Raw genomic sequence first — 72,089 nt, 5'->3', positions numbered from 1 at the left:
AGGACAAAACCTAGCTGCTCTGCTACCAAATTCACTACAAATTAGGAAACTTCACCCTGAGAGGAAAGCAGCTACTTGCATCATACAAAAGCATGCTTTTCTTCAGCAAAACAAAGCACACAATAGAAGCACACAAGATTATAGCAAAGATCCAATTACCATGGAACAACAGAAATAGTAATAGCACATAAACCCGCCATGTTCAAAGCCTTAAAATTGTCCTCAACTAGATTCAAGGACCATAACATTTAAAGTGTTGAACAAGATTCAGCAAAGGAGAAAACCATAAATATGAGAAGCATATGATTTCCTACCTGAGGAAAATAATGTTTTCAAAGAGAGTATGAAGCCAAAGAACACAGAAAACATTACTAATTTCAGAGCTATACCTTAGGCGCAAGCATGTAATAGGCACTATTATCAGCACCTCTAAAAGACAAAATGGGACCATTTTCATTCCCTTCAGCTGTGTGATTGAAGACGACATCCATGATCACCTAATTTTAAAGAACTATTTTAGAAAACTTCAAACAAAATATCACATAAAAAAATTCTGAATAATATTACTATTGCATATCACCTCAATTCCACGTTTATGTGCTTCTCTAATAAGAAACTTGACTTCACTTATTGCATCACGGCCACAATTACGTATGCCAGCAGATGAATATCTTATCATTGGTGAAAAGTAATTGACAGTCGAGTATCCCCAAAAATTTACCCTGAAGAAAAATAAAAATTGATTTTTACAAAATATATGGTTGAAGAAACCAAAATCCTTTCCTCGGGATTCTAGGAAGTCAAAAGTTAAAAATTTCAGACTTCAAAAAAAAAAGGTTGAAAATTTCAGCCCCATTGCGAAGGTTTTTCACAGGAGGGTGTATGTAATCTTATAGTAAAAAGCACCCATGAGTCGATTATACTCTAGAATTAGCGTCTTATAGATTTTGATTTAAAAGATTTGTTTCGGGTTACAATCTAGATTGTTATCTTGCATACACCTAAAGAAAACAATGTGTTGGGTTGTCCATCCCATGATGAGTCTCCTTAACTCATTAGAACTAATCATCTATGAGGATAAGCCTATTCCCACATGGAGTAGATTTCCTAATGGATTAGATCCCAAATGGAGTAGAGTCTAAAGGATTAGATTTCCTAATTGATGAAGCCACTACCACAGCTGTATAAAAAGAGTCACTCTACCCATTTACCTTTATCAGTAAGCAAGAGAACAATGTTCAGAACACCACCTAAGGAGTTAGAGTGAGAGAATATTGAAAGGCAAGGTGTGTGAAAGAGAGAAGAAATGAGATGAGAGTGTTCTTTTGTTTTCCTGTTCTTTCTTTTTGTTCGTCAAGCCTTCAACCTAGAGGCTTGATGATATATTTTGTTGTACCCATTATTTATATAGTTGGGATTTTTTCTTTGGTGCCACGTACGCATATAGCTGAACCATGTTCATTCTTAATATTTTTTATATTCTGGCTTACTTTCTTGCATTTCTGGAGTTTGTTTGTTGTTCCCATTCTTAAATAATTTCAAAATACAATGTGCATAGAAGATAGAAGTATTGTACTTATAGTCACCCAAGACAGAATTGTAGCTGAAGTACTCCAACTCGTTGAACTCATGACATGGCATTAACTCTAAACAGTTGATCCCGAGCTCCTGCAAAACAAAGAAAACCTAGTAAGAACACACTAACATGTATGATCACATTATCTTATGATTGCCATGCTAAACACTTATGTAGTAGATAAACAATTAAAACAACATTTAAGTGATTAAAGAAAGATTATTCCTCTTATCTTTTATATAGATGAAATGATGATTCTTCTTTATTTGGGAATGCACTACAAAGTCATTAAATAGATACTATCATGTAATTTTGTTCTAGTAAACATTCTTATACAAATAAAAACATTTTGTTTCCCAACTAAAACATAAAAGTGAACCTTTTTGTTTGGTTGATGGCTCATGGTAAAGTGAATACTAGTCACATGCTCCAAATAAGACCACCTTATATTAGTAATTAACAATGGCATATTTTTCATGAGGGACAGAAAAGTTCTGAACTTCTGATCATTTTCGCATTGCCCAATCTCAACTCTAATCAAAGTTAGGTTAATAAGTGCCACCAAAAAGGCATTGGCTTCAACATGACCAAAGTTCCTAACTGCAGTCGTCATATGTCCAATGGGCTTCCAATGCACCGTGCATGCTCACAACACTAGATTGTTTACAAATTACAATATAAAGGTCATACCCAGTGCACAAGGCTCCCGCTTTACGCAGGGTCTGGGAGAGGTGAATGTCGGCTAGCCTTACCCCCATTTATGAAGAGGCTGCTCCCAAGTCTCGAACCCGAGACCTACCACTCATGGGCGAAGGCACTTGCCATCGCACCAAGTGCGACCTCTTGTTTACAAATTACAATATAATAGAAATAAAAATACATACCACCCTACATAGTGAAATAAACTTCCCTAGGAAGCATTTTTCAGAATTTTCCTAAAATTTCTCTGAACTGACCTTTAAATGATCTAGATTGTCCACCAAACCAAGGTATGTACCAGGAAACTCAGTCGCACTTGATTCATGCCTTGTGAACCCACGCACATGCATTTCATATATGATAAGGTCTTTTTGTGGATACTTCAGTGGTAAATCTCCTTCCCAGTCAAACTGAAATCAAAGGGAAGAACCAGTGTTGGAAAATATTCCGGATCATAGAAAACAAATTCAAAATGATTTATCGCAAATTTAGTGTTGTTTACAATTAATTCTGTTGAACTGACTTTCCTAAAAAGATTTCCAGGAGAGTGGAAAATAGAAGTTACAGGTTTATTTTGACATTGTTATTTAAATATTGCGATGAAAAGATTAGAGAAACTAAAAATAAGAGGCCAGCTATAGGTTCCTCTAGGGAAAAACAAAAAAAAAATTTAATAATCATGGGAATGATACCGAATTTGTAACTTTACCTGAAAACTACAAGCTTTGAAAAGGGAAAGTTAGGTTTTTCTCTTTTTTTACATCTAAGAATGCAAAAATAATCTAAATTATAATCTCCTCATCCCACCCCCAACCTAGAAAAACTGGAAAATGCAACTTGATCAGAATATTTTCAGGCATCTGAGGCCTATGACAGGGCAGGCATAGGGGCTCCCCCATATATTTAAATTACCCTATATTTGAGAAGAGACCAAGAATTCATTTAAATTGAGATGAATTCATCAGTGCATTTAACTTCTAATGAATCTGCTTGTTTAGAACAAAAGTTTTAAAGTCATGGAATTCATTTAGTACACAATCCATTAGCCATTCCCCAATTAGACACCCAATTGAATTCTATGAAACTTAAATATAAACTTTTCATGAGGTTTTCCAAATTAAATGATCAACATCTACTGCCGGATCCAACTCAAAACAACTGAATTCACATTTTAACTAAACTTAAACTATAAAAATTACATGATGATATGTAAAAATTCACACATGCAACCTTAACTGACACATAAGAATAAGGGAAAGTACAGAGATCAAAGAGATACTTTATTTCTCTCTGTCTCATCATATTCAAATTATTTTTCCACTGAAATCAAAAGTATTAAGTCCTTCTAACAGAACAAAGGAAAAAAAAAAACAATTCCAAGTCAAAAGGTGGAAAATCTGAAGCAAAGATATAACATCTGAAAGCAGGTGTGATGAATTGTTACCAAATTTAAATTACGACAGTATTTGTGGTTAAAGGACCTGATCATTAAAAGAAGGTACCGTTCCAGCCATTTGAGGCCAGCAGTTACCATCAGGACCTAGCTTGCGGAATTCTCCTCTGCGGATAACTGCCTAGACAAATTTAAAATTAAAATAATATATGAGTCCCCATACATTAAATTTAAAACCAAAAACAAGTTATTAAAACCAATGCATGAATTATGACTCATCTATAGAAGCAAACCATGTTCGTTATTTTATGATACGGATAAGAAACCGCACAATTCAATGAAATAATAAATAAACGATGCATTGCCGCTCAATGAGGTTAATAACCTTTGCGTAAGGATCCAATACAATTCTAGAAGAGTCATAGTAGTGTCCCTCTTCGGGCGAAAACTTCCCATCAAATTTGTAACCATAAAGGGTATCTTTGAAATCTCCCTTGAGAAGTACATGCCACACATTTCCAGACTTGTTGGTCGAAGCATCAAGCGGAATCTGCTCAGTAACTATATCCTACATCAAATGTATATCAATGATTAGTTAATCAATTATTTACGTAGCACAAGTTAAGAAACTCCACAAGTTTCAATCTTTTTATAAACAATAGATATTGGGGAGGGGCTATTCAAACTCGGGACATCGAATGCAAGGGAAAATGCTCTTAACCAACTGAGTATCAATTTAAGTTCAGTTAAGTAGAACTAATACAAAAATGCACTGCCACTAAAAGAAGCAATCTTTCAGGCTTTCGGCACCGACAAAGCAAATCCTCACAAAAAAATATAACAGCAGCACTAGAAATCGGCAACAAACTGTTCACTTTATGATTTACCTCCTCTAAATCGGAGAGAGTGATCAAACAGAGAGTGACGGAAACCGCACTGCCGGAATAGACGGCGAAGTTAACCCCGCCATCACGCGCCGTGGCACCGAACGGACTCGGATACCCATCGGACACTTGAAAACGACGCAGTTTCGGCCTGTCGACCACCACCGCAGTCTCCGCCAGCTCAGTCCCTGCCCCGCCATTACTCGCCTTCACCGCCACCGCCGGAGCATCACCGCCAAACCCTCGCATCCGCCAATTCAAACTCTTCTGATTGGGATTCCGGTGCCCGGCATTAGGAAAGGCAAAGCGCTGGGGGTTTTGGCGGGGAAGACGGAGATTGGGAGCGGTGGGCCAGGTGCTGCACTTGGTTAGCTGCTGTTGCGCCATTGGCTCATCAGTGAGAGACTCCTCCTGTTTGTTTGGTCTGGATTGGAATGGATTTTAGCGAGGAGATACTTTTATCTCTATCATTTCCCAAGGTCTGGGATTTGTTTGAGTTTTTGGAGCCACGTTTTGTTTGGGTGGATATTTAATAGGAGAAATTAGGATATCATTTTTATTTTTACTGCTTTATTGATTAAAATTTTATGTTTTTTTCAAGTTTTTATCAAAGTTCTTAGGTTTTAATATGGGAGTCTTATATATAGAGGAAAAAATATATACCATATTTCAAATAACTCCACAATTTTTAAAACATTTCAAGGAGCGACAAAAAATCCAATAACAGAAACCCAAGCCCAACCCAAAAAGAAAAAGACCTACTAAATTACGGTTCGTGCCCCTCGACTATAGCTGTTAATAAATGGACAAGTTAACCACTACACGACATAAAAACATAAAAACGAACCGGTTTCCATTATTCAATACCGCGAACTGACAGTTTCATCTTCCCCAAACCTATCATTTCAAACACTAGCACTCAAAAGATACTTTCACAAAAAAAAATCCTAAAATCTTCATAGATTCCGACACTTTCAAGCCGGATTTTCAGTAAGTGATACACTCATTTAGCCGGATTTCCAGAATATAAGTGTTTCAAAGGTTTTTCTACTACTCAAAATTGTTCTTTTTGCATGATTATATTTCAAACTCTGTAAAAAATGAATGCATTATCAACGTTTTGAATGCATTATCAAGTGTTTTTGCACTTGTTTTTGCAAGAGACACTTTCGGAAAACTGTCAAAAATGCATACATTATCAAGTGCTTTTTGCACTTGATTTTACAAAAAATTTAGTGCTCCAATTTGAGAAAAAACAATTTCAGTGTTTTAGATGTTTTAGTTTCGCTTTTTTAGTTTATATGTATACTGATTCTTCACCAACATCTGAAATAAAAAAATGAATATGCTTCTAAATTTTGTAAATAAAAACATTAACTGTCTAGCTTGATGTTGTACTTTGTACTGATGATACACTTTGTACTAATCTTGCACTTGTACTGACGCTGCACTTTGTAAATTAATTTTGGTTCTACTTTCTGTTTGTAAATTGGTTCTGCACATAAATATGTTGTAGAAAAAGAAAAAAAGAATCTGCATCAAGCTTGTGTTAAAAAGAATTATGCATCTACATTGTGCGTTAACAACCAATTCTGCATATACCTTGTTTGCTAATTGATGTTGCATCTACTTATTTGCTAATTGATACTGCATATAGCTTGTGCTCTAAGTGATGCTACATCTAGCTTGTATGCTAAGCATCTGTCATTTGCATCTAGTTTGTCATTTATATAACTTCATATTATTTTATTATTTATTATACTCATGATCGTTTCATTTTTTTATGAAGATGTCGCCAAAGTAAAACATTTTGTAACAAAAAATAAATCACCTCAAAAACATCATGCCGTAAAGCGTCGGGTGACAGATGATAATTATGTTCAAATAAGACTGAATCTCATGGCCTTTGCAGAACTATTACAAAGGCTCAAGCCAAAACTTGATAAAAAATGAGAAGTCTTGGCATTCATATATAAGTCACTTTTTGGCAAACTTATGAATGCTTACATAAAAGGTGAATTACAAATGAAGAAATCAGACTGGATATCATACATATAGCGAACTGGTATGACATTGAAAAAAGGACGTTCAAATTCAAAATTGGGTATTGCAAAGTAAATGCTGATGATGTCCAACGTATATTTGGGATCCCAAATCAAGGCAAAGAAACCCTTCAGTCAACAAGAGACTCAAGAATATCAAAGTCGAAAGAAAATAGATTTGTTAATAAATACTTATCAGAAATGACAAGAATCGGTATAAGAGAAATTGCACAAGCAATTCAAGTTGCATTTGATACTAGGACAACATAAGGGAATCAAGATGCAACCTGCCGTATAATTTTATATTTGCTCAACACAAATCTGCTTGGAAACTCAGCAGGGAAGCTCCCTTGGAGTTTGGCCAAGAATTGTAACTTTATCAATAACATAAATCAATACAACTGGACAAAGGAAACAACAAGATACTTGATGGAATCAATTGATAGAACATAGAAGATGAAAAGAAACAAACAATCAACCGTCAGTGGCTATGTTGTGCTTTTACTGGTAAGCAAACAAAAACTAATAAAAAAAATCAGTTTTTGTCTTATTTTATAAAAATATACAAAATCTCTTAACTTTTATTTTGTTTACATTATTGACTTTGTAATCACACCTCAATCAAACCATTAGAAAGAAAGGAAAAATGTTTGCCAACACCAGTGAAATGGGATTTGGTAGTTCTGCATGAAAAAAAAATCTATAAAGAAGCAAATGAAAATTTGGTGGTAAAGCTAATACTACATATGCTTTTATGTAAAACATGATTCTACATGTATTTTGTGTGAAAAAAATATTATGCATATGTTTGTTGTGTGTTTTTTCAAAGTATTAAAAAACATAACTCTTAAACATTTCACAGATGAACAATGTAAAACCAATTGAGGAGTCATTTGAACAACGCTCAGAAATGATGGAATGGCAAAATGTGATGTTGATGATAAGATGGATGACGTTCAACAGTAAGAAGAGGATGATGATGAAAGTACAATTTCAAATGTGCCGAACAAAGGCGATGATCAAAGAGATGATTAAGATATACAAATGACACTAGCTGCATAGGAGATAAAAACACAAAGTCAAGATAAGCTCAAAAATCAAGACAATAACCAAGCAGACAAAATGGTAAATCCAAAAACAAGTTAATTCTGCTTAAATTTTGTATTTATATTTTATATAAGATCATAAGTTTGCCATAAAACAATATTAAAATGTCATCAACTGAATGATTCTGGTATAACTGGTGTTGCATGCTAATTCTAATATAATTGGTGTTGTATACTAATTATGGTATGACTGGTGTTGCATACAAGGGCGGATCTATATAGGGACCGGGGTGGTCTCGGGACCTTTCACACATCAAAGAAACGCTTGTGAAGAACCTTAGAGGACCACCATAAACCCTAAGCGGAGCTCTATGAAGGACTCAATATGATAAATTATAGTGAATTAATAGAATAACATAGTAGTTATAAGAGCCACCATTCATTGAATTTTATTCGCAAGAAAGCTTGAGTTGCATAACCGACAAAATGAAGAAGAAGGGTTGTGAAGAAACGTTGTTATTTTGCATTCTTTCTATCCCTTTTCTAATTTGGACCCACCATCTTCTATTTAAATATTTTTTTTCTATCCCAATTTTGCCGTTCGCCCTTTTTTATATCCCTTGCAGAAATATTATATGCTAAATATGTTTTTTAACCTTTTAAATTACTAGTATGACTTCACCTCTTAATTATTAATATCTCAAAAGAAAGAACTCCTTTCAAGTTAAGAGTATCTTAATAAAAAAGTTTTTAAAAAAATCCTTTAATTTACTTGTTCTCAAGAAAGACTTTTCAAGTTATTAGATGTTAAGAAAACTTGACACTGAAAAATTTACAAGACTTTTAATCTTCAAAGAACAAAACAAGGCCATTCATATATACAGAAAGTGCTCGACAAAATGTTTCATTTAAAAAATAGAGAAAAATCTTTTGTGCGTTGCGCACTATTTCCGCCTACAAAATCCTTGAATATTTTATACTAGGACCACCCAAGGTTGAAATTCTAGATCCGCCACTGGTTGCATACTAATTTTTTTATCACTGATGTTGAATACTAATTCTTGTATAATTAATAATGCATGCTAAAAACTTATATAAGTAATGATGCACACTAAAAATATATAAAAGCAATGATACATACTAATTCTTGTATAACTAAAATAGTGAATAATAAAATTTGATTCATATTCTTGATTCTCCTATAACTGATGCTGCATGATTATTCTGCTATAAACTGAAGCTTTGTGATTATAATCCATAACTGATGCTATATAATTATTATGCCATAAAACTGAAGTTTTGTCATTATAATCCATAACTGATGTTGCATACTATATCTTTGTATAAGTAATAATCCATACTAATTCTTGATTTTGAATACTATCATGAGGAAGAGGGTGGAGAACAAAATGAAAATGAAGATCACTTTGACACATTGGTTGATAGTCAGAGTATCTTTGGTACCAAAATTCCAAATGAGCAAGTCCAATATGACCAAATTAAACGAGCAAATGAGAGTTGCGCAAAAAATCTTTATATCTCTTCTAAATCACGAACGCTACACATTGCTTGTGTTCAATACAAAGGAGATGCGTTTCAATATTTACAACTCTAATAGAAAAAACATTGAAGAAGGTGAAACAAATATCCACAATGACAATGCATATAAAGTGGTAAGTCTAAATTCAGTATCGCTTATATTTTCAGTGATTTCTTAATACATTTTTCAAACCTACGCTTAATCTGTATATAGGTCAAAATAGTTGAAGAATGGTACAACAACAGTGACAGGTTATTCCATTTGTCCTTAACCAAACGAGAAGTCAACTATCTGTTTAGTAATTTAAAAGTACTTTTCAAACAAGCCCTTAGTTTTTTTCAAAGAAAGTTATGACTTCAAATTTCAAAAATAACTATTGATAACAATAATTAAGAAAATGAGATTGTTTACTAGGCCAACTTGTATCATGTGATTTGTAGTTGCAGTGTAACTTTTCATCTAAACTACTAAAGTGCTATTTAATAACTATTTCGGTTTTTTATTTTTTATTTTTTAAATTGAAGATTAAAAGGTGAAAACTACCCCAAAATTTGGCTTTCAATTTCATGTTTTTTGTTTTCAGTTTTCAAAATGGCTACCAAACAGTCTGAAGAGAACATCTTTTTGTCAACCGTTCTTCATACTTCCTCTAGTTCGAACTTGGCTTAAATAGAAAAGTAAATTGTTCTTTATACTTTCTTTGATCTCTCTAATATTATTATTATTCTAAACAACTTAGTTACGTCATAACAAGTAATTTCATTATGTGTAGTGAAGTGGGCAGGATAATATAAAATCGTTGGAATATGGTTTGAAATTTTGCTTTTTCGAAAATTGTCCGTAGCACGTTTCTGCAGCCACTACTAGTTCACGTGGAGTTTCTAGTAATCAAATCGTATCATCGTCCCCTGTCTGTCTGTCTCCATCTGCAATTCTTTCACAATTAAAAACGAACAAATTCATCTTTCTAATCACCATTTTGCCCCTCTCCTCTTTAATCCTAATTATTTCAAAAGTACATTTTTATATTAGGTAGTCCTACAACACTAGTGTATGTTTCATGTATTAAATTTATGTAAAAGTATTCATGCATTATATATCAAGTCAAAAAACTATCTTTAGAATTTAATATCGACTTCTAATTTTCTGGTAAAACTCTGATTTACTTAAATTTCTAATACAATGACGGTTGTTTCACTCTTCTGTTTTACTTTTGTATATACCCTTGTTTTATGATTATGTTCCAAAGAAATTTATTTTAACTATATTCTAGTTAAATTTCTAACACAATGACGAATTTTGCACTCTTATGTTTTGCTTTTGTATCTGCCCTTGTTTTAGGGTCATGTTCGATAGAAGTTATGTTTAACTAAATTTTGCATTTCATGCACAATTTAATTCTGTTGAGGGTTTTTTCTTACAAGAGAATATTATGGTGAATCACCAAATTTTGCGCCAGGTCCTCATGACCAATTTGATTAAACCTTACCCCTATTCAATTAGAGATTCTTGTGATAAGAGACCTCAATAATTATTTATCTTTATATCCAACTGGAGATTCTTCTTATGAGAAATAATTATTATTTTTACAAGAGAGATAGTTCTATTTACTTATTTTTCGAGTTTAATTCTTTTTCATTAATAGTACCTCACAACTTTTCCCAGTAAATTTTACCAATATATTCGACAAATAATGCAATAATGTATCTAACTTCTTTGTATTTTTGGTCCTACCTCAGGAGAAGAATGTTCCATGCAGATTGTTTTTTTCTTGGTCGAAATGTTTGGTGTAGGTATATATCAACAATCAAGCATGAAGTAGCACAACCAAACACATCCATCGACAATCAACTATAATTAATGGACGACATGTCACAGGACTTCCAGACTTTTGACCCGGAAAAATGACTTCATTAAATACAATATGCACAGAACTTAACAGAAAAAATATTCAAGTGCAGTGTGGAAAAATAATGTTGATATTCAATATTAAAAAACTAATCAATCATTTATATCGAGTGCCACAAGTGTGTTAGTTGTTAAATTTAGCTTTCACAATTCTTTAAATATTTTACTTTCATGAGTTGTTCATTTCTTATGCCATCCAATACCACGCAACCTTAAAAAAATGGAGATCAAAGTTTTGAAAACACATGAGAGTCCATTGTCATGCTGCTTGATTTTCTATTTCTTTTAAAATTCTTTTCAAAAACACAAGTCTTTCATTAAAATGAAATATAATTATAAACACAAGGAACTATTATTACCACACTAAAAAAAATTTCCACTCTTTTAATTTTTTTTTTTAACTAAAACAAGTGCATAATAATTTTTTTAGAGTAACAGTAACCATTGCTTAAACATAACTCCTGTCATTATCAATGTGCCAAAGGGAATTCTTAACCTACTTGTACGTCAACAACTTCCAAAATCATGACTGTACCTTTATCGGCACCTCCAAAAATCATAGCAACTGGACGCAGCTAAAGGCGATGAGATTATATACTTTAGCTAAATGCAATGGGATTATTGATTATTATATATATGCTTGCTTGGATTTAGACTATATAATATTTTTCAGAATCTTTCCACAACAAGTTGCTATGAACTTTACATGGGTTATGGTTGGAATTTTGAGACCTACCCCGCCTACTTCCTTAGAAAACTCGATCTGCATCCAATTTTAATGAATATAATTTAGGAAGAGAAGTTAAACATCCAAATTTAATGAATTTAATTTAGGAAGAGAAGTTAACTCCAAACATGATAAACTACACCCTTTAATTTACTAACTTGAGACTGGATTGAAAGCAATTGAATTGAGATAGGGGTGTGAGGTATAGGGAGCGTCAAGTTGGCTAGAATTGTCTACACTCATAGTCGAATACCAAATCATTGTAACTTTTACGTTTAGATTAGAATATTGCTCGGACTAAAAAGTAAACATTCCAATAAAAGCATACAAGATATGTTAAAAATTCCATTAATTGCCAAGAAATTTCAAATCCTAAACATAACTCCTAAGATTTCATCATCATCATCATCAACTAACAACATCACTGAAACAACTTGATGCCTCATCAACTAACAACATCATTGAAATAACTTGATGCCTAAAAAATGGAAGAAATCCTAAAACAACAGAGGAGTTCAACAACTACATCTCATTGAAATCCCATTAAACCAGGGTTTTCAAGGATGTCATTGAAACGAAAATCCCTAACAAAAAAAATTAACAAAAAGAAACAATCAAAACACATTGCATTGGCATCCCTAGCAATCTCCATTTACAATTCTCCTAATCACTAAAAACCTTTTTCCCATAAAAACCAAAGGCATTAGAGATATTTAGATTTAGTTCTAATGAGATCTAGGAAAAAACTTTACAATCTTTGCAGGAGAAAAGTGAAGGCATGGCAACCCGAATTCTTCGCACCAGCATTCGTCGCCGAGTCCTTGCACGAATCAACAAAACCCACTTCAAATACCATATTCAATAACTCATCCAATCCCAACCGTCCAAACATGCTCTCATCTTTCTCCATAAACCACAAGATCTCCTTGAAAACACAACCTCGCAAGGCAAGACCAAGCCTTCATTGCTCTGGAATCCGAACTCCTCCTCGACCTTCTTTAGCAATCCGACGAAGACTGGGAGGTTCACGAATCGGGCAGGGATCACAAACCAGATTCTCTCCGGCCCAATGTAGACCGCCAAGAAATCGGAGGGAATGCGTTGGTTCAAGCCGAGAGGAGGGATGACGTTGGAGTTGTCGTAGGAGAGGGCATAGCGGGGGAGGTTCATGAACTTCCAGCGCATCACGAGATGCTTGAGGCACACTATTTGGCGGATCTTCTCGACCTTCTTCATGGCGGTTGCCATTGTTGCAGAGCATAGGAGAGAGGAAAAAGGGGGACAAAGGAAGGCTTGGATGGATTTGGGAGAGAGAGGAAATGGAAATTAATTCAATTGGGTTTTAAGTGAAAATGGAGTCTATGAATTGGAATGGTTGTGTTTTTTTCTCTTTGGAAATTGACTGATTTGCCCTTTTCAATTATCTTTATCGATTTGATTAATAGCTAAATATTTAATAGCTTTGGATTTTAAATTCCAACAGCTAAATATTTAATTTTCTTTTAATTGCTTTTACTTTTGATTGTTTTTTATGAAACGTGTTGTTCTGGAGCATGCGAGGAAATTTCTAAGCCCAATGGGCTGTGATTTGGTTAGTTGTTTATGAAACAAATTTCATTTTTTATAATGGCTAGTTATTTCATATGACAAAGTCTAAATGGACAAGGATGCTTACTTACAATGAGCCATGATTTTTTATTTTATTTTATACAAATAAGACGCCACTCATGCAAACAGAACATGAGCAATTGTAGTATTTACAACTAAATACTGCAAATAGAAATTGCTCACTCAAACTAGCTACAAAACTCAAAATTACCAGCAATTAACCTATCAATAGAGAAGAAAAGGCAAATCTTACACTTCATCCACCACCCAGGGCTAGGTAGAACAAAAGTTCAACATTGGCAAATCAAGATATGAATCCAGAGCTGGAACCAAAGTATTGGTTTTCACACGCCTTCAATTGAAGAGTGATGATTCGCTTGTCGTGTGGGTAGCAGACACATGTGATATTGTGTAGCTTAACTCAAATCCCAAGTTTAAATTCTATGTAAATAGTTTTTGTTTCTGACTTGAGTAAGAGTTTAAAAAATAATAATAAATAAAAAATCTCAACCATGAGTTGCCATCATTTTTGCTCCCATCACCGTTGCCAACCCACTTTAATTATTGCCGCCATCACTATAGCTGCTAACACCCACCATTCGTAGCGCAACCTTCATTGCCACCATCACCAACCATCACCACCATCCCTGCCACCACCACCTATTAACACTATCAAAACTGTTGCCCCGCCACCTCCAACCACCATCAACATTGTCGCCCTGCCACCTCCAACCACCATCAACACTGTCACTGCCACACTATCGACATCGCCACCTACCATCATTATTGTTTCCACCACCTCCACCAACCATCATCATTGTTGTCGCCACCATCACCATATATTATCATCACCAACATTGCTGCCGCCACCACCACCCACCAATGTTATCACCATCTCCATTACCAGCACCACGGCTTCCGCTAGTACATTTTCTATCTATTATCTCTCTCTCTCTCTCTCACACACACACACACACACACACACACACACACACATATATATATATATATATATATATATATATATATATATATATATATATCAATGACTCTAGATGCACGTTAAATTCCGTTTTAAATTTCCTTATTTCTTTTAGGTTAGCCTAACAAGAAAATTGACAAATCATAAAAAATAATTTTCCATCATTTTATAATTTTTAAAAAACCTTGAATTTCCTCGTCCAAACATAGACCTATCAATTGGATTCCACCTACACCAAAACTTGAAGATCAATTTCAACGGGTTTATTATTAATAATGAAGCTGTTGGTGATTTTGTTATTCATGATAGAATCGTAACTCATTATTGTCGATGCACTAAAGTTTGGTGGCGCTACTCTTCTTTTCGAGAAGCTCTACACCCTCAAAAGGTAGTATACTTTAAAGTTGAACATAAAAAGTGGTGCTATCTTGACAAAGTGCTTTACACCTTGGAGGTTCAAGACAATCATTCAAGGCATTATAATGATACCTTATAGATCTCCACCGACTTTATTATTTGACCTTGAGGGTACCCTTTCAACTTTTCTTTTTAAAAGTATTGCTAACTTAAGCACTTTTAAATAGAGTACAAAATTGTTTTTTTTAAATAAGCACACTCTAAAATCAACTCTAAAACTGTTTTCTGACAAGGTTACAAGCACTTTTAAATCAGAATAATGCTAGAGAGATCAGGTTTTTTAAATCATATTTGTAAAAAAAAAAAAAAATATGGTTGTTGATGATTGAGTTATTAGTTAAATGTTGATTAGCGGATATATTAATATTTGATGACACATTTTTTATTTACATTTAGTTTAAAAATTTGATGTCAGCATTACCCAACCGGTAAACAGATGATATGACGTTTAAACCGCGGATAGGCCTACACACTACGGACTGTCCAACAATGATTTTCCTTGAATTTCACATCAACTCTTGTCTCTGCCCCACCCTGAGATCCAAAAATCACTTATGCTAAATCTGCACCATAAACCGATCCTGCGTTTGCATTTTAAGGGTCGATTGGATTGGATTGCTCAGTTCTGGGAGATCATTTGTGAAGATGGCTGGATCGTCTTGGCCTTGTGAAACTCAGGTACTCTTTGATCCTCTATGATTTCATTAGGGTTCATGCATTTTTTATCCACATTCTAGTTTTTTGGGAGGAAGCAGCCAGCATTGTTGTCATTTTTTACGGAAAAAACACAATGGCAACTGTAAAAACTTAAAGCCGACCGCTTTGCGGAGTGGTGGATTGGTGTTCCTCTTCAACCCTGTTTCGGGTTCAAACCCCCCCCGCTCTTCCCCTTAGTATGGCTTATAGTAGTAATATTGCTTAGCTGACTGCTTTACTTAACTCATAAAATTGGAGCATTTGTTTTATTGAATTGAAGTCACTTGTTTAATTGTGTCCAATCTGATACATAACCGACTGGTTCGCTGAAATATTCTAGCTTTTCGAAGCAAGAATTGGGTTGGCATTGGTCATTTAAAAGCATGGACCAATTTTTTTGAATGCTTATTAGACTTTGCCTTGGAATTGTTCTTCACTGTGGGTGGAATTCTTTGGATTACATCTTTGGCCTCTGTATTATCATTTTGCAATGTTTCCGTGATCGTTAATGTTATTTTGTATGGTAATGATATTAATGTAGATGTTCTTTTGTATGCTACAGTTAAATGGACTTAGACAGATAGTTTCAGAAATGGCTGGGACAGGTACGAAAGAAGTTCGGGTCGTTGTTTCTCCTTATCGGATTTGTCCATTGGGAGCTCATATTGATCATCAGGTTAGTGTTAGGTAGCTCTTTTCTCATTATGTGCTTGTCGACCTTTGATGCTCTCGTTTTCAGTAGGATTTCAAAATTGACTTTTTTTCATATAAAAGAATAATTTTTGTCCATAGGCTTTGTTATTCATTACCTTGTGATTACCAAGTCTCTGTTCATAGAATCATATGTAACAATTGCGCTTGTTATAGTTGATTGCTTAATTTATCAAGCTGTCTATGAGATACCATACTTTATTGTGTTCATTAAATTTACTTTTGGGTAACACGAAAAAAGTATATCCATTTATTTTAAATGGTTGCAGGGCGGGACTGTATCAGCTATGGCAATTAACAAGGGGATACTTCTAGGTTTTGTTCCTTCTGGTGACACTCAGGTAAATACAGAATATACTATTTTTAACCTTACGAGACTAGAAATCCAGTTGTGGTGTTAGTTGTTTTTACTTTACATTGTGTTTACTATAGAACATGAATCCAAGTAACAAGTAATAGTGCGAGTTCAACTAATCATTTTCTTTCAAAGCAAAGAGCCCCTTTCAATGGTTTTTCTTTTCACTGCTATAGAAAAACCAAGAATAAAGAAACTTCTAAGAAAACATGTAATTTCTAGGAATGTAACTTAATTAAGATGCAGTCACATCAGAAAACATAATCTTAAAATTTTAGGAAATATGGTCAAATAGAACCTTTTACAAATTTTCAATAAAAAGATAGAACTTTATCATAAAGGGACACTAACAGACTATAAAGGAGCACTAAGGGGTCATAAAACGTGTTTTATTTCCTGTTTACTGCTCCTTGAGTGAAAAAGTTCCATTTGCGATTGCAGATTTGTAAAAGGTTCTATTTGTGCATACATTCCTAAAGCTTTTAGAATCCTTTGGGACTATGAATGATTCATAGAGTACCTCATCATCAGATGCATGAATTTGTTTGCTCAGACCCAAAGCTGAATCATTGTTTGTCATGAAGAATGAAATCTCAAAATTCTGCGAATGCTTTGGATATATGAGGCTTTGATAAAAAACTTATACTACAGAAACTTATAAACTAAACCGTGAAAGTTAAACATTTAAGTTAGTTTCCTTATAATTGTTCTTGATTGTTATTTCCACTGTCATCTGCCTGCTGAGCCATTGAACTCTTGCTGTAGGTTATACTGCGTTCAGGACAGTTTAAAGGTGAATGTAGGTTCAGGTGTGGGTCTTTTCTCATGGTATTTCTAAATTTTATGCATTCTTTCATTTATTTATTTCAAATACATGCTTACCGAGTTCTAAAGTTTTATCAAAATTTGCAATCATCTACACCTTTAGAAAATAACAGTTTTTAAATGTACTAAAGAATAGCCAAATATTACGTGTTACGGCCTTCATTTTGGTGCATAGGCCTTCGGTTGGGTGTATAGGCCTTCAGTTTGGGGCGTCCTATGTTCTCAATTTTGGCGATCTTCAGAATTTTGAGCAAAAACTGTTATTCCTAAAAAGAGGGTAAACTTTTGCTAGTTTTGATTAAAAAAAGAAAAATCAGTTTTCCAGGACTAGACAAGTTAGAAATTTCTATTCAATAATATATAAAACCATAAACTTACAGTGCGTAGGATTTGTACATATCAAGGACAGAATAATATGGTCAATTGACTGTTTGCTTCTCCTAATGCCAAATGTCAATTGAAAGGTTTCTGTCAGAAACAAAACTATACACAATATGGCTGAAAGAAAAATATACCCGTTACAATGCTGCACCTTAAAAATACTAGTGATTGAATCATCACATGTGTGGAAGACTGAATGTATATATCATGTAGTAATATACCTCACTGACGATACTGGGGGTCATATGACTGGGTTATATGTAATAAAGATATTGAATTAGTGTTGCCTTGAAAAGGTTTGGTCGTGTAAAAGTTTATGTGCATGACGAACATGTTGTAACTGTTGGCATCAAGGCCTTGTCAAACACTTAGCAAGGAATTGAGTTGAGGAGCCTGTAGTTTTACAAATGTGGAGAAGCTTGGACCCTTAAGTAGGCTTTGGTTGTTTGAAAAGGTTGACCCCTATGACACTAATGAGTTGAGTCATGGATGAGGAAAGCAGTGCTGATACCCTGTTTTCTTGCCTGATCGTTTATGTATTTACTCCGGTACTATATTTTCAAAGTTCAGGGTTTTTTCCCAAAAGGAAACAAGAGCAGTTGGTTCAAGTTTCCAGATACATCAACCTAAAGTGGTACGTATGAAATGGTAAATTGCAGAAAAATTAATTCTTAATTCCGTATTACAGAGGCCCTCAAGCTCCAATTTGCAAAATTACCATTCCTAAATCCCTTGCCTCAAATCTCAAGTCAAATTTACCATCAAGAAATCGATCTGTAATTTTAATTCTAAAGATCCTGCAGTGGTCCTTGGGTGTAGAAGTTAAAAATTAGGGTTAAATGATAAATGATTAGGTAAAGAACTGAGAATTCTGGGCAGCGTTTGGTGTTAGAATTTTTCAAGTTTGGGTTTCAGGGAATTAATTGAAGGAAAGAATTCAAGATGCAAAATAGATAAGAAAAGGATGACATTATTCACTGTTCTGTGGAAGTGAACACTGAAAGAAAAGGCAGACGATTTTTGTATTCCTATTTCTGTATGAACTTTCTTCAAATAGTAAGTCATTAGTTTACTTGGATTACAATCTGTAATCATGTGGCATTTGGTGAACTTGATTATTTCCTATTGCTTTTATAGAGTTGATGAAGTTCAATTCCCTTGGAAGAGTGCAACTGTTGCTTCCAAAACAGGTGAGGAAAGCAAATGGGGAAGTTATGCAAGAGGAGCCTTATATGCATTACAGAGTAGACAAATCTCCCTTGCCCAGGTTAGAGATAATTCTTTAACAACCTCTCTTTTTTTTCTCTTCAGATTAGTTGAATTATTTATTACTATTTTGATTTGCTGAACATATTATTTCTTTGCACTTCTTAATTGGCCCATGGTACAATTTTTTTCACCTCTGTTTTGGTTTCTTATGGTAAAAGAATAACTATGGCAGAACTCCATAGTTTGCTTTCAGTTATCTTAAATTGAATATCAAGTAGGTCATTTGAGTATCAAGGCACTGGGCAGACCATGCATAGAAGATTCTTTCCGGTTACATTATTTTGATTTGCTCCAGATTTATGATTTATGGCCCTATCTTTTCTGAAGCAAGTATGTGAAGCCAGCTCATTCAAACACCTAACTGTCATGCTACTTCGGGTTGCCTAACTCTCTCCTTAAGCTACTGTTGGTGTTCCTTTCTTTAACTTCTTAAGCTACTGTTTGATTTACCTTTCTACCCTTGCACGTTAAAAATATGCCAGTTGGGTAGCAGAATTTGACAAAGGGTCCTCAGTATATGGTCACTTTTATCTCCTTCTGGGCTCGATGACAAAGTCACAAGATTAATATTACTTGGACATGCAGGCATTTCTGAGCACTTTTGCGCACAGTTTAGAACTATGGCCAATTTCGTAGCTTGCGTTCAGTGATATGAATTGAGTGATACTCAAGTAAGCCATTTGGTATCAAGGCACTGGGAACCTCATAAATGGAAGGTTGCTTCCAGTTACATTCATTTGATTTGCTCCAGATGTATGATTTATGATCATATCTTTTATATATCTTGGATTAGTTAGCTGTGGAGATTGCATACAATTGAAAAACATGATTATAAATGTATAGCAAGTATGTAACAGATCTCTAGAGGATGCCAGCTCTTTCTGGCACCTAACTCTTATGCTACTTGGGGTTGCCTAAGCTAGCTTTTGCTATTCCTTTCTTTGAGACATACCATTTTTTTTGATTTGCCGTTCTACCATTGCCCGTTAAAATGTCTTAGTTGGACGTAAACAATAAGCAAACTTGGACAAAGGGCCCTCAACATGTAGCTTTTATCTCCATCTGGGCTTTACAAGGTGTACAATTTTGGGATGGTCTACCTTAAAGAATTACAACTAAATTTACGGTATCTTAGGCAGCACCACATCCTGTACAAATAAGCATCTTGATTGGTACTTGATGTTGCACTGTCCATGTTGCCTTAAGCATAATTATGAATTGGCTACGAAGAAATATTCAGGTCCACCATCCACAGACTTTTCTTCCATTTTTCCATCCATGACTTCAATTTATTGCAAACTTGGTGTTAGGCTTGTTAGTTAACAACCATCCATCTTGAAGATTCCTGTGCAAAACCTGGCTACAAACTATTTGAGTGGCATTTTTCTTTGCATATGATACTTTGTCCGATGATTCATACAATCTTTCATTAATTAGTTATCATTTGTTTCACATGTTGTAGGGTATCATCGGATATATAAGTGGTCCTGATGGTATGGACAGTTCAGGCCTTAGCTCTTCTGCCGCTGTAAGTTGTCTTCCTTGTTGATTGCCTTTGTTGTTAAATGATGACAATGAAAGATGATTGTATACAAAATATTCCCATTACGCCCTAAGACGCCATTAAAATATGAGTTCTGTCAGGAAGTGCTATGTGTTATTACTCTTTGTAAAACCTAAAGATTTTGATTGATTGTTTCCAAGGATTTTGTGTTGTATACCTTCCTTGGACTAGGTTTGCACCTTTCTCTTTCGAATATTTGCTGGTGTAAAAAGAAGAATTATGTATTTCATATTGCTTTATGGGTGACAAAAGTAGGGAATAAGTCCTATATATAAGAGGTCAAACGTAGTTGACTGATTATATCTTTCATGCAAAGAAATTCAAACACAAACCAAAAACCCACACGTTAGCCAGTTTTGCATTCGTACAATTGCACACTTCTAAAGTTATATGAATGTAAGAAACTATGAAGCAGAACTTTAGACGTGTTTGTCCAAAAGGATGAGTTTTCACATCAAAGGATAACTATTTAGTAGACATTACATCCCAATAGTAGCTACCATTATTTTTGGACACTGGAGCTAGGTTATAGTTAAGAAATATGTAGATGAAGGCATGCTATATTCAACGATTGCATCAGTTGAGATTTAATGTTGGTGTTTGGAATCAGTTTACAATTTGAATTGAAGTGAACTTTGAAGTAAAACGAACTAATATGCCACGCATCCATTATTTTTATCAGAAGAATTATCTTGATTAAAAGACCGTTTTTGTAGTATTCATCTTGTGGGGCTTCATTTCTTTATTTTGGAGAGTCACTTCCAGTAACATCCAACCCGTTAATCTTACATTTACATGTTTGACAGGTCGGTGTAGCTTACCTACTGGCTTTGGAAACTGCAAACAATTTAACAGTGTCTCCTGAAGAAAATATTGAGTATGATCGGTACGTTTCCTTAGCATTTGAGGGTCCCACACTTGGACCAACAATTAGTTTATACTTTGAAACACAACCCCCCTTTACAGGAAGTCCTCTCTCTAGTACTAGAGGGTCCAGCACATCAAACTCACATATATTGGGAGGTTACATTACAGGCACTTGCAATGAGAAGAATCACCTTCTTTGCATAACAATTTGTTGGTTTACCACTCTGCTTCTAACATTTAGTTTATGATTCCAACTGATTTCGCTTGTGCTCCTTCTTTAACGGCCAGCATTCAGAAATCGATCTATACTGTCTTCTTTTTATGAAAAAGTTTTGTTTCTTTAACAAAAATTTAAAAAACCTTCCCTTTTTCTTTAACATTTAGTTTATGATTCCAACTGATTTATATATCCAGTCCTCAACTTAAAGTAATAGAGAACTTTACAAGTACCCTTTTTCTATATTTCTTTTGCTATATCAAACCTTTTAATGAACTTTGGTTATTGTAGGCTGATTGAAAATGAATTTTGGGGCCTGCGAAATGGTATATTGGATCAATCAGCCATATTGCTTTCGAGCTATGGTTGTCTATTGTGCATGAACTGCAAGGTAGTGCATGAAAATTGTGTTTTATGTTTTAATAAAAAAAATTTGTATTTACTGGATTCATTTCAAGTGCAGTTTGTATACTTGTTAAATTACATTAATTTGAATGATCCAGTCATCTTCATGATTTCTATTACTGAATCTTTTAGCATTTTGAATATATGGGTGATTTCTTATAAAAGTTACATTCTGGCTGCTGTTTTGTAATGATCGTCCAGAAAGATTTGCTTGTGCCTGAATCAGATTACACTAACTCTTATAGATTGAACGATTTTTAATATTATACATAAAAGGGCTAAGCATATGATTTCAGAGTTAGAGGTTTAATTTGTGATTATAAATGGATGGACTCACAATGTGATATAATCTGTCTGATTCCTTTAAAACTAAAGATTGTACCAAAGAAAGCTATAAGCTTATTATTATAAATTCAACCATATGAACTTTGAAACAAAGTAACACTTAAGACTTAGATTACTATAAAGGGGAATTTGTTTGCACCTCAAAGCATAGTACCGTTTTTATCCGTAGAGTGCTTTTATTTTTAAGTGTAATCTGATACGTCTTATTCATTTTCTTGATCTATTTCCTTTTATAACCACATATATCAGATTTTGCTCTAATTTTGAGTATTAGCAACACGGTGTCTCACAATGTAGATTGCATGTGCAGACTAAAGAACATAATCTTATACACCCACCAAAACTGGGGGAGAACCACGATACTGAGTGGCAGGAAGCATACAAAATATTATTGGCATTTTCAGGGTTGAAGCATAATTTGACCGTAAATCCTGGATATAATCACCGAGTTGCAGAGTGTCGAGAAGCTGCAACAGTCCTTTTGAGGTAAGATCCATTTCCCTTGTAACCGATAACAAATTTACCCTTCTTGATTTTAATCAAGTATCTTCACCGTGATGTTTTTCTTCTAGTCATTTTTGGTTGGCGGTGGTTTGGCGTTGAATCCATATGCCATCAACAACAACAACAACAACAAAGCCTTTTCCCACTAAGTGGGGTCGGCTATATGAATCCTAGAACGCCATTGCGCTCATTTGTGTCATGTCCTCCGTTAGATTCAAGTACTCAAGTCTTTTCTTAGGGTCTCTTCCAAAGTTTTCCTAGGTCTTCCTCTACTCCTTCGGCCCCGAACCTCTGTCCCGTAGTCACATTTTCGAACCGGAGCGTCAGTAGGCCTTTTTTGCACATGTCCAAACCACCGGGACCGATTTTCTCTCATATTTTCTTCAATTTTGGCTACTCCTACTTTACCTCGGATATCCTAATTCCCAATCTTATCCTTTCTCGTGTGCCCATACATCCCACGAAGCATCCTCAGCTACACCCATTTTGTGTACGTTGATGCTTCACCGCCCAACATTCTGTGCCATACAACATCGCTGGCCTTATTGCCGTCCTATAAAATTTTCCCTTGAGCTTCAGTGGCCTACGACGGTCACACAACACGCCGGATGCACTCTTACACTTCATCCATCCAGCTTGTATTCTATGGTTGAGATCTCCATCTAATTCTCCGTTCTCTTGCAAGATAGATCATAGGTAGCGAAAACGGTCACTTTTTGTGATCTTCGCTAGATTGCTCCGGTCATTAGTGTGGATAAGTATATAAATTGATAGAGATAGGAAAGCAAACACAAGATGTACGTGGTTCACCCAGATTGGCTACGTCCACGGAATAGAGGAGTTCTCATTAATTGTGAAGGGTTTACACAAGTACATAGGTTCAAGCTCTCCTTTAGTGAGTACAAGTGAATGATTTAATACAAATGACATTAGGAAAAATTATGGGAGAATGATCTCGTAGCCACGAAACTTCTAAGTACCGGAGTGTGGTATCGTCTTGACTTGCCTTATCTGTCTCATAGGTAGATGTGGCATCTTCTCTGGAAGTACTCTTCCTCCATCCAGGGGTGGTATCTGTAACTGGTGGAGATGCACAAGGTAATGTATCGATTTCACTTGAAGCTTACTTGTAGTTTCATGCTTGGTAATCGAGATACAAACCATGTAATAGGAGTCCCCCAAGTCGCCGAGCTGGGGGATCTGCTAAACGAGGTGACAGACAAGGTAAGCAATCAGAGCTCCGGCTGATTGTTCACATTCTCCCTATCTTGCAGGCAGCATGAAGGATAAAGAGAAGAAAAATGAGGAGAGATGATATGGGATACTTTTGCTTTTGAAGAAGTAACTTTCCACAGGCTTATTCTTGAACTGGGCTGGAGGGTTTTCTGGTTTCCTCCAGAGTATAAGGCCGACTGAAGAATTTGAGGGTCAAAACAAGTCCATCAAATCTAGAGTACGTTCGACCCTGCTGATATGGGATACTTTTGCTTTTGATAGAGTAGTGGATGTATCGGCACGTGTGCTGTTACGCTTGTCTCCACATGCTTCCTTGTATCCTTCTCACTTGCCTTATCTGTTCCTCAGGCAGATGCGGTATCTTCCCTGGAAGCATAAGATGTTGAAGATGAGTACTCGAGAGCAATGCCAGGTAAGTAATCAGGTAAGGGGTTCCAGGCAGTCAGTTCCTGGCTGGAAGCTTGATTCCAAGTGCTGACTGATTGCTCTCTTTCTCCTTGTCTTGCAGGTAAGAACAAGGCTAAAGGAAAAGACAGGGAAAAAGCATGATATGGGATACTCTTGCTTTTAACCCTGATGATATGAGATATTCTTGCTCTAGTATAGCTTGTTTACAGAGGTATTATCGGGGGGAAAAAAAGCTGAATATTTCGAAAGGCTTTGTTGGGAGTGCCCTCTCAGATAAGAGAAAGGGTTGAGCATTTTTGCAGGTCTGCCTGTCCGTTAGGGATGGAAGTCGACATATATAGGAGTCTCCCTAACATCAAGTAATAATGCTATTCCTTTACCCTGCTTGGTTATAGCACGGTAGTGGGAGCTGCCAGCTTCACATGTTTTAACTCTGTCAGAGCACTTTGAAAAAGTGGTTTGTGGTATCTGGAAAGCTGATGTTGCGTGTGAAGATTACAGACCTGTCGGGGGTCTGGCTCTCGAGATTCGGAAAACGATACCTCTTCGATTTTTGAGAAAGCAATCCTGCTGGGGGTCTGGCTCTCGAGATTCGGAGAGCGGTGTCTCTTCGATTTTTGAGAAAGTAATCATGTTGGGAGTCTGTCTCTCGAGACTCGGAGGACGGTGCCTCTTCGATTTTGGAGCAAGCAATCTTGTTGGGAGTGTTTTCTCGAATGAGAGTAAAGGTTGGGCATGTTTGCTAGTCTACCTTGCCACGAAGCACAGAGGTTGACACACAGGGACTTTCCAATTATCCAGCAGTGGTACTGTTCCTTTACCCTCTCTTCGATTTTTGAGAAAGTAATCATGTTGGGAGTCTGGCTCTCGAGATTCGGAGGGCGGTGCCTCTTCGATTTTGGAGCAAGCAATCTTGTTAGGAGTGTTTTCTCGAATGTGAGTAAAGGTTGGGCATGTTTGCTAGTCTACCTTGCCACGAAGCACAGAGGTTGACACACCGGGACTTTCCAATTATCCAGCAGTGGTACTGTTCTTTTACCCTTGTGGGTAATAATATGGTAGCTAGACCTTCAAAATTTATGTGTCTAAACTTTGTTAGTGTTGTTTCTTTGCAATTCTTTTACCCTTGGTCAGAGCGGTGTAGTGGGAGCTGCAAGCTTCACGTGTCTCAACTTTGTCAGAGAACTTTGGCAAAGTTATCTGTGGTACCCATGAGCTACTGTTGCGTGTGGGAAGTGGGTGATTGAACAGTACGATTCATGTGCTTTCTACTTCGCCAGAAATCTTCGACAGAATGCCTATAATTTCCGCAAAGCTGAGTGTGCGTGTGACAGGTGCTGACAAGGCTGGAAAAGTAGGTGCCTCTTCGATTTCTGAGATCGGCCTTTGTGGTCTTTGAGCAGCCCAGCTTTTGAGAATCTCTGAGCAGCCCAGCTTTTGAGAAAGCAAACGCCTCTTCGATTTCTGAGCAGGCGCCTCTTCGATTTCTGAAGCTTCATCGAGTGCAGATTTTTATAGGGGCTGACATTAAGTTCCAAAGCACACTTGAATATCCACCAGTAGAAGCTCCATTCTTGCACTTCTAAGATCTTGATTTGTCCGACCTCTTATCTCTTCAACACCTTTGAAAATGTCTGGCCCCTCCGACCGTCGTTTTGACTTGAACCTTGTTGAAGAGGCAGCCCCGCCTTCTCCAGACAACATATGGCGCCCATCCTTCGTCTCCCCTACTGGTCCTCTTACCGTTGGGGATTCCGTGATGAAGAATGATATGACCGCTGCGGTAGTGGCCAGGAACCTTCTCACTCCCAAAGATAACAGACTACTTTCCAAACGGTCTGATGAGTTGTCTGTTAAGGATTCTCTGGCTCTCAGTGTTCAGTGTGCAGGTTCTGTGTCTAATATGGCCCAACGCCTATTTGCTCGAACCCGCCAAGTTGAATCATTGGCGGCTGAAGTGATGAGTCTCAAACAGGAGATTAGAGGGCTCAAGCATGAGAATAAACAGTTGCACCGGCTCGCACATGACTATGCTACAAACATGAAGAGGAAGCTTGACCAGATGAAGGAATCTGATGGTCAGGTTTTACTTGATCATCAGAGATTTGTGGGTTTGTTCCAAAGGCATTTATTGCCTTCGTCTTCTGGGGCTGTACCGCGTAATGAAGCTCCAAATGATCAATCTCTGATGCCTCCTCCTTCTAGGGTTTTGTCCAATACTGAGGCTCCGAATGATCCCCCTCCGGTGCCTTCTCTTTCTGGGGCTCTACCGACTGCTGAGACTTCTCCTAAGCAACCTTTGTGAAGGCTCCCTCTTGTTTGTTTATTTTGACTCAAGTATATGTACATATTTGTAACTTATCGGGGATATCAATAAATAAGTTTTCCTTCATTTCAACGTATTGTGTTAAATACACCAAAGCTTTCTTCGCTAAGTTCTTTGAATTTTCTTTTGTTGAAGCTTGTATGTTGAAGCTTTGTGAGTGGAGCATATAGGTTGAGGTAGTGTTCCCTTAATTTCCCGAGTGAGGAAAACTTCTCGGTTGGAGACTTGGAAAATCCAAGTCACTGAGTGGGATCGGCTATATGAATCTTAGAACGCCATTGTGTTCTGTCCTGTGTCATGTCCTCCGTTAGATCCAAGTACTCTAAGTCTTTTCTTAGGGTCTCTTCCAAAGTTTTCCTAGGTCTTCCTCTGCCCCTTCGGCCCTGAACCTCTGTCCCATAGTCGCATCTTCTAATCGGAGCGTCAGTAGGCCTTCTTTGCACATGTCCAAACCACCGTAACCGATTTTCTCTCATCTTTCCTTCAATTTCGGCTACTCCTACTTTACCCCGGATATCCTCATTCCTAATCTTATCCTTTCTCGTGTGCCCACACATCCAACGAAGCATCCTCATCTCCGCTACACCCATTTTGTGTACGTGTTGATGCTTCACCGCCCAACATTCTGTGCCATACAGCATCGCCGGCCTTATTGCCGTCCTATAAAATTTTCCCTTGAGCTTCAGTGGCATACGGCGGTCACACAATACGCCGGATGCACTCTTCCACTTCATCCATCCAGCTTGTATTCTATGGTTGAGATCTCCATCTAATTCTCCGTTCTTTTGCAAGATAGATCCTAGGTAACGAAAACGGTCGCTCTTTGGTATTTCTTGATCTCCGATCCTCACCCCTAACTCGTTTTGGCCTCCATTTGCACTGAACTTGCACTCCACATATTCTGTCTTTGATCGGCTTAGGTGAAGACCTTTAGATTCCAACACTTCTCTCCAAAGGTTAAGCTTTGCATTTACCCCTTCCTGAGTTTCATCTATCAACACTATATCGTCTGCGAAAAGCATACACCAAGGAATATCACCTTGAATATGTCCTGTTAACTCATCCATTACCAACGCAAAAAGGTAAGGACTTAAGGATGAGCCTTGATGTAATCCTACAGTTATGGGAAAGCTTTCGGTTTGTCCTTCATGAGTTCTTACGGCAGTCTTTGCTCCTTCATACATATCCTGTATAGCTTGGATATATGCTACTCGTACTCCTTTCTTCTCTAAAATCCTCCAAAGAATGTCTCTTGGGACCCTATCATACGCTTTTTCCAAATCTATAAAGACCATGTGTAAATCCTTTTTCCCATCTCTATATCTTTCCATCAATCTTCGTAAGAGATAGATTGCCTCCATGGTTGAGCGCCCTGGCATGAACCCGAATTGGTTGTCCGAAACCCGTGTCTCTTGCCTCAATCTATGCTCAATGACTCTCTCTCAGAGCTTCATTGTATGACTCATTAGCTTAATTCCCCTATAGTTCATGCAATTTTGTACATCGCCCTTATTCTTGTAGATAGGCACCAAAGTGCTCATTCGCCACTCATTCGGCATCTTCTTCGTTTTCAAAATCCTATTGAAAAGGTCAGTGAACCATGTTATACCTGTCTCTCCCAAAACTTTCCACACTTCGATTGGTATATCGTCTGGGCCTACTGCTTTTCTATGCTTCATCTTCTTCAAAGCTACACCCACTTCTTCCTTCCGGATTCTACGATAAAAAGAGTAGTTTCTACACTCTTCTGAGTTACTCAACTCCCCTAAAGAAGCACTCCTTTCATGTCCTTCATTGAAAAGATTATGAAAATAACCTTTCCATCTGTCTTTAACCGCGTTCTCTGTAGCAAGAACCTTTCCATCCTCATCCTTGATGCACCTCACTTGGTTTAGGTCCTTTGTCTTCTTTTCCCTTGCTCTAGCTAGTTTATAGATATCCAACTCTCCTTCTTTGGTATCTAGTCGCTTATACATATCGTCATAAGCCGCTAACTTAACTTCTCTCATAGCTTTCTTCGCCTCTTGCTTCGCTTTTCTATACCTTTCACCATTTTCATCGGTCCTATCCTTGTATAAGGCTTTACAACATTCCTTCTTAGCCTTCACCTTTGCTTGTACCTCCTCATTCCACCACCAAGATTCCTTTTGGTGTGGGGCAAAGCCCTTGGACTCTCCTAATACCTCTTTTGCTACTTTTCGGATACAACTAGCCGTGGAATCCCACATTTGGTTAGTTTCCCCCTCTCTATCCCACACACACTGAGTGATTACTTTCTCTTTGAAAATGGCTTGTTTTTCTTCTTTTAGATTCCACCATCTAGTCCTTGGGCACTTCCAAGTCTTGTTCTTTTTTCTCACTCTTTTGATATGTACATCCATCACCAACAAGCGATGTTGATTAGTCACGCTCTCTCCTGGTATAACTTTGCAATCCTTACAAGTTATACGATCCCCTTTCCTCATTAGAAGAAAATCTATTTGTGTTTTTGACGACCCACTCTTGTAGGTGATCACATGTTCTTCTCTCTTCTTAAAGAAGGTGTTGGCTAAGAAGAGATCATATGCCATTGCAAAATCCAAGATAGCTTCCCCATCCTCGTTTCTCTCCCCAAAACCATGGCCACCATGAAAACCTCCATAGTTGCCTGTCTCCCTGCCCACGTGTCCATTTAAATCTCCTCCTATAAATAACTTCTCCGTCTGAGCAATTCCTTGCACCAAGTCTCCAAGGTCTTCCCAAAATTTCTCCTTCGAGCTCGTATCCAACCCTACTTGAGGTGCGTACGCACTAATCACATTGATAAGTTCTTGTCCTATTACAATCTTGATTGCCATGATTCTATCTCCTACCCTCTTGACATCTACAACATCTTGTGTCAAGGTCTTGTCCACGATGATGCCAACACCGTTTCTCGTTCTATTTGTGCCCGAATACCATAGTTTAAACCCTGAGTTTTCTAGATCCTTTGCCTTACGACCAACCCACTTAGTTTCTTGTAGGCACATAATATTTATCCTTCTCCTCACCATAACTTCTACTACTTCCATAGATTTTCCCGTCAAGGTTCCTATATTCCACGTTCCTAAACGCATTTTGCTCTCTTGAACTCTACCCTTCTGTCCTAGCTTCTTCACCCTTTCCCGTCTAATAGGATCAAAGTACTTCTTTTGTGTGTCCCGTGTAAAGTTGATAGGAGCATATGCTCCCAAACAACTTTGAGTGGAGTCGTTCGAAAAGAAGTTTCTATAGCCCCCTTGCTCATTTAACACTGTATCCGGGTGCCGATGGAGATACAGCGACCCTTGCTCACTTATTATTTTTCATGCAACTCCATCTTATTGTTAAATGCTATACCCAACTCCATTTTTGTCTTCCTCTTGTTCAGACTATTGATCCCTGGCTGACATACTTTTTTCTCCTTTAACCAGTGCATCCGGAGATGGTGCAGCAGAGCCACTCCTATCCAATGGCTAGTACCTTTACCTCACCTTCTCAAGTTTAATATCCATTCCTATTTTTTGAAAAATGATATTGATTGACTGCCTTTTTCCTCCTACAAACAGTTGACCCAGAAGTTTATCAAACTCACAAGGTAAGAAACTTTGTCTACAACACCTGACCATTTGTCATTGTATGTTGTTTTGATTCTTTTGAAATGCTGTTATTAGGAAAAGGGTTGGCTGGCCATTAACAGTAGTAGATATTATTTAATGAAAGAAAACTGAACAAATAATAAATAGAAAATAATATTTGTATGCGCACGTTAACATTTCAATGGTCGGCATGTAAATACAAGGGCATGATGACTTATCTATAACTCTCTTGCAGCACATATTAGAACCTACTCTAGCAAAGAGAGCAGAGCATTATTTCTCAGAGAATATGCGGGTTAGCAAAGGTATTACCATATCTACATGGTCAATAATCTAAATTTCAAAAGTATGATGTCTTTTTAATTTCTATGTTATTCTTTGCTTTATGATTTATAACTACTTAACATACCGTGATTTTTTCCAGGACTCAAAGCTTGGGCTTCAGGCAGGTTCAAAGATTTTGGAATGCTCATTTCAGAATCTGGCCTAAGTTCTATTGAGAACTATGAATGCGGTATTAATTACTCTCCTGTGTTCATAGCTACTGGTTTGTTTTCTTAAGCATCCTCCTTAATATTCCTTAATCACGGTGCACAGAAAATGATAGGGGGATATACAATTGAAATCATTAAAGGAATGAAGCCTCGTCGAGCCAAATCACTAGTCCCAATGATGGCCTTAAAACAACCTAGTTTTATATTGCTGTTTGGGCAGCACCGGGACTATATTTATTACCCTTATCATTTGACTGATTTTCTTTTGGTCCTTGAACTCTTGTCTGCCCATGACAGCAGAGGATCATGGTGCTTTGCTTCTGATGGTATCTGTACTAACATGCATGGTGCTTTGCTTCTGATGGTATCTGTACTAACATGCACATTTAACTGATTATCCGGTATTTTTTCCATACCATTAGAAATGGGCTATGCTGCTTTGACAATGCCGTTCCTTTGCTAGCTTTGCGATCTTTTTCATCTGAAATTTTACCACCGGTTGCTTCATTTCAACTTGCTCTGCAAAATTCATGAATTTTTCTCGATTACGTTGAAATTTGACCTCAAATGCTAGCTAACATGGACTTAAGAAATGGATTTTGTAACTTGGTCAAGGGGGTTTTAACTTGCTGTTGTAATTGTTTAGGTTCTGAACCGCTGATACAATTGCGTGAGATCCTTCTAAGGGCTCCTGGTGTCTATGGAGCACGGTTCAGTGGTGCTGGATTTAGAGGTTGCTGTGTTGCACTTGTAGATACTGATCATGCCAAAGAAGCTGCATCATTTGTCAGGGAAGAGTACAGCAAGGTCCAACCTGAGTTGGCAAGTCAGTTAAACCAAGACACAGCGGTTATGATATGCGAGACCGGTGATTGTGCCCGTGTTATTTGATGACTGTCTGTCAGTTACAATTATTTGTTCAATTATCTCACTCCTTGTATTAAACTTTTGAAATGAAGCGTGATTAGAACTAGCAAATATGAATATAGGATACCGGGAATTCAAAAGAAAGCTTCTACATGGACAACATGAGAGCCTGTTTGTATCTATCTAGTTTTACCTTTTGTTATTGAGGTGGGCCTTGGAATATCTTATTCGTTTATTAATCCGTAATAAGAGTATGAGAAATTGAATTGAAGAGAAAATGGAATGGGATAGATTTAGAATTCGATTCATGTTGAAGCTGTTTACTAAACTATCTGGAATCAGAGTAAAAACGATGTTGATTACATAAAAGTTGTTTACAAACTCACATAAATTGCAATTGAAACCTATTTGATTACTAAACTGCCATTGTTATAAATAATATTTTTATAGGGAGTTTTAATGAAAAGGGCTTGGACAAAGTTTAATTTAACCCCCCTATACTATTATTTAATCAAAAGAGCTATATTTAATTATAAGGACAAAACTAATATATTTTAGGCCCATAACCATTAAACCCACATGGGATGAATTAAAAGCCCAAAACAAAATAATTTTTTTCCCAACCCCTGCCCCTAACAGAAATCCCATTCTGTCAGCCAATCTGTTAGAATTAAACTTCAATCCTGAATCATTTCTTGAGGTCAACGGGGGTGTTGAATTTGATTAGTCCGAGGTTGGTGCGTTGTCACAGGAGAGGGTTTGTATTTCAATTTGGAGGGAGGGAGGTTGATTCGGTGGAACTGGATTTGTCAAAGTGGGTGATTGGGGGCTCCGCAGATGGATTCGCAATGGCAACAAAAACTGATTCCCCTTTTCAGCCATCCCCTCGATCAAATAAAACTTCCTATCCTTTTTTTTTTCTTTTCCTCCCATGAGGACAAAAAAATTACTTTGATGCAGATGGAATCAAAGCCCCTTGTTGTTTTTTTTCTTGGACAGAGAGTCGCAGACCTTTCACCTTCCTCACTCGAAAAAAATCCCCTTGTTTTTTGGTTTTGCAATTTTGGACGCGGTGGGGTTGATGATGGATTGTGCGCTAGTAGCATTGGTAGGTGAAGACTGGGTAATGAGCTACTATTTTCCTTTTTTTTTTTTTCCAGAGTTTTTATTTGGATAGTTAACAGTGTTATATTGAATCAATTGAGGGACAAGTGTAAATTTTGCGGGAAGCCAATGAGAGGCCACATATAATTTTCGGTGCAGAAGATCTACACTCCTGATTTCTACTCGACTGATTAGTTTAGTTAATTTTGGATTATCGTGTTGGAAATTGTGATGTGTTCAAATTAAAAGTTACGATTTTTAATATAAGTCTGGTGGTGGCATATGCTTTCTTGATTTACTCAACATGTTGTATGCTTCTACTTTATTCTCACCAAGGAAAAAAATGGTTCATTGTTGTATTTGGTATATTTGAAGTTTCATAAATAGTACTCGTGTTTAGTTTTATAAATAGTATATGTGTTCAGTTTCATAAATAGTTTTCGTGTTTAGTTTCATAAATAGTACTCGTGTTCAGTTTCATAAATAGTTTTCGTGTTTAGTTTCATAATAGTTTTCGTGTTCAGTTTCATAAATAGTAATCGTGTTCAGTTTCATAAATAGTACCTGTGTTCAGTTTCATAAATAGATTATACAAGGTTTGTATTGGCCTCTAATTTCATAAACTGAACACAAGTACTGTCACTATTTCGTAAACTAAACACTGACTATTTATCAAACGAACACTAGTACATCACTGTTTTGTAAACTAAACACTGACTATTTCTTAAACGGAACACTAGTACTATCACTGTTTCGTAAACTAAACATTGACTATTTATCAAACGAACACTAGTACTATCACTGTTTCGTAAACTAAACATTGACTATTTATTAAACGGAACACTAGTACTATCATTGTTTCGTAAACTAAACACTTATTATTTCTCAAACGGAACACTAGTACTATCACTATTTCTTAACTGAACATTGACTACTTCTTAAAATGAACACTATTTTTCAAATTAAACACTGACTATATCTTAAACCGAACATTAGTACTATCACTATTTCGTAAACTAAACACTGACTATTTATCAAACGAACACTAGTACTATCACTGTTTCGTAAACTAAACACTGACTATTTATTAAATGGAACACTGGTACTATCACTGTTTCGTAAACTAAACACTGACTATTTATCAAACAAACACTAGTACTATCACTGTTTCGTAAACTAAACACTGACTATTTATTAAACGGAACACTAATACTATCACTGTTTCGTAAACTAAACATTGATTATTTCTCAAACGAAACACTAGTACTATCACTAGTTCGTAAATTAAACACTGATTATTTTTAAAACCGAACACTAATACTATCACTATTTTGTAACTAGAACTATCATATTCGTGTTTGTTATTTGACATTTCTCTCAATCAATTTATTTGACTTTCCTTTAATTTTTTTTTCCACACAAACTGAGCTTCTCTCTCCATTTACGCATACAAAAATACCCACATCAGTTTTGGTCGCCCACAACCCAGACCAAATTGAACCTAGCCCACCCCTTGTAAACCCACCGAGATGCGAGTTTGAGAGAGTCACAAGAACAACTTTAGCATAATTTGTTAAGAGTTTTACATGCTGACATTGTAAACCCACATCAGTTTTAGTGCATTGAGTGCCCTTTAACTCCATTTCACCTTGCCAGCGAATCAGTTTCTGTTGCCATTGCGAATCCATCGGCGGAGCCCCCAATCACCCACTTTGACAAATCCAGTTCCACCGAATCAACCTCCATCCCTCCAAATTGAAATACAAACCCTCTTCTATGATGACTCACCAACCTCGGACTAATCAAATTCAACACCCCTGTTGACCTCAAGAAATGATTCACAATTTGGAAGCAAACGAGAAGCAATCCTGGATTAGAAAATCAAATGACAGATGAATAAAACCCATAATTTATGTGTGTTCTTCTCTCTCTCCTCTCTTTATTTGCACACTAAATCAGTTTCCCATCATCAACTTGAAAAATCGAAGTGGAGTTGCAGATAGAAAGTTAGAGAGAGAGTGAGAGAGAGAGAGTGGGGGAGCGCGAGAGGGAGCTCGTGGGATTTATGAGTTGTTGGGGGTGAATATAAAGAATCGTGACTTTTTCAGCTCTCTGACAGGGGCAAAAGTAAACTGACGGAATAAAACGAAACTGACTTAACCTAAAACGTTAGGGGCAAAAGTAAACTGACGGAATAAAATGAAACTGACTTAACCTAAAACGTTAGGGGCAAAATCGACAAGTAATGGTATTATTTTGGTTGGGCCATTGTAGTTGGACTGCTTTAGTATTAGGCTTTGTACTAACCATTAAATAAAGTTGTAACATGGTTTTTGGTTAAAATCCAAAGTTTTCAAGCCCTTTTCATTAGTTTTCCTATTTTTATATGCTAGGTAATGGTTAATTTTGATAACCACATATGCTCCTAAAATCCAATTAGCTACATGAAAACAGAACTATTTAGCAAAATAAATAATTAACAAATTTATTAAAAATATAAAATAACAAAAAAAAAAAAAAACCCAAAAAAAAAAAATGCTCCGGTGCCATCTTCTCCCCCATACATCCCAACCCCAGCTCCTCGCCACCTTTATCACAACCCACCCACCCCCTATTCTTAGATGACCATGCGGCCACGCCACACATTTCCTCCTTTCTTTGTGAGTTCATGCATGGGTTTTGGATAGTCTGCTAGTCTGCGGCGACAGGGCAAAGAGAATGGGGTCGGGATTTGACCGGAGTCATAGCTCCTCCGTTAGGAATTGGTGGGATTGGGATTGGGGAGAAGAGATTTGGGTCTATAGACTGGTCATGGAACTGGGGAGGTGAAATTGTGAGGGGTATTTAGGTTTACCAAAAAGGTTTTGTGCTATCCATACACCCCTTTTTACTTCTCCTACGCCTCTTATTAATTTCTATCATTTGATCTTCTTCAATTCATCCGATCCAACGGCCGAAAATTAAAGGGGTGTGAAAGAAGTAAGAAAAGGTGTGTGGATATCACATCCCTACCAAAAAAGCATGAGGATAGTATTGGTAGAAAACTTGGATCCGTGATGAATATATTTCCAGGAACTCAATTCCCACCTCCAAGTCTAGAATCCAATTCTAAGAATTTAAGGAATTGTATTCCGAATTTTGGGTGGGTCCCATGTGAATGTTGACTCTTTAAGATTTGGTAAAAGCTGGAATGATTTGGAATTCGTGCAATTCCGTTTCCTACACTTTCATTCCGGTTTGGTAAAAATGCCCCTTAATTGAATCTCAAGAGTCACCTACTATTTGATGGAACTACCCAAAATAATTCATTTTCAAATCTCATGTGCTGAAAAGATCAGTTTTTCGTATTCCATTTGATATTTGATTGTTAGGTTGTCTTATTATATTATTGATATTTTAATTTTGATCAATTTAACAATTAATATTTAATTTTTCATTATTTTTACCAACTTCGCTACTATTTTTTTAATCAATCCAAACTTACTCATGTTAGACGAGAAGCAAATCAGCTAGCACATTGGCTTGCAAGAGCAAGACTTGGAGAGCAACATGAAGTGACTTGGTATGAGGAACCATCGTACATGGTTGTAGACATCTTGATTGAGGATAGTTCTATTGGACGTTGCTGTTTTTCTCTTTTGTTCTGTAATGGTTATCGATGCAAATTTCCGCTATCTTCAGTCTTGATGAAAATGCACCTGCAAAACAATCAACACATTTGATCAAAACCTAAGCCTCACGCGTCCACGAGGTGTGTGGGGGGGGGGGGGGTTAGGTCAACGGATCTCCAATGACTAAGTTAGTTTTTCTGAGAGAATAAAGTGTTTAGGGCTTTTTTAGGGTTGCCAAAAGCTCTCAAAATTTGGTAGAATATGGGGTATTTATTGAGTTAGGGCTGACCATATAGTGTTTAATGGAGAAATATTCTCTAAATATTCCCAATATATATTTAATAGGAGAAATATCTTGAGATAATAGGGTAATAATCCTTAATTGATTTAAATTAGGATTACTTACTTGATTGGAGTCAAATTTTAATTAGAAATGTATTAAAGATAGGATTTGGGTAATTAATCCTTATCTTTAATTTCTTGCCAAGGTTGGGTGAGCTGTGGCAGTTGTGTTCAGCTGCTGAAACCTCTAGGGGCGTGAGCTGCGCGTAGGAGCATTTGAGAAGTGTGCCCATTTATTGAGGGCAATCTCGTCTTCTTTGAATAAAAGTCCACGTGTCACCTCTAGAAGTTTTGGGATTATTTTAGGCTACACAATGGTGGCCTCTTTTTTTCCTTAATTTTTGGTTTGAAAGTCACAGCAAGGTTTTTTGTTTTTCTTTAGAAGTTCACTTCTTTTTATATTCTATTCTTTTGTACGTATTTTATCGACATCTTAATGAATAGCGTACCTTTCTATAAAAAAAAGTTGAACCTAACATAATCTTGATCCATTCTTTTCCATTATTATAAAACAAAACAAAACTTAGGCAGGAATATACTTAATTAAATCCCCACATAGTCTTGGTTATAATACGAAATTAATTCAATCTTGAACCATCCACAGAGAAGAAGATAGTAAACGTACATGCACTACATCTGGCTTCATAATGCTTTTGGGTGTATTTAGTTTGAAGTATTTAAAAAAAAAAATTAAAATTTAGTTATTCATTCAAGATTTTAAGAGAATGTAAGTAAATTTAGGTGTATACAAGTAGAATTTAAACGAGTTTATAAATGTCCACAAATATTCAGGTGTATAAGTTAGACTCACATGGAACGAGTACATTGCCACGTGACATCCCTCTCCAATAATGCATTGTTGTGTGTAAAAATTTGCCCACATAACAATGCATTATTGGACCGGGATGCCATGGTGGAGGTAAACTCGTCAAATGCTAGTTTTTTTTTTATTAAAAAATTTATTATTATTAAGAGGAGGGGAGAGGATTCAAAATTATTACAACAATTTAGGGAATGAGGAGTAAATTTGTGTTTTTATAAAAGTCTAGTAGTATTAGGAAAAACCTTTTATCCTAAAGGATTTCAAAGAGGAATTTTATAATGTATTTTAACCCAAAATTTCACCTCTCCCAAAGATTTTGGTAAATTTTTCTTTTAATATTCACATGATACAATCCACCACTTCTACCACCCCATCACATTGCCTCTGCTACCACTACCTTCACAACCATCACCACTACTACCAATGCCCTCTCCACTATACCATAACCGCCGCCACAATTATAACTGCAACACCACCTTGTCATGATCATCACCACCATCACTTACACCACCATCCTTTCCACCACCATTGCAGCCTCCATCCCCCACCAACATCACACATGATGATCCACCACTATTTCGAATATTGAAAATTTGAATTAGTGAAAATGTCTATTAAATCGGCCATTAAAAAATTTATGACAGTCCGTTAAAATCTCACAAACTGTCTCAAAATCCGTGAATTTAAACTTCCCTCAAAATTCTTTACTGTATCAATTAGATACACCTTCCTTAATCACACTTCACCCATATGTTTAAGGGCCGCCGTGTACGTTAAGGCATGTTTAAGAGTGCTTTTGTAAAAAGTACTTGCTAACACTTCAGTTGGAATTACTTTTATCAGAAGTATGTCGAAATTTTTATTAAACAAAGAATAATACTTTCAACTCTAATGGGATGAATGCACATATCTTACTGTTTTGAGAATAATGTATCTTGACAGTACATATTCCATATTCGGAACCATTTAATTTCTTAATTTTCATTTGAAGATCATTCCTCAACAAAAATAAAAAAAAATACAAAAAAAACATTTAAATTACAAATCGTTTAGTCATCCAAATGTATTAAATAAATGAACAGCTCATCGTGAATAATTTACTTGGTACTCAAACCGTCCATTTGTTCCATACATTTGGATGATTAAATGATATTGTATTTGAAAGAATTTTTTTGCGATGATATTTAAATAAATAGAAGTTAAACGGTTTTGATTATAAAATTTATCTAGTGAAGATACGATATCCACAACAGGTAAGATAAATGTATTCTCTGAATGGGGGATGCATATATTTTCTTAAGAGAAATGCTAATGAGACTTTTTCAAAGTAAGATTTTTATGGACTCCCTACCACCTCACATTTCAATGTTAATTTCCATGTCAACATTATAAAATACTGTACAAAAAATATGAGGTGACAATATCTTAGGGGATTAACTCTATTACATACGTGGATTCCTAACTTTAAATCGCATAAATTAAGCTATACATTGATTGCACGCGTATTTCAAACTTTCCTTTTTCGTTGTGTTTTGTCATTTCCATACCACCTAGCTACGTGTTCGGACAAAATCAAATTTTTATTAAAAATGGGATACATATCTCACCATTTGCAAATAACGTATATTCACCGCATAAATTTCATAATTATAACAGTTCAATATCTTAAACTCCATTTGAGATTATTCATACAAAAAACCATTCTAATAAGAGATAGTTTAAACATCCATATATATCAAATAAATAAATAGACAGTTTATTATGAATATGTTACTTAATACTCCCACCTAGGGGTGGGCAAACGGGTCCTAGGCCCGCGGGTAGGGGTATTGGCGGCTCGGGGTGGGTATGGAGCGGGGCGGGGCAGGTCTAAGTAAACATAGGGGCGGGGCAGATCCAGTTTTCTAAATACACGGGCCCCCAGCCCGAACCGTATCCAGTAAACACACACTCAAATCTTACACACACACACACACACACAGAGTATCCTAGTCTTCTCGATCTCTCCTCCCGAGTCCCGACTCCTCTCATTTCACTCAGTCTCAGAGCTCGATCTCTCCTCCTAACTCCACCCCGTTCTTGAATCGTTCTTCAATCCCCCCGCATTTCCATTGAGCCAAACATCCTCCTTCCGCTCTAGAGACCCACATAGAAGATAAAACCATGTCATTGTTCTTGTACACCTCGAATTCAACCCCACCGGTGACCTTCATGCTGTCGATGTTGACGTACGTCACCTCTGAAGACTCCTTATTGACCTGATCGTGGCGGAGCATGAGCGAGGCCGAGTCCGACGCCGGAACCGGGTCCCGTTGATTTCAAGCGACACCCTAATCTCGCGTCGGAGGTGGTAGAGCGTGAGGTGGTCGAGAACGCTCCCAATCATCTCCTCTGTTTGACTCAGACCCATATTTGCAGCGCACGACTCTGCTCATTGTCCTCTTCAGTTTTAAGGTATTACGTTTTAGGGATTTAGGATTGAAAATTAAATTAGGGTTTTCTAGATTTAGGGATTTTGTTGGGTTCTTGAACCTTGACCTCTGTTATGTTCCAATTTCAAATCTTTTATTAAATTGAATTTGAATCGACTGAGTTTGAAACTTCTGTTGAATTAAATTGAATTTGAATCGATTGTGTGTGTGAGTATATGTATATGTATGTGTGTGTGTGTATATATATGTAAGAATTGTTGTACTGAATATATATATATATATATATATATATATATATATATATATATATATTCTTAGTTTTAAAAAACAACTCCTGTAATTTTCAAATTTGTTGTTCAATTCAATTGTTATAATTTGGATTTGTTAATCTATCACAACCCTACATGACTGCTCTCTTCTTTCCGACATCTACTGGAACGATCGTGATTCGAGAGAGCTATAAAGAAAAAGTGAAGAGAAACAAAGAAAAAGAAAAGAGGATCCGTGGATCCGGCCCGAACCGACCTTTTTCAAATAGATCGGGTTAGGTTCGGTTAATGTATTAGAATTTGTTGGACCCGGCCCGACCCGGCCTGTGCCCAGCCCTACTCTCACCATCTATTTGTTTCATACATTTGGACGACTACACGATTTCTGAATTGAATAATTTTTTTTATAGGGATTGAAGATCAAGAAATTGAGCAATTTTAATTATAAAATTATACAATAACTTGATGTTATTCGCATAGATGAGATATATACATTCCTATTGGGTGGCAAAAGAAAAAATTGAAAATGATTTTAGGCCATTATGAAAATGTTATTTGTAGGTAAATAACACTATTATCATAGTTGTGATGTATACTAGAGCATGCTAGAGTTGTTCTTGAAACTGAGAATCCTTTTAACTGTTAATCTAAATCGAATCCAAAAAGTGACTTATTAGTACTAATAAAAAGAATAGAATATTCGACCAAATAAAAACACACAACAGAATAAATCAAGCTGCTGTCCAGTGCATGGGTATTCGTATTTCAAACTTTCCTTTCACGTTAGGTTGTCACTTCCAAAGCAGCTACGTGGTGTTCAGAATTTTCTTTTGTCCCTTAAAATTTGCTTAACGCAAGGGTTGGAGAGTGATCATTTCCAGAACACTTTCTTGGTCCTTTATTTGACGCATTTTACTGTGCTAGGTTTTTGTTTAAAAATATAAAAATTAAAATATAATATTTAAACAGTTGAGCATCATAGACTTTATAGCTTTTGTATTTTGGACGAGTAGATGGAGATAGGGGTGGGCAAACGGGTACAGGAACCGCGGGTCGGGGCGGGTAATCAAGGTTCGGGGCGGGTACGGGCCGGTTCCTAATTTTTAAAAAGAGAAACGGGGCGGGGCGGGGCGGGGCTTTAGAATTTTAGGGGCGGGCCGGGTCCAGAAGTATAAAAAAACGGGTACCCGACCAACCCGTTTGTGTAACATCCCAATTTAAATATAATATTTTCTCGGTCTCCCAGGCTCCTCGTGAACATTGTCAGATTGTCTCCTTGTCCCGATGCTTTTGCTTTTGCTTTTGATGGAACACACACACACCCAACCTCTTGATCCCTCTTTCTTATCTTGATACTTTTGCTTTTCTGAGAACACACACAGTCGACACCCACACACACACACCCAATCTTTCAATCCTTCTCCCTCATTCCTCCCTGTGTTTGTTCTTCCCCCATCTCTGCAACTCTCCTTCCTGGAGCAGACAGACGACACCCACACCCACACCCACACCCACACTCCACCGCGACCTCCACCGCAGTGTCTCACACCTTCTCGAAGACTCTCCTCTCCTCAGTCTCCTCACTCTTTCTCTCTCCCCTACAGTTTTTCTCTCTCCCGACGCCTCTATCTCCGATTTCTCACACCTTGGATTTGTCGATTCTCACTCCACTCTCCGTCTCTCCCCTCACATCACCTTCTCTTTCTATCCCGACTCCGACTCCGACTCTCCTCCCTCGATCTCTCATCCGACTCCCTTTCTATCCCTCGATCTCTCCTCCGACTCCCTTTCTATCCAAACTTTGCGATCGGGAATGCGACCGCGGCGGCGGCGGGAAATGGCGGGTTTGGAGTGGCGGAGGTGAAGGGGTCGGTGTTTGCTCTGGCGCAGTGCTGGAAGACTGTGGGGAGTGCTGGGTGTAAAAGTTGCCTGGAGAAGGGAAGTAAGGCTGCGATGGGGTGTGCACCCAGCAAGGAAGGGAGGGCTTTGAATGCTGGGTGTTACCTGAGATATTCGACTGAGAAATTTTATAACGATGCCGGAGGAGCAGAGCAGGTTGCAGATCATGGCCATGGTAATTTATAAATTAGGGTTTCTGATTTAGGAAATTAGGGTTTCTGATTTAGGAAATTAGGGTTTTTTATTTAGGAATTTAGGGTTTTTTATTTATGTGGGTTGTTTCTGATTTAGGAATTTTGTGGGTTTCTGATTTTGTTTTGATTCATCAACTGATGTAATTTGTAATTGCGAGGGTGGAGGTCTTGGATTCGTGGAAAGATGACTTCTCTGGTTCGATTTGCCGATTTGAACAATTTGATTATTTGTGAGATTGATTTGATGTAGTTTTGTGCGTAAGAGTAATGGGTTCTGTTTGAAACTATGGATCTGGGATTTCAATGGGTTTGCTTATTTCGGGACATGCATGGAAGTTGAATCGATTATGTGTGTGAGTATGTGTGTTGTGTGTGTGTATTCAAGAGCAGAGAGTATGTGTGTTGTGTGTGTGTGCTCGGTGGAGAAGCTGTGGTGCGACGACGAAGGCAGCATGGCGGTGGTTCTGGAGTCTTTTCCGTAGCGGTTTCGCAAAAAAAAAAAAAAAAAAAAAAACCAAGGACCGATGGACCCGGCCCGGACCGGCCCGTTTCAAACGGGCCGGGTTCGGTCCGATTCCTGTAATGAAATATGATGTACCCGACTCGGCCCGGCCCGTTTCTTTTAACCTGCGGTTCCTTGAAAATTAGGTCCGGCCCGGCTCGGCCCGCCCCGTGCTCAGCCCTAGATGGAGACTTAGAGCTTAGCTTTTTTCATATGATATCTTTATAAACAAAATATGATTCAATCCAGTGAAATGTGAAAATACCACGATTCTTTGACACTAAAATAGGACAAAGTGGTATTACTTCACGATTTTTTTTCCTTTTCTTTTCAAAATTTAAAAGATATGAACCGAACAGTTAAAAACACTAAAGAAATATTCATCCAAATTGTAGTGTACACAAATCGCAATTCATCATTTATTTATTTCTTTGACCAGTCTTGTGACTTGTCCCTTCCCCTTCCCTTGTCCAAAAGGGCAAAGCGAAGGTAGCAGTAGACAACCAAATGGATCCTGAAAGTTAGTTTTGGGTGCATCAATGTCATAGCATGTCAGCAGTCAATACCTAACAAATGTTAGTTTTGGGTGCATCAATGTCCTAACATTCCAACAATTAATTTCACATCTAACAAACAGTTAGTTTCAGGTGGATCAATGTCATAACATGACACAATGAATATCTAACTAATAATTAATTTTAGATGACAACAATGAATATCTAATTAATAATTAGTTTTAGGTACATAAAAATGACACCCCGCATGTATGAAGTTTATAGTTTAATCGGTTCAGAATGTTGTTGACCCATACATATGAACTTCTGAAGTCATGTCTTCAATTTCATCCTCCCGAATGTTCGTTTGTATCAAAAACTAATTTGGCACCACAATTGCTGATTTTTATCAAGTACAGAGCCACTTGTTCATGGTCAATTAATTTGTTATTTCAATTTGTACATTTATTTATTTTATTTTTAAACAAATGATAGTATCTACACTAAGGGGGTGGGAGAGTGAACTAAGCCTCACACTGGGCTAGCCATAATAATATGGTTCAAATTCGCCTTTAGTCAGAATTAAATCTAAGATCTCTCACTTACAAGTGAAGAAGAATATCACCAGACCGTAGTTCTAAAAAATCTAATAGTGAAAACCAATACATGTGATATCCACGTTCATTTGGAAAAATTTATTGGTTGTGCCCTAAGATTTCATGCATGTTTTTGGCATTAAGTACTACATATTACCATATTTTGTGATATACATAAAACAATTAAAAAACCTATCATGAGATAAAAAGCCACACTTAGTTAAAAACAACGAACCCTAGAGCATTCTCAAAGGGGTCAGCAAATATTTTTCTTTAAAAGGGTACTTTGTTAACTCATTTGATAATTTTATGTTATTTTAAAAATTGATCACTCCAACTCACTCTTCAATTAACTATTCAAATTTTATCTTTCATTATAAAATATTTATATTTTAACTTTATCTTATCTTATGGGATCAAATTTTATTTTCAAACACCTTACTAAACAATACTTTTGAATAAATATATTGTGGGACCTAATTTGCTAAGTCGAAGAAGTAGCAAATTGTTGTAAATATACAGGGTCAGTTAATAATTCTTCAATTTGTGAAGTGGGTTGCAACCTCTGTTGGAGATAGCGTTTGTCTACGTGGAATTGCAATTCTAACTTTGCTACCGAATCACTACCTCCCTTGAAAATGTTCTTAGCCATTGAGTTGAGACAAGTCAGATACCAACGCTGTTTGGATGACTCATTAAAAGAAGACAACTGCTTTTCACACATATTTTTTAAATTCTCAGTTTTTTTACTTTTATTTTTGATCATTAGATTGAATAAACCAAACAAAAATAATACATGATTAAACATGATCGTGTGGAGGGGCGTGGCGGGTCATGGAGCCGTACGGCAGCATGTGCAGCGACCCATGGAGGCGCACGGCAGTGGACATGGGTTTTTGGACGCCAAAATGACAGTTCGAGCCTGGTTGTTTAGTAATCTTTGTAGTTTTCGACTAATTTAATTACTAAGTATGGGTTATTTGACCTTAGCAGTGGCATCCCAAGGATTACAGAAAGCAAGCAGGGTAATACGGCTATGACCATTCGGCGTAACTGTGAGTGGGATTTTACTTTTAAATTATATTTATATATGTTTTCGAAATTGATTTTATGTGATACTTTTATATCATGCTTTACTTTTACTTAGATTATGAATTTTTTTTTACTACCGTGCATTACTTTTGAGAATTTCAATGCTTTATACGATACTATGTTTTGCGACACTTGTGATTTAAGAGATTATCCATGACATGTTTTCATATAATGTATCCGCTTATTACATATGCTTGCAAGGTGTCTTTATTACTGTCCGGGGCCAGGACCAGTTTCACGTGTTTCATCACATGCACCGTTACGTTCACATTAGATCCATTGTATGTACCAGCGTGTACTAGTTTGCATTAGGCATCTAGGACTAGTATGTGATGCGATGAGCGTCAACTTTACGTGTATGTAGACTAGAGCGCAAATTTATACACCTATCCTGCTCATGTCAAAATGTCTTTCCATGAGCTCATGTGGATGTATTATCAAATGAGCGTACCACATCTATTTTATTTATGATTTGTGATTTATCTACTTGGATATCAGCTTTTCACTGATGCCATAGTATTTCATATTCATTGCAGTTTACAACAAGATATTCTTGATTTGTTATTTATAGGGTTCATTAGATATTGGTCCTGAAAAATCATGATTTCTAAACATAAACCCACATATAATTAAACATCCAACAAAAACCAAAAAGTCAAATAAGCTGCCACATAAGAATATAAGTAACCTACTAATACAAATTATTTACAATTTTTGCCACAACCCACACTTGAAAGGGCCTTAAAATCTAATTAATCATCCTGACGTTTTTTCTATTTATTTATTTTTAATTTCTACAACAATCTAGTGCATTACTTTAAATAATGACTAAATTATTATTCGGTGTAATTATTCTCCTTATATATAATAGTTAAATGTCCCTACTTTACCTATATAAATAATATCACCCTATAGTCTGTAATTTACCTACAGTATATAAACAAAATATTCTCATATTTCTTTAGGCAATTTTTACCTATGATATATGCAAATAATATTCTCATGTTTTGTTGGCATTTTTCCTAAATTATGCAAGTAGGTAAATTAATATAATAGTTGGTAAATTATGTCACATCCCGGCCCGGACCCCCACCACATCCTGGGCTCGACTCCGCCATAGCACGATATTGTCTGCTTTGGGCCCCGATCATGCCCTCACGGTTTTGTTTCTGGGAACTCACACGAGAACTTCCCAGTGGGTCACTCATCCTAGGATTGCTCTTGTTGTGAACTCACTTAACTTCGGAGTTCCGATGGAACTCGAAGCCAGTGAGCTCTCAAAAGGCCAAGTGCTTGGTAGAGATGAGAATATACATATAAGGCTTACAGGATCCACTCCCCTGGGCGATGTGGGATATTACAATCCACCCCCCTTAGGGGCCCGACGTCCTCATTGGCACACTTCTGGCCAGGGATTGGCTTTGATACCAAATTGTCACATCTCGGCCTGGGGTCCCCCACCACATCCCGGGCTCGACTTCTCCGTAACACGATATTGTCCGCTTTGGGTCCCAATCACGCCCTCACGGTTTTGTTTCTGGGAACTCACACGAGAACTTTCCAGTGGGTCACTCATCTTGGGATTGCTCTTGCTGCGAACTCGCTTAACTTCGAAGTTCGGATGGAACCCGATGCCAGTGAGCTCCCAAAAGGCCTCGTACTAGGTAGATATAGGAATATACATATAAGGCTTATAGGATACACTCCCCTAGGCGATGTGGGATGTTACAAATTATGCAAGTAGGTAAATTTCAATAATAGTAGGTAAATTATGCACATGTGATTTACCCATTTTTTATGTGAATCAAATATCTAGACTGTATATTTAAATAATTTACCTATAGTTGGTTCTTTTATTTTTCTTTGTCCAAAAATTAATTTACCTGCAATTTACCTATGATATATGCAAATAATATTCTCATGTTTTGTTGGCATTTTTCCTAAATTATGCAAGTAGGTAAATTAATATAATAGTAGGTAAATTATGCAAGTACGTAAATTTCAATAATAGTAGGTAAATTATGCACACGTGATTTACCTACATTTTTTATGTGAATCAAATATCTAGACTGTACATGTAAATAATTTACCTATGGTTGGTTTTTTTCTTTTTATTTGTCCTAAAATTAATTTACCTGCAATTTTTATCTCCTTTAATTTATATATTTTTACTTTAACAACAAATTTTTTTATATATATTTAAGAGTACAATAATTTACCTATATATAATATGGACACGTTGTAATGGTAAATTAGAATTTGAGAGCCAAACTAACCAACAAATCCCTACATTTATATGCAAAATATTATTTTTGTAAAATCATTAATTATCCCTTACAATTTGCATAGAATTAATTGTGTACATTAAACATTCAGTAAGGGTATTTTAGGCATCCAAAAAATTTTAAATGGGTAAAGTCAAACATAATTAATGAATTTGCTTATGTGGAGTCTAGTCAATGGGTTTTATTTGAGCAAAAAATTTACATCGGATTTTATGTGGAGAAAATTGAGTTCCAAGGGCTAAAGTCATATTCTCAGTTATTTTATTTCTATTGCTAAATTTATTCACGTTGATTTATATTGAGAATTTTACAAGGTTTACCCATCTTCTGAAATAAATGATTGTCATCCTTTGTTTTTCATACTTACAGTGTAATATGATTTTGTTTAGTATACTGGTTTTTACGGTGAGGGAATATTATCTTGGAAATAAAAATGATTTTTAGAAATCTTTATTTTTGCCCATTCATACCTTTTTGTTCTGCGTTCTTCAAGATTTAGTAAGATTTAGAGCTCTTGACGTTGAGGCATGGTGGAATAATATTCCCTCATCAGAGTAGTGACTACTCTTAGTAATTTTGTAATTAACATCTTTGAATATGTTTCATTGTTCCGTTGTAGATATTTAGATACTCTAATTTCCATTACATGCATTTATTTAAAGGTTCATCTCACTCACTGCACACTCTAGTTTTGTTTTATTTTTGTACTTACTTTAATTTATTCGTTTTTTTATACATCACTTTTACTTGATGACTTCGTCATTCTTCAGGTATTGGCAATGCTTCGATTAAAGTGTTCACCTGGACATTCGAGTCGGCGTATGTCAGTTTGGAACGTGGGACTATTACATAACAATTGTTAAGATGAGTAATAACAATTAAAAATAAGATTTTCTTTCTTCCTGCCCTATCTCCATCCTTACGTGAATGCAAAGTCTGTAAAAATCTCAAACCATTTCTCACCCTCAGACCATGAAACTGATATTCGTGGATCATACTAGCAGGTCGTGAAAGTACCCATTGAAACACTAATTTTATGAGAGAGAAAGAAACAAAAATCTACAACTGAAAATTAAAAGTAATGTATTCTCTTTTTTCTTCATCTTCTCTTTGTTAACAGTATTAATCTCATATCGAAGAAAGAATAGACTTTGCATATGCTTATAAATAATTGGCTACTCTCCATACTATCAATTGATTTTATGGTGGAACCTCAGCTTTCTTCATGGTATCAGAGCATGTTGTCCCATGTGTGAAGCCGAATGACCACACATTGTCCACATCACTCTGTTTGTGTTGTTTATGTGTTAGGCTTGTAAATTTCCCAAAAGTGAGGGGGCGTGTTGAGAGTATTAATCCCACATCGAGAAAATGTGGAACCTTGCATGTGCTTATAATTAATGAGTTGCTCCCCACATTGCCAATGAATATGTATAGTAGAACTTTAACTTTCTTCACTCTCCTCACTATCTCTCCTTCTGCTAAAACAAAAGTCTGTAATACTTTATGATTCCTTCTCTCAAACCATGAAACTAGTTCTTGGGTCATGACCACTAAGAGCTTGTTTGCATGTTCTTTTAAAATGACTGAAAGCATTTTTGGTGAAAATGTTTTTAGAACCAATCCTTAGTAAAAATGCAAGTAAGTCCTGGAAAAGCACTTAAAGTGCTTTTGGAATCCAAAAACATTTTCTCTAAAAGCACTTTCAGTCATTTTAAAAGTACATCCAAATGAGTAATAAGTTTATGCGTCATGACCACTAAGTTTCAAAAACTCGATTAAAAGCTTCTCAAGAAAATGTAGAAAGTAATGTTGCAAGAAGAAAATTATTTACTTTTAACATAAATCCGGTTACAGACTCTTCACAAAACTAACAAGTTTGGGGGAGAGAAAAAGACTACATTCAATGACGGGTTTGCCCGAGAAAACTTTCCATTCCAGAATCCAAATTTTAGGTTTTTATCTTTCACATATTCAAATATTGAGTTTGGTCGAGAGCTTTTCAAGGGATTTTTACAGGTTGGCAGCCACGTTTTCCAATTTCAAGGTCGGACGGCGGACTGAAATTTTAGGGGGAAAAGTTGGAGGCAAAACGTGGTTAGGTATGAGATCCCAAATCGAAAATTTTCGGGACGAGAATTTGAAGACCAATCCCGAACCGAATTTTTGGTATTCTCAATTTTCAGGATTCCTGAAATGTTTTCGGTATTTTGGGATAGATCGAGATTGGATTTTGGGTTTTTGGGCTGAAATTTGAGATTTTTGGGTTGTGGGCTAAAATTTGGATTTTTGGCTTAAAATTTCGTTCCCCAATTTCATATAGATTGAAATTTAGGCATTTTACCTTATGCCAATTTGAAATTTCATACCAATTAAAATACCAATTCATTAATATCATGTCAAATTGATGTTCCAAAGTTCCAAACTACTTAATTTCATACTTCTATTTCTAATATAGTCTACTTTGAAACTACTTAAATTCAACATTCCACATGAATGCAACCAAAATAAATATCTATTTTTTCGGTTCGGTTCAGGATTCCCAAACCATTGAATATGTAATCCCGATTTCCGTACCGAAAGGTTCGGGATCGGTTCGGTATGGATCCCAAAAATTCGGTATTATCGGTATGGGAAAGATTTCCAACCTTGGGTCCTTTCACTTGTGAAGGTGAAGTGTAAAAGAATAAATTAAAGTAAGAGTTTAAGTTAAAGTCAGAGTAGAGTGCGCAGAGAGTGTGATGAATCATAAATAAAAGTATGTACTGAACACTAGAGATTCCAAACTGACACAATGCGTAGAGAGTGTGATGAATTACTTGTAAAGGTGAAGTGTACAATAATAAATTGAAGTAAGAGTTTAAGATAAAGTTAGAGTAGAGTGCGTAGAGAGTGTGATGAATCATAAATAAAAGTATGTACTGAACACTAGAGATTCCAAACTGACATCAGAGCATTTAATTAACTAAATTGGAAATAAATTAATATAACACATCTGAAGATGATAATTACAAGATACTGAGACTAATCCCTACATTGATGAGGGAGGATTCTGCCACCATACCTAGATGTCAAGAGTTCCAAAGCCTACTAAATCCTGGAATGGTGCAAAACTAAGGGGATGAGTGGACAAAAATAAAGATTTGTAAAAATCATTTCTCTTTCAAACATACCAACCCCTCGCTGTAAAAACCGTATAATTGTCAAGGCCATACTACATACAGTATGAAAAACCGAACAGTAAGGTAAAAACAATAATTCTAGGAAGTTGATTGAAACTGTTAAATTTTCAATATAAAATAAAAAAGAAAGATCCAATGGACGGAAATCACAAATCCAAAGTGTCTCATTATGAATCCGTTAATAATAAAATTAATAAAGTACCATAGCATCAGTGAAAATCAGGTATAACTAGAAAGTAGGTAAATTATAAATCATCAGATAAATAGGTAATGATATACTATGCTTATGAGACAATTCAGACACGTAAGCTTATGCGGAGATATTTTGACATGAAACATGCTAGGTGCATGAAGTTTACGTTATAGTACTACGTACATGAAACTGGCGTTAAGCGCTCACATATAAGTCTGTTGACCCTAAAAACTACCAAGCCTACGTGGCGCACAGGTCGAGTAACTAGTGAGCTAACTACGTCATTCGGTTGATGCAGGGTGTGCCAATTCGTTGGCCGAGCTCGGTCGAGGAGTAAAATATGTTGATGTTGCGTTAGGTGCGCTGTTGACTTCTCGATCTTGCGATTGTAGCCGAGGAAGGAACACTCTCGGCCTTCGGGTTCTAGAGCTTGAAGACAAGGCTGCTAGTTCTACGAAGTTCACAAATCGTCAGCGTCAGATTTGGTTACGGTGATTATATTCGTAAGAGTATAAGCACGCCGAATCAACACCAGACTATATGGACATAAGTATTCAAAGCATATGTATGTTTTAATCATAAATGTGGTTCAGCGGTCAGAATGCTGAACTCTAAATCCAACTTGTGAGTATCCAATCATAAAATAACTTGGTGTTCAACGCACCGAGTCTGGTGCTTCGTAACACCTCATTTCGCTGAGAAGGTTCGTGAGATTACCTCTGCCAGTAAGGATTCAAAAACGCTTCTCAACCGAGACTTGGATAGATAACTAGTTGGCCTTGACACAATGCTGTTTATCCAAACTGAAGGTGCTTCGAGATCGGCTGATTCTACGGCGACAGTGCTGTTTATCCAAATTGAAGATGTGTCGGCGAAAAAGAAAATAAAAATCTCAAGGTTGTTGAGAGGTTTTGCGTAGAGCGAGAGTTTGCATAGGGCAATTTGTGTGTTGAATTGGAGGGGCTTGAGTGGTGCACTCCCCCCTCTATTTATAGCATCATATTCTTTCGATCAAGCTAACATTATATTCATATTATGACTCCTTACCTTGATCCAATCTTATCTTAGCCAGTCTTACTTCCATCAGGACTTTAAACTCAACCCCTTATCAAACCGCGTTCATTTCCAAGTTTCAGCATCTTCATCCTGTCGAGACTCTTTATTGTATCAAGATTTAACTACCCCATCCATCTGATTGGAGGACTCCATTTCTTAATAGGACTCGGCCAACCTTGGCTGGCCATGCGGCCCATGAACTGGATAGCTCATAATGACCTCTGAGCAAGGCTTCTGGGCCAAGAATAATTCTAACCTTGGCCCAAACCAGTATTCTAGGCCCAAACATTACCCCATCGCTTTTGAGGTCGTCGACCTACAATCCTTGGTCGAGCCTTGGCCTTGAAGAAGCGAAATCGACCTTTGACACTTTAGAGCAAACATTGAACCGTCATAAGAATTACCACCATGCTCATTTATGAGAAATGATCTCACGATCTCGATTCTCCTACACGTCTTGCCACGTGTTGATCATCTGTTAACCTAGCAGCCCTTAATGATGACACTCGAAAACGTGCACTAGTTGATATGTCTCATCTGCATTAAATCCGCCACAACACGCAATCGTGTGTCCTCGAACCGTGAAAACCTCGATCTTTTCACCTGGGTTCTCTTGAATATCCATAATGATTAGCAAATTTCCTGGTCGATTGTACCCTAAATTTTTGAAAATCAAACGCCTGACCTTCCTTCCAAAATGCCTATAAATACCTGAATCCTTTCCATTCATACTTTATCGATTGGAGCGCCATCAAGACACTGTGCTTCGAGAATGATTTGAGCGCCACTCATCAAATCTTAGGGCCACTTTTCAAGGACGCGGTGCCATCGTCCATCACCACTCTCTTCAAGGCCTATTGCTTGGCACCCTTGCTGTAAGGATTTAATTGGTCGAAATGGGCCCTGACAAAGCCCTAGGGAGCTTGGCCTTCAAACATTGCATCCTGGGGGGCCTGGGTCGAATGGATGGAAAAATTCTTTGGCCAGGAATAAAAGGCTCTCGGTATTTATGATGCCATTAGACTCTCGACCGTGGAGATTGCCATGGACAAAGAACTCCTTATGGCAGCCTTGAGCTTCTGGTGTTCGGCCACCAACACCAAGATCCTTCCCTGAAGCCCTATCGGCCCCACCATCATCCATGTCTCAGCTATCCTTGGGACTTCCCCTTCTGGCCTCCCAATTGTCGCCGCCCTCTTTGGGTGTTCGTCCAACCTTGACCTCAAGGCATTATTTGACGAACGGGCCGTCGAATCGTTGAGCAAAGAAGGTCAAGAGCCTTCAAAAGAAGAAGTTCAGAAGTTGCACAAAAACTTCTTTAACTACAACACCCTCATCCTCCATTTTGCTAGTCGAGGGGAAGCGAGCCTGCGGAAGGGAGAGCACGAAGCCTTCCTATTTTACTGGTACAACAAGTTCATTTGTTGTACCAAGTCGAATAAATGCTTTGTTGAGAACATGCCAGTAGCTGAAGCCTTAGCTAGCGGTTATACCTTGGCGCTCAGTTCAGCCGTCTTTGCCAACCTTCTGCGCTGCCTGATCGAAGCGATCGTCAACACAATCAACCCATACCAGAACAGATTTTTCTGGGTTTTCCAACTCTGGCTGCAAGTTTATTTTGTCACACTTCGGCCAGAGATCCTTAGCTTCCAGTCCACTGAAGCACTCGGCCCTCAGTTGGCCTTTCGACCAGCGTCTTCTCATCGGGCTGAAGAAGTTTTCAAATACTTCTTCGGGTTAAACTTCATTTCTGATGATGAATTTTTAATATGTCGTCATCAAGAGTACCCCTTCTCAATCAGGCTTCCCACATCAGCATGGAGTGAAGCTGAAGATGCTGATCTTCGTCAAAACTGGGGGTCGTTCGTGTTAACACGTGACCTTCACCTAGGCTGCGATGCTCGTTGAGCAAGCTGGGAAGTCTACCACCCTCACTTCACTACTCGATAACTCGGCTATCTTGAAGGTTCCTCGGTGCCTCTACTTACTTCCCGCTCTCTCTTTAGCCGAGGATGCCTCACTGGTTCTTCGGAGAGGGAATTCTGAGATATCGAGAAAGAATTTCAGGAGAGGTGCAAAAAATTTTGCCTTCGACGAACTGTTCCTGAATCTCTCGGCACTGATACCTTTGGCGACTGGTGGGAAGAATACACTTGGGATTTCTTTGGCACTTCCATCGAAGACGTCGTCAACAAAATCTTTGGCGATCGATCTAAAAAAACTCTAGCCCCACAATCCAAAGAGACAACCCAAGGTATATGTCTATCTACCTTCATTATTCAAACACTTAACTTTGCTGACTTGATTTAGCTTTCTTAGGCGATCAAGTGCTGAAACAGGTATATGTGATTACCGCGACTGCGGCCAGGTAAAAGTCGGTCCCCTCTTTTAAGAAAACTAAAACCGCCCTGCAAGCCACGTTGAGCAACCGACCTAGCCAGGAAGCTGAAACGGCAGGTGAAGCTCATCGACCCATAAAACGCTTTAAGAAATTGGCGAAGAAAGGAGAATGGGAGATTCATGTTATCTTCAGCTAAACCACGGCAGCGATCGCTCCTAGTGTCTCTCATCCTGCTCCTATCATCCAAGCTTTGACGGAGAAACGGCCATCTCCAATTGGCAAAGCACTTCAAATTTGACCCGTCTTTGAAGTCATGCTCGAACCGATTGTTGCTCCGCTTATCGAAAAGCCTGCAGCTCCGGGGCAGACCGTTGCACCTATCTTGGAAGAGATAACCCCTTTGGTCGGGGAAAATCTCCCCAAAAAACCAAAACAAAAAGCGATCATCTTGGAAGAGGTAAGATTATGATGTTGGTAACTCTTCACATGAAATTCAAAAGTATTAACAGTATTTTATTTTAGGATGACGAGAGCGATGAGATTTCATTAGTGAGTCGCCCTTGACCAACCAAATCTCCTTCCACTAATCCTCATCTTGTGGTCGAGGTGGTTGACTAGGTTGATCCTACTGCAGCCGATCGTGGAAAAAAGCCTCATGTTGAACCTGAAGCGACGGTGGAAACACCGATTCACCCATAGGATCAAGACCTTGGCATCCCTCCCAGAAATTACTTCGGCCTTCGTAAGTACCCTTATTGTTTTCCTTTGGTCAATCTTCTGTTTGAATCCTAAACAGGGAAAATATTAAATGTTAGGTGCCCACTTTCTCTTTTCATCAAAAATTCTACGCGTAGAAGGGCGTTATCTATATCTCTTGGCCACTTTAGTGGCCATCGAACATAGATAACGTTCATCGACCATGTGAATTAAAAAAGAGTCTCAAACACTGGGCTCGGCCATTAAGCTCCCTGGGCTCGAGTAATGAGCCAGCAGATATAGTCGAAGTCTCTTCTCGGCAAGTCTAACATTTTCCTTTTCCTTACTTCCTTACAACTTAGCTTGTTCTGACTCATTTCTTCCTGTGTAGCCTTCATGGGAGGTCAAGCTCGACGTCATTCTCTTTAGCGCTAAAGGAATGGCTGGGCCTTCGACCACCCCGGGCGAGCCTTTAACTTCTGTGAGCGAATCCAGTGCTTTTGTCAAGCTACAAGAACTTATATCTTTCTTGACCTTAAAGGTCTTGGAATGCAACGGGCTTGATTATGTGGGAGAATGTCTAAATGAACTCGCATCTGGCGGCTTCCTGAGCAATGAGAACGTCGTTCGTTTATCTTCTTTCCTAGAACGCACCTAGGATTATTTCAGTATTGTTGCGAAAGCCTTTTAGGCAGAGGACGACCTCAAGGCAGCACTGGCCGCTCAGGAAAATTTTCGTGCAGAGGTCGAGGTGATAAGGGTAAAGAAAAAAGAATTCACTGATCGTGACCGACAGATTGCTGAACTCCAAAATCGAAGTTCGGCAGTTGCTTTTGAGCTTGCAAAGGGTTTCGAGTCGAGCAAAACTTGTTTGACCGAATACGCTGCTGGTGCGAAGTGGGTTGAGCAGTTGAAGATGGACAAGAGGATTCGGCAAGCTGAGATTACAATGGGTGAAGTAAGGTGGTTAGAATTGAAGGCCGTCCTTGAAGCTTTCCTCCCTTATTCTCCTTAGGATTATTTTAGCTATAAGATGGTTGCCCAGTTCTTTTTGTACACCTTTTTTGTTGAATTAATGAAATGAACCTCTATTCCCGCATCTCCCATGTGATTGGATAGTATTTCTTTAGAAATTTCCAGTTGATTGGCAGCTTATGAATTAAACCAGTTCGATCTTTAAGGTGGTATGCCCCCTTGCTGAGAATTTTATGAATGATGAACGGTCCCTCCCAATTTGGCAACCATTTTTTGAACCTAGGGTTTTTAATTCCCACAAGTAGCACGGTTTGCCAAACCTATTCTACTTCGCCAAACATTTTTTGTCTGACTCGCTGATTATAAGCTCGCTCGACAATCTTCTTCTGTGCCACTAGTAAGTTATAAGCATCGAGCCAAGCTTCTTCTAAATCTTGTAACTTTTATCTCATGACCTGACTGTACTCGGCACTGAACAAACTACTTTGTTTAATTACTCGTAATGAGTTTATACTTAACTCGACTAGTAACATTTCGTTGTGTCCATAAGTCAACACGTATGGAGTCGTTCTAGTGGCTGATCGGAGTGAAGTTCGATAGGCCCATAATGCTTCATTTAGCTTCAAATGCCACATACCAGGCCTTTCTCTGACCATTTTTTCAAGAATACTGATCAAAACCTTACTACTTGCTTCGGCCTGCCCATTTGCCTATGGGTAACATGACGTAAACTGCTCCAGTCGAATATTTAGATTCGCCATATACTCCTTAAACCTGTTGGTTGTAAAGATTGTGCCATTGTCAAATATGATCGTTTCTGGCATGTCGGATCTGGTCATAATACTTTCTTCTACAAAATTACAAACTTCTTTGGATGTTAATTCGGCGTATGATATCGCTTCGACCCACTTAGTGAAGTAATCGGTTGCCACTAGTATCCACGCGTGCTTTGTTGCTTCAGAAGACGACGTGATTTTGCCGATTACGTTCATTGCCCATCATCTGAACGACCATGGTTTGGTAACCAAGTAGAGTAATTCGACTGAGACTTTCTGTATAGGTCCATAAATTTGACACTGTATGCATCCTCGTACGTATTCGATGCAATCCTTTAACATGCTTGACCAGAAATAGCCGTGTCGACGAAGCAGCCAACGTATCTTACGCCCTGATTAGTGAGCTCCACAAATCCCTTTGTGTACTTTAGTGATTACTTGGGCAGCCTCATATGGGCCGAGGCATAATAACAATAAACCATCCTCACCTTTTCGATATAACTCATTCTGGTATGACATGTAGTTTGTGGCATGGACTCTTGTCCTCCGGTCTTGTTTATCGCTGGGGTTTTCTAGATATCGTATAATCGACCTTCTCCAATTGTCTGGCAACGTCTCGATAACACACATTTTTATAGGATCTCCTCGTTCTAACAACGATGGTAAAGACATCACTCGTGTACGTATCACATGATTGCGCTGGAAAACTTGCTAATTAACCAAGGCTGGGTAAGATCGTCGTCCTATAGGTATTGCCCGGCCTAGCTCGCAACACACAAAATGTGCCTAAATGTAATTCCTTCAAATGACTCGGCCAAATAGTTAGCAACCATGTGATAGGGCACCAAAGTACAACTCATGCAACGAAAAATGACGTTTAGTTGGTTAATCATAAGTTCTGAATCACCAAGGATGAGGACGCGGGCTACTCTTAAGTCGTGAAGGACGTGAAGGTCGATGATAAGAGCTTCATACTCGGCCTGATTATTCGTACAATTGAAGTCTAGCTTGAGTGAGAAATACAAACGGTAGTGGTCGGGGGATTGAATGATGATGCCTACACCAACCGAGGCCGAGGTACTAGAACCATCAAAGTGCATTGTGCAGTAGTTGTCTTATGTCTCAACCATGTCGATATCGACTTCATTGCCCCTGAAACCATATGGGGAGGGGTGTTGGGCCAAAAAATCAGCTAGAGCTTGTCCTTTGACGGCTTTTTGGGATACGTATTGCAAACTGAACTCGGATAATACCATTGTCCATTTCCCAATTTGGCCTTTTACTATAGGCCGAGTGAGCATGTAACGAATAACATCTGTCTAGGCGATGACCTACATAACTGATGGGAGCATGTAATGTCGAAGTTTTGACGCGGTGAAAAACAAAGCCAAGCAAAGTTTCTCGACGGGTGAATAATTGATCTCAAGCGAATTCAGATTCCGGCTGAGGTAAAAGATATCTTGTTCACACCCAACATCATTGTCTTGTGCGAGGAGGCAACCGATGAACTTGTCGACTGTCGAAATGTATAGCTTAAGAGGCCGACCGCGCCGAGGCAGTAAGAGGACCGGTGGCTTTGTAAGGGAGACCTTGAGTTGCGTAAAAGCCGCCTGATGTTCTTTACGCCATTTAAACCTATTTGAGTCCTTAAGTTTCAAAAGCGTAGAGAACGCTTTCATTTTGCCTGCCTAATTGGCTATGAAACTGCGGAGATAATTTATCTTCCCGAGTAGAGATTGAAGTTACTTCATGGTCGTCGGAGGTGGAGTGCTAATGATTGTACGATCTTTATTTTCATCCACCTCAATGCCACGATGATGTACAAAAATACCCAGAAGGCGCACGTGGCCGGGTTCATTTTCAGATTATGCTGGCGCATACGAAGTAACGCTTACCGAAGATCATCCAGATGCGTTCGGCGGTTCTTCGATTTGACTACCACATTGTCGATATATACTTCTATGACCGTACTGATCAAATCATGGAATATGTTATTCATAGCTCGTTGGTATGTGGCATCGGTGTTCTTGAGGCTGAATGGCATGACGACCCATTTGTACGTGTCGAGTGCCCCCGGGCAACGAAAAGAGATTTTATGAACATCGACTTCGGCGATAAAAATCTGGTGCGGCCTGAACTTTACCTAACGATAATACTGGGCCGTTATCTCCCTCGGCCAAAAATTCGATTAAGTTTATGCCTGAATGCGGATGCTTGGAAATAGCATACTAATGAGCCAGCAGATGTTCCATGGTGGATGAAATCGTGGCCCGACGACTTTCTCGTTTGGCGTCAGTCATCAGTGTTGGTAATTAAGTCAGCCAAGCCGATTCTCACCTAATCTTGGTGTACAGTCTCGGCACCTACCTCGATAGCTTTCTGGACTGAGATCCGAGTCGATCGTTCATCCTCATTAAAACCCTGCAGGGTAATATAGCCAACGTGATCGTCATAATAACGGGCCTGAATCATGTTGGTTTCGAACGGTTGATTATCGGCTGGGTGGACCATAACCGATTTACCGTCTTAAAAGATGAGAACTTGGTATAGTGACGAAGGAATGCAACTTATTTGATGGATCCAGTCACGACCAAGCAAGGCATTATATTCGATCTTTGAGTCAACTATAAAAAATACGGTCATGTGATTGTGACCTGCAACGTTCACCTTCAACGGGAGCACCTCTTTGGTTTGGGACTTATCGCTGACGAAGCTGCTCATGGTTACTCCTGACGGTATGAGTTGGTTATTGGAGCGGCGTAATGCCTTCATGATGGTTATAGGCATGATGTTGACTATGGCCCCACAATTAACAGACACCTTAGAAATTGGGTATCCTTCAATATGGGTCATAACGTACAACGGCTTCAGATGTTGGAGACTAATAGAAGAAGAGCGGGGAAACAGTTCAACTAGGGCTGCTTTAAGTTTGTCGTCTTTACTCCCTTGCCCATCTTCTTCGGTGGCGATGAAATCGACTTGTGTTGCTTCTTCGAAAACCATGTCCCCATCCAAGAAATTTGGTTGGGATGTAGTTGGTTGAAATTTAGCCGGTAGGACATGAACCATGATAATTTTCATATTGTCGAGGACTAAAGGGCCCATCGAGCCTTGGTCATCGTCCACTGGGTTATCGAGTACGGTATTATGCATTGAGGCTTCCTCGACCTGGTCATCTCTTGCCTCATCGAGTACCAACTTTTGTGGTCTGTCAACTGAACCTGGTTCATTCTGGTTATCATCTTTGAGCTCGATCGTTGCTGAGGCTTGGTTTTATCCTTGCAGTGCTTTACGAGCTCGTTCTTCATAGGCGATTTGAGCGTCCCTTGTGTCTAGGTAGGCATCCAAACGCGCTACATGATTGAGAAGTCTTCAAAATGATGTCGTAAGTACTGAAAGTCTTCGAAAGAGAAAAGGAGCTCGGTGGTGTCTATGTCTGTATACGGGTCGACCTCGAAGCCGAGGACCTAAGCTTCTCGTATGTGCTGGAACCTGGCCTTCATTGCTGGGTCGGTAGTTTTCTGAATAATTTGTTTAGCATCAGGGCAAGTGAGTGCCGGGTTGAGGGCTTCTTGTGACGCCTTGGGTAAGCCATACAAGTCATTGGCAGAATGTGTCTTGTGAAATTCTCGCATGTACTCCAATGATTCTCCGAGGAATGAAGGATGTAAATTTTGTTAGACTCTTATTAACGGCTCTTGCTGGGGTAATGGGGAAATCTTACTTTCAGCTTCTTGTCTGAAATGCTCAAAACGAGCTTTCATCTCCCCAGGCTGAAGGAGGAGTTTGATGTGCTTTTCAGATTCTTCAATGGTGGTTTCAAAGTTGCAATCAATTACATTTTTCCGTTGAAGTAATTTGGCCATGATTGTTGGGGTTTGTTGATCATTTCTGCTGTATGCTGCTTATTTAGGTTGCCATTTGATAGCAGAAGTAGCTTGTGCTGCCTGTCGTTGAGCCATGCAATTTATGCGTTGGCGTCGATGTTTCTGAGATTTGGATAAAGCAGTATACATGCCAGTAGGAGAATTGTAACTATACCAACGTTGGTCACATGGCTCAGGTGGCTTGAAGGTTTTCTGCTTTATCGATGAACTCGAGCTGCTAGAGTTACGTGAGTAATAATCCTCATTATAAAATGGCTCGTCGAAATTAAGACGCCGTCTAGCTGAGGGGGGGCGATCCACTTGTGTTTAAGGGCTGAGCTTATTGAACACCTTCTGGCTTTGGCATTTGCCGAGTTTCTTTGGAGATGTTGTCGCTGCTTTGGATGGTTATGGTGATGTTAGAGCCTGAGGTAGTTTCTCCTTTGGCTCGGTTAGGACGACGTATGCTTTACAACAGCTACACAAAACCATTGGTCCCTCAGCTTCCTCTGCACTGCTGTCTGACATGGATTCGACTATGGCCGGTCTCATAAACTTTGTAAGTGGCTCGTTTGAAAATAGATTAATCTTGAGTCGCGCCTGAGAAATCTGCTTTGGGACGTGTTGTATTGGAACAAACTCGGCCTTCCCTTTCCCTTTGTTTTTGGGTAAATGAGCATCTACCATGCCAACTGTTGTCGAAGGAAAAAGAACAACGTTGACAATCATCTTTTTCTCAGGAAATTTTAATTTACCTTTATCGATCCAACTTTGAATAGCATCACGAAACACAATGCAGTTGTTTGTTGTATGCTTATTTGAGTTATGGTATTTGCAATACGTCTTTCCTTTCAACTCTTCAGACTTAGGAATGTTGTGTTCTGGCTGAAGTTTGATGATCTTTGCCATTAGTAATTGGTTAAAGATTGCATTGGCCTTGGTGATATTGAAAGTGTAAACTTTTGATGTTTTAACCGTCTCTTCAGCAACCGAGCAGGTTTTAGCACCCTTGGAGTTAATATGAGCCCATGCCTTGCAAACGTACAGTTTATCTAACACTATCTTTACTGCGTCCACACTAACATATTGAGGATCCTCGCCTTTGGCTGATGCATAGCTTACTGTGGGATTTTTATAAATCGTTCCCCGGGATGGGGACTTCGAGATCTTTTCCTCTTGGAGCAAATGATCATATTGCTCGATGTGTTGGGCCAGTTCGTACATATCTCGGAAGTTTGCCCCCAGGAATTTCTTTTTGTACTCCACATCTAGCCAATTCAAAGCAAGCCTAACAAATTTGACTTTGGGTAGAGGGACTCGGCACCAATTCTTGGCCGATTTAAACCTTGTAAGGTAATCAATTGGTGACTCATCAGACGCTTAAGCCATCCTAGCCAATGAAGAAACTGATATTTCCATCCCCGATCGATAGAATTGCTTGTAGAATTTCTCGACCAGTTCTTCCCAACTTTGGATAGAATTAGGTGGAAGGTTGATGTACCATGCGAATGCTGAGCCTGTCAATGAAAAGTTGAATAGTCGCAGTTTATGGAAGTCGCTATTGACATCTCCGCATTGCGCAGTAAATCGGGCCATATGTTCTAACGAGGACAGGGACGATTCTCTAGCAAAAAGGTGGAAATCTGGGATCTTAAAGCCTTTAGGATATTCGAACTTTTCTACATAAGCTAGGTATGGATGGATGAATTTTGGGAACTTCGAACCTTTTTTAAGGCCGAATCGATCATTCTTTGTACTTCGATTATATCGACGGATGTCGTTTCTTCTCTTTGGTCGGATCCATCTGATCTATTGCTTGATCCCCATTTTTTTTCCAAGTCGTTTGCTCTGAGCCGAGTAGATCCTGTCTCAGCCTGTATCGCTAATAACAGATTACTATTAAATGGAGGTTGTCGAGGATGATCAACGGGTTTGCCTTCGTAAACTTTGCTAACTAATAGTTCAAGCAATTTGTTGTGTGACTTGCCATTACTGCGTATTACCTCAAGTATGCTTTTCACTTCTCGATTGAAATTCTGAGATTGCTCCTTAAGTTTTCTATGAAGAAAATATCTAGTCGGTGGATCAGAACCCTCGCCACCATCCTCATCACAATCTTTCACTATTCCTTCAACAAAGATTCCCTTTGCTGCTTTGGTAATGACCTCTGCATCCTAAGCCTGTCCACCGAGGCTAACTTGTTTTTCATGTCATGTCGCATTTGTGGCTTCAAGTGTGGCAGCAGCAAGAGGGTTTTATGCTTATGACAAGCTATCATGATCCGGGTTTTGGGCTGTCATGAACTTCGTAGCTTAGCACTATGTCCCACTGAGCATGCCAAAATGTTGACCCTAAAAACTACCAAGCTTACGTGGCGCGCAGGCCGAGTAACTAGTGAGCTAACTACATCATTCGGTTGATGCAGGGAGTGCCAACTCGTCGGTCGAGCTCGGTCGAGGAGTAAAATATGTTGATGTTGCGTTGGGTGCGCTGCTGACTTCTTGATCTTGAGATTGTGGCTGAGGAAGGAACACTCTCGGCCTTCGGGTTCTAGAGCCTGAAGACAAGGCTGCTAGTTCTACGAAGTTCATAAATCGTCGGCGTCGGATTCGGTCATGGCGTTTATATTTGTAAGAGTATAAGCACACTAGACTATATAGACACAAGTATTCAAAGAAGATCTATGTTTTAATCGTAAATGTGGTTTGGCCGCCAGAATGCCGAACTCTAAATCCAACTTGTGAGTATCCAATCATAAAATAACTCGACATTCAACGCCCCGAGTCTGGTGATTCGTAACACCTCATTTCACCGAGAAGGTTCGTGAGATGATCTCTGCCAATAAGGATTCGAATAACCTTCTCGACCGAGACTTGGATAGATAACCAGTCGGCCTTGACGCAGTGCTGTTTATCCAAACTGAAGGTGCTTCGCGGTCGGCTGATTCTATGGCGATAGTGCTGTTTATCCAAACTGAAGATGTTCGCCGGTTGCCTTCACAGTGCTGTTTATCCAAACTGAAGATGTGTTGGCGAAAAAGAAAATAAAAATCACAAGGTTGTTGAAAGGTTTCGCGTAGAGCGAGAGTTTACGCAGGGCAGTTTGTGTGTTGAATTGGAAGGGCTTGAGTGGTACACTCCCCATTCTATTTATAGCATCACCTTTTTTCGATCAAGCTAACATTATATTCGGATTATGACTCCTTACCCCGATCTAAACTTATCTAAGCCAATCCTACTTCCATCAGGACTTTGAACTCAACCCCTTATCAGACCACGTTCATTTCCAAGTTCTAGCATCTTCATCCTGTTGAGGGTCTTTATTCTATCAGGAATCAACTACCCCATCCATCTAACTAGAGGACTCCATTTCCTAATTGGACTCGGCCAGCCTTGGCTGGCTATGCGACCCATGAACTGGATAGCTCATAATGACCCTTGAGCAAGGCTTATGGGCCGAGAATAATTTTAACCTCGGCCTAAACCAGTATTCTGGGCCCAAACAGAGTCCTAGTTGCCTAGTGCAATCCAGGGACAAGCTGACACCTATTATGGATCCAAAGTGGACATGATGGTGCATGTGAACATACACGTGAAGATGGTCCTAGCCTAGACAATACAAATAAAGAAACACCAAGAAATCATACATGATAAGTAGATATACAACATCAAAACATGCCATGGATAACCTCTTAAATCACAAGTATTACAAAACCACAGTATCGCTTAATGTATTTCCAAACTAACAGTAATGCACAATGGTGAAAGTTTCCAAGAAAGATTCACAAAGTATGAAATATTTGCAAAGCATGAAATAAAAGCATATCATAAAATCAATTTTTGAAAGCATATACATATGATTTAATTTGGAATGCAAAGCCCACTCACACACACCGTATGGTCGTAGCCGCCTTGTCGTGCGCGGCCTTTGTAATCCATGGAATAAGTTCTTGAAGTGAAAATAACTCAAACTTAGCAAGTTAATCGAATATTACAAAGAATATTGAAATATGAGGCTCAAACTATCAAAATAAAGGTCCGAAAACCCATATCACCCATCGTGGGCTGCCGTATGGGCAACCATGCGCTGGCTAGAGGTCGACATGCGCCGCTGCACCAGTGGCTGAGGTGGTCTTTGACAATGGAATATTCTATCAAATGACAAAATATTTTGTCACTAGAAGAGGAATATTCTGTCAACATCAAATTAGATTTTGGTAAGGAATATCGCTCACCATAGAATCTATATTTAGTGATGAGGTAAAGATCGTTGCTTGTTGAGGACTTCCAACTTGGGTTACCAGTTTCTCATTCACTTGCAAACAACTAGGGACATATAAAGGTGGGATACTAGAGAAATATTGTACTTTTCAAAGTTTATTTGTCAGCCTTCACCACTCAGACATTTCCTTAAAAAAGATTGGGATGAATTCTAGTTAGAGAAGCTGGCATGCAATGGGGATAACTAATAACGTGTAGTGACTGTACCACTTTCTTTGACTCACATCAGGCACTCTGCTGTCATGATTTAAGGATGCAGACTAGCTAGTGCTATAGTTATTGATGGAGTCCGACAAGATTTTAAGTAAATATAAGGTGCTCCACTTATAGAATATTAAGTAATTAATTGGTGAAGAAGGAAGGTTAGCTTAAAAGAAGTCATTCATTGGCGAGGAAGACTAATCTCTTTTACACAAGGTCGAGAAGTCAGTTAGGTATACAATAGAGAAGAAATGCAGTTGATAAGCGCCTTGAAATTCCATTCTAGTAGAGAAGTCGGAGTTCAAATCCATGTTCCTAAGTCAAGATGAAGAGAATACTAAAGTAAAAAAAGGAAACTAAAACTCCTCCCATTCAAGCGTATGAGAATCTATAGCTTTTAATCTGAGATGAAAGCATTAGGATTCCTACTTGCTTGTCTGCATTGATTAGACAGAAAGCCTTCCTTTACTACCACCGACTGGAGACTAGATTGTTACCAGAGAAAGGAATGATTACAGGCACGAAATTGACTTTTTACCTTTCTTTTGGTTTGTTTGGTGACTTACCTATGCTTTTTTCTCGAATTCTAAGAGTGAAATTAAGGAATTTGCTAGATAGCATCAAGTCATGGGATATTTATTTGGACTTTCTTAAACATCTTCATGATTTTATTGTAATCAGTGTCTTTTTTTTTGGCACAACCAACCAATGAGGATATGGAGGCTTGATGTTCTCTAAGAATGAATTTTCTTTTCTTGTTTTGGATATATATATTTTTAGTTGAGGTATCCTAAATGAGCCCTAAAAGTGGAAAAAGTAGCCAGCCGTTATGTAGGTTTAGTCAGTTCACTAGGAAGAAGTAAACCACTCAACCCTAGCTTTATAATGGGCAATGGAAGAAAAAAACGTTTATTTTCCAAGAAGTAAGCTGTCATGCAGATACACTCGGAATTGGCATGTGATGGTAGGATAGTAACGGTACAACATATAATACATAGAGTCACTGAGACTCATACATACAATATAAATCAGAGCTTCAGCGGAAATAACTTTCAATAAAGGGTGGCAATAGCTGCTCTTAAGTGCGTTGCCCACATCAGCTACATCGCCTGCAATTTTCTCCTTTAACTGCTACCCGTTACTCTGCAAAACAATCCTACACCGTGAGGACGGCGTACCAGGCAAAGCAAAACCCAAATAAGCTGCAAAGCTCGTGTGAATATAATAATAAGACATATGTGAATATAAATAACATCAAATGATTAAATGTAAAAGTAGTGCTACGTCCACACATGACTTTCTTATAAATATTGGATCAACTGTCAATATCATTTCATCATTCTCTTCGAGTTGTGACTCACCACTCACCCTTCGTCAATTCCGATTAATCACAAGGGTCCAATTGCCATATATTTCATAATTTAACCACCATACACCTCATTAATATGTATAGGAATGGTTATTCAATTTCGAATCTCACCGCACCTCTATCGAGATAACATCCAATCATCACACAACCCAAAGTTGTGTAGGAATGACAAACCATGAATAATACAATCATGTGTAGGAATGAGATTGTTATCTTTTTTCATCATTACATCTCTTTTTGTATCGAGTATGAATGAGTCACATTCGAATCCATTCTCTTTCAAGCAACACTATCATGTAACTTGTTCGATTTAACACTTTCTAAATTGAGCCACACAAGCTTTCAATCTCATCTTTCATATATGTAATAAACACGAGGTCTGAAAATGATGAAAGTGACGACAATGAAAGTTATTATAATTCGGATGAGGATTAATGATAACTTGTGAATAAAATCAATTACATGATATTTATTAATTTATTTATCTTATATGTAAAATAATTTTGCTTATTAAATTTGTTATAAAATAAATTTAAGGGAGTCTTAACCAAATACTCCTAGTACTGTTCACTTTTAACGTTAATGATATTTTTACTCTAAAAAGTCACTCTTGGTACTATTCACTTACAATACCTTTTTGACATTTTCGTTAAAACTCAAAGTTTTCAAACTATTTTCATTAGTTTTCCTTAAATTTAATGATATAAATAAAATTATATTTATTTATTTATAATATTTATGTTACAAATAGCCTAATTTTCGTTGCACAACTACACTTTGTGCGACAAATAACCTAACTTTCGTTGCGCATGGATTTAATTTTTAGTTCTAATTTGATATGTTTAGTTTGAATTATTAAATTGTGTATTAGCAATTTTAGGATTTTGAAAACGTTTAAAATTAGTAATTTCACCAAAATTTTGTTCATATAAGTATTAAGATTTTAGTTTTAATTAGTAATTTTAGGATTTTAGTTATAATTTATAATTGAAATTAGTATTTTAGGATTTTAATTTAATTTTTAGTTGAAATTAGTGATTTTAGACTAAAGATAAATTTGTGTACATTAGGATTTAAGATAAGTTTTAAATAATCATTTTAGGATTATTTCTTAATTTTAGAGTTAGGATAAATTTTTTAATGTTAGGATTAATATTTTAGTTTTACGATTATTTTTGTAATTTAATGATGAATTATATATTTTTGTAATTGTATAGATGTCGCGGCTTATTCGTAGCCATAAGGCTACGACCAGTGCACCTCCCGCCACCTCCACCACCTTCTACTTCCGCCGTCATTGCTCCAGTAGACGTGGACCCTACGCTCGTTGCTCCGGTTGCTCCCTTGGTGCCCGAGGTGCTCAAACATGAACATCTTTTGTGGTGCTTCCACTTTGCACTTGTGGGACACACCAGCAACCCCACACGCCCGACACTCCCATGGCTTTGGCATCCACAATCGAGGGAGAGAGATCCCAGACAGGTGAAATTTAATAAATATTTTTATTTTCTTATGCTTTCATTTTAAAAATATTTTATGTTGATCATCATCAGTTACATGCTCCGCATGTCGGTTTTGTGCCAAATTGTGTAATTGAATTGTTGAAAATCTTGGTTGGATATGAAATACTGTTTATTTACTGTTGGTAGGTTTTGGGAAATGTTATACTTAAAAGGGAGGTGGGAGGTTCTTCTGGATTTTCGGTAGAATTTAAATTTGTGTTTGACCATTTAATTGTTTTTTTTGCAGCTAAGAAAAATACCTAGGGTCATGCCAACAGCTGAAGAAGGGTAAGGTCGCACACGATACCAACACTCGTATCATTGTTGCATATGACAACCGACATTGGGCAGTGCTTATAGTGAAGCAGCATAGCAGCTTGGCCCACGATACGGGGCACGTCGTTCAGACCAACTGCACTATGCGGTGAGATTCATGGCGAGCGATGCCGGAGGAGATGAAGAAGACGGTGTGCCACCATTTGTCGGTAAGTATCCAAATTTTAACTTTTATTTGTTTTTCAATAAAGTATAGAAATATAAATAAAAGTATATAATATTTTAGTACTATCAATATTATTTTAACTTTTTTCTATTTGTAGATAAACAGTAATTTTGAGAATATCGATGAGAAAATGATGACCTACATAGATGAGCAATTTGTAATCATGTACAAGCAGTGGAAGAGCGACCTCCACAAGTTTTTTGAGCTCTAATTTGGTACGCATATTAATATTATTTTATTATTTTTTTAGTAATATTATTAATTTTTGTATGTTTTATTTGGAATGGATGAACTAATATGTTCTTTTTGTGTTTAACAAAAGAGAGCCAAGGCCAACAAGATCAATTGGTCGAAGAACATACTTTGGTCGGGTTCAAGGCCCTCAGTGGAGAAGTAAAAAAACTTCTCCACTGGTCGAGTTCGAGGCCATTCTCAATAGGCTGGAGATGCGACGAATGATAATTAAGCTTATAAAATCCCAATTTCTAATTATAATAAATATTAGTTTTTATTTCGATTACTAACATTTTTCTTAACTTTTTTTTTTTTTTTGTTTCAAGTGGGTTCAAAATTTCCCAAGATAGACATGTTTAAGGACGTATATGTTCAACCCGGGGATGAGATGACTGAGCAGTTGGATGTAAGTATATTTAATTCCTATTATTATTAAACTTGTAAAAAGTGAATTAAATTTTAATTAATTATTAATATGTTTTTTCTTGGAGGTCGCACTTGGTGCGATGGCAAGTGCCTTCGCCCATGAGCGGTAGGTCTCGGGTTCGAGACTTGGGAACAACCTCTCCATAAATGGGGGTAAGGCTAGCCGACATTCACCTCTCCCAGACCCTGCGTAAAGGGGGAGCCTTGTGCACTGGGTACGACCTTTATTAATATGTTTTTTCTTATTATTACAGGCAACAATGGTGGAGAAAAGCAAGGTTGTTGTTACATCCCACATCGACCAACGGAGAGGGGATGATGTGCCTTATATGTACATACCCACCTCCTAGAGTACGACGCCTTTTGGGAACTCACTGGCTTCAAGTTCCATCGAAACTCTGAAGTTAAGCGAGTTCGGGCGAGAGCAATCATAGGATGGGTGACCCACTGGGAAGTTCTCGTGTGAGTTCCCAAAAACAAAATCGTAAGGGCGTGGTCGGGGCCTAAAGCGAACAATATCATGCTACGGCGGAGCCGAGACTGGGATGTGATAATTTGGTATTAGAGCCACCATGCCGTTCGTTGTGAGTGTGTCGATGAGGACGTTGGGCCCCTAAGGGGGGTGGATTGTTATATCCCACATCGACCAACAGAGAGGGTGATGTGCCTTATATGGACATGTCCACCTCCTATAGCACTGGGTCTTTTGGGCACTGGCTTTGGGTTCCATCGGAACTTCGAAGTTAAGCAAGTTCAAGTGAGAGCAATCCTAGGATGGGTGACCCACTAGGAAGTTCTCGTGTGAGTTCCCAGAAACAAAATCGTGAGGGCGTCGCCGGGGCCCAAAACGAACAGTATTGTGCTAAGGCGGAGCCGAGACTGGGATGTGACAGTTGCCCTTGAGGAGTGCCATCCCAGCTTTCCTTGGAGACCACATTGAAGGACGTGACTCTGATCGAGGATGTAGGGTTTCATATTGTAACTGAGACCATGGATCAAACACTTGGTCGTAGGCTTGGTAAGGTTTGATGAGGATGAGGAATGCCTGACTTCAACCCACTGCTGCCTCTTCTTCTAGATAGGCTACTAGCCAAGTCACCACTTTGACACAAAAAGTGGAAGACCTAAAGAAAAAGCTTGCAACCCAGGATAAAGCAATGGCGGCCCAAGAGAGTAAGATGTCCTAAATCTTGCAGGCTTTACAATTGTCCGGCATTTGTCACCCACTAGCTTCTCTTCCACTGTTGAGCTCTCAACCCCTCCACTCGAAAAAGACCTAGCAAGCCGACGCCGACGCAATAGACCTCACAAAACTTTTTGTATAGTTTTATTTTTCGGTTATTTAAATTTTTTTTGACTTATACGTATATTTGCATATATAGTATAGATAAATAGTTTTATTTATTTATTAATTATTGTTTATAATTTAATTAAAATAATTACAAAAAACAATTAATTTAATAAAAAGGAAAAAATAAATAAAATAATCCTTGCAGGACAAAGCCCTTCGTCGCATAAGATTAAAAGCAAGAAAGGTATTTGTCGCCCAAATTCGTAAACGACAAAAATTTCATAATATTTGTTGATGCATAAAACCGGAGGTCTTGGAACAACGTAAATCCGACCGTGAATCTGCAAGAAAGTAAATAACACAAGATGTATTGTGGTTCACCCCAAGGTTTGGGCTACGTCCACACTGATTGTATTTCTGAGGGAGAGAGAGAGAGCCTCTGTAATGAATGTGAGAGGCTCTGAGAGTGAGAGCTTGAGGGGGTGAGGAGCCTTAGGAATTGGCCTCTTCTAATTGTGAGGGTGAAGGGTCCTTTTATAGAATAAGGACTCCTCACTTATTACATATTTGCCCATTCCTTTATCACATAATTACATTTAAGTCCCCCGAGTATTTGTACGAGATCTAAATACGAGGCCCTAAATATGGTATAAACAGTAGTCCCCCAAGTCTTCAGTCAAGAGAGTCTTTTGGCTGGAGACTTGAAATTCAGTCCATGTGTGGGCCGAAGTAACTAGATGTTGTCTTTAACTTGATGCTCGATATGAGGTGGTGCTCAATCTGAAATGATGCTCAACTAGAAGTAGCACATGCTGCGAGGCTACTTGGCTCGTGGCTTATGTTGCCTTGGTTGGCTCGGCTTGTGGCGTTGAAAGTGAGGGAGTCCCTTTTATAGAATAAGGGCTCGCTCCTCAATACATAAATGATGGGCTAGAGTTGATGCTTGCGGCGAGTCGGTAGCTTAGTAGGCGGCGATGCTCTCTAATGGTGGTGAAGGAGTCCATTTAATAGAATAAGGGCTCGCTCCTCAATACATAAATGATGGACTAGGAGTTATGCTCGCGGCGAGGCAGTTGCTCAACTGGCGGCGTTGCTCTCTAATGAAGGTGAAGGAGTCCCTTTTATAGAATAAGGGCTTGCTCCTTAATACATAAATAATGGGCTAAGTCCCCCAAGTATTTTTTATGAGGCCCAGTTGAGGCCCAATATATGGTACATAATGTAGTCCCCCAAGTCTTCTGTCAATAGAGTCTGTTGGCTAGAGACTTCAAATTGAATCCATGTATGGGCCGAAATGGCGATTGTTTGGAGGTGGTGTCCCTGCACTGAAGCTTTGTAGGTGAAGCTTTGCAAGTGAAGCTTCCAAGCTAGAGCTCTGTAAATGAAGCTTTTGAAGCTGATTGACATGAGTGATGCTCATGAATATTTATGTTGATTGACATGAGTGATGCTCATGGATGTTGTCATGAGTGATGCTCATAAATGTTAACATGAGTGATGCTCATGAATGTTGACATGAATGATGGTCATGAATGTTTATGTATGATTGTTATGAGTGATGCTCATGAATGTTTATGTATGAATGACATGAGTAATGCTCATGTATAATTTAGAGTACTGGGCGTACTTTTGATCACCTGGTTGGTGGCATGAAGGAGAGTACGGGTT

General features: G+C 38.0%; 3 protein-coding genes and 1 long non-coding RNA gene across 4 annotated transcripts in view; 2 read left to right on the top strand and 2 right to left on the bottom strand.

Moving 5' to 3' along the window:
- Window positions 1-5,049, bottom strand: part of LOC126597397 (isoamylase 1, chloroplastic) — a 13,325-nt gene extending 8,276 nt beyond the window's left edge. Inside the window, exons 1-7 of the mRNA XM_050264193.1 lie at window positions 4,556-5,049; window positions 4,054-4,236; window positions 3,757-3,849; window positions 2,533-2,685; window positions 1,577-1,668; window positions 581-722; window positions 390-497 (exon numbers count right to left, since the gene is read on the bottom strand). Of these exons, the coding sequence (XP_050120150.1) occupies window positions 390-497; window positions 581-722; window positions 1,577-1,668; window positions 2,533-2,685; window positions 3,757-3,849; window positions 4,054-4,236; window positions 4,556-4,939 (1,155 nt within the window). The 5' untranslated portion in view covers window positions 4,940-5,049. The remainder of the gene's footprint in view (window positions 1-389; window positions 498-580; window positions 723-1,576; window positions 1,669-2,532; window positions 2,686-3,756; window positions 3,850-4,053; window positions 4,237-4,555) is intronic.
- Window positions 5,050-12,381: 7,332 nt separating this feature from the next.
- On the bottom strand, window positions 12,382-13,063 carry LOC126595374 (protein SMALL AUXIN UP-REGULATED RNA 51-like). The gene is made up of 2 exons (XM_050261694.1): window positions 12,755-13,063; window positions 12,382-12,399 (listed from the first exon to the last, which is right to left on the bottom strand). Exons 1-2 carry the CDS (start codon window positions 13,061-13,063, stop codon window positions 12,382-12,384), a joined length of 327 nt encoding a protein of 108 aa, XP_050117651.1.
- Window positions 13,064-15,290: 2,227 nt separating this feature from the next.
- LOC126597398 (galacturonokinase-like) lies at window positions 15,291-32,166 on the top strand. The gene is made up of 14 exons (XM_050264194.1): window positions 15,291-15,500; window positions 16,081-16,194; window positions 16,499-16,570; window positions 17,350-17,393; window positions 18,928-19,057; window positions 20,522-20,587; window positions 21,430-21,509; window positions 21,999-22,098; window positions 22,768-22,943; window positions 30,363-30,403; window positions 30,498-30,526; window positions 30,763-30,832; window positions 30,952-31,041; window positions 31,668-32,166. The coding sequence occupies exons 1-14, from the start codon at window positions 15,468-15,470 to the stop codon at window positions 31,910-31,912; spliced, it is 1,290 nt and encodes a 429-aa protein (XP_050120151.1). The 5' UTR covers window positions 15,291-15,467; the 3' UTR covers window positions 31,913-32,166.
- Window positions 22,950-24,696, top strand: LOC126597406 (uncharacterized). The gene is made up of 2 exons (XR_007614240.1): window positions 22,950-24,059; window positions 24,236-24,696. It is a non-coding gene; the product is annotated as an uncharacterized LOC126597406 (long non-coding RNA).
- Window positions 32,167-72,089: the final 39,923 nt, after the last annotated feature.

Source organism: Malus sylvestris, chromosome 13, assembly GCF_916048215.2.
Source record: "Malus sylvestris chromosome 13, drMalSylv7.2, whole genome shotgun sequence".
NCBI classification, from domain to species: Eukaryota; Viridiplantae; Streptophyta; class Magnoliopsida; order Rosales; family Rosaceae; genus Malus; species Malus sylvestris.
The sequence above is the reverse complement of the archived record's forward strand: the minus strand, read 5'-3'. Positions and strand labels throughout refer to the sequence as shown.

Coding starts and splice junctions, on each gene's coding strand:
- LOC126595374 (XM_050261694.1), bottom strand. CDS start 13,063: ATGGCAACCGCCATGAAGAAGGTCGAGAAGATCCGCCAAATAGTGTGC.
- LOC126597398 (XM_050264194.1), top strand. CDS start 15,468: ATGGCTGGATCGTCTTGGCCTTGTGAAACTCAG. Junction 17,394..18,927: donor AAAGGTGAATGTAGGTTCAG/GTGTGGGTCTTT, acceptor TTGCTTTTATAG/AGTTGATGAAGTTCAATTCC. Junction 19,058..20,521: donor GACAAATCTCCCTTGCCCAG/GTTAGAGATAAT, acceptor CACATGTTGTAG/GGTATCATCGGATATATAAG.